We start from the raw sequence: 72,089 nt of genomic DNA on the forward strand, positions 1-72,089 counted from the left end.
CCTGTGTTTGTTGTAAAAAAGAAATCTGGTAAATGGAGAATGGTGACAGATCTAAGAGCTGTCAACAAGGTAATTCAGCCTATGGGTCCGCTACAATCTGGAATTCCTTTGCCTTCTCTATTACCAAGAGGATGGCCTCTTATAGTTATTGATTTGAAAGATTGTTTTTTCACTATACCTTTGCAAAAAAAGGATAGAGAAAAATTTGCCTTCACAGTGCCTACTTATAATAATTCTCAGCCTACTAGGAGATATCAATGGACTGTCCTCCCACAGGGGATGCTCAATAGTCCCACATTGTGTCAATATTTTGTTAATAAGCCACTGGAAATAATTCGTAAGCAATTTCCCAAGTCCATAATTTATCATTACATGGATGACATTTTATTATCTGATTCAAATAAAGATACTTTGGAAAGTATGTTTGAAGAAGTAAAGAAAGTTTTGCCTAGGTGGGGATTACAAATTGCCCCTGAAAAGATTCAAAGAGGAGATTCTATTAATTACCTAGGCTACAGAATAGGGTTAGAGAAAATTCGAACACAAAAGGCACAAATTAGGAGAGACCGGTTACGGACTCTTAATGACTTCCAAAGATTGTTAGGAGATATTTCCAGTCTACGACCAGCTGTTGGGATAACACCTGATCTAATAGTTCATTTAAACAAAACCTTAGATGGTGATAAGGATTTGAATAGTCCCAGAAAATTGACAGTTGAAGCAGAAAAGGAACTGACAATGATTGAGGAAAAATTACAGGAGGCACATGTGGATAGGGTCAACCCGAATCTTAGTTCCATCCTAGTCATACTGCCTTCCAGAATTTCTCCTACAGGGATTTTAATGCAGAGGGAAGATATTATTTTAGAGTGGATATTTATACCTCATAAACCAAGTAAAAAATTAAAAACTTATGTAGAAAAGGTTTCAGAATTAATTATAAAAGGTAAACTGAGACTTCGTCAACTAGCAGGTATAGACCCAGCAGAAATTATAGTGCCTTTTACTACTGAGGAAATAAGAAAGTTATGGGAAGATAATGAACCATGGCAAAGAGCTTGTGCTAATTTTTTGGGAGAAATTAGCAGCAACTATCCCAAAAGTGATAGACTTAACCTCATAAAGAGAACTTCTTGGATTCTTCCTAGAATTGTACGTGATGCTCCAATAACTGGAGCTCGGACATTTTATACCGATGCAAATAAATCAGGGAAAGCAGGTTATAAATCGGAAGAATTGAGTAAGGTGGAACAAAGCCCTTATAATTCTGTCCAGAAGGCAGAATTATATGCCATTCTTATGGTGCTAAGGGATTTTAAAGAACCTCTTAATATAGTTACAGATTCACAATATGCAGAAAGAGTTATCTTGCATATTGAAACCGCTGAATTCATACCAGATGACACAGAGTTGACTTCATTGTTTATCGAGGTACAGGACATAATTAGGAATAGGCTTTGTCCAATGTACATAACACACATCCGGTCCCATACCAGTCTGCCTGGGCCTCTAGCACAAGGTAACGCTGAAATTGACCAATTATTGATTGGAAGCGTTCTGCAGGCCTCAGAATTTCATAAAAAACATCATGTCAATAGTAAAGGCTTAAAGAAAGAGTTTTCCATTACATGGCAACAAGCTAAGGACATTATAAAGAGATGTCCTACTTGTTCTTTCTATAATCAAACACCGTTGCCTGCAGGGAGTAACCCAAAGGGTACTCAAAGGAATGAAATCTGGCAGATGGATGTGTTCCACTTTATGGAATTTGGTAAATTAAAATATGTACACCACACCATAGACACGTATTCAGGTTTTCAATGGGCAACTGCCCTGAGCTCAGAGAAGGCTGATTCGGTAATCACACATTTATTGGAAGTTATGGCCATCATGGGTATACCTGCACAAATAAAGACAGACAATGGTCCAGCATATGTATCTAAGAAAATGAAACGCTTCTTTGCTTATTATAATATAAAACACGTTACAGGTATACCAAATAATCCTACAGGTCAGGCAGTTATAGAAAGATCAAATCGTACTATAAAGGATATGCTAAACAAACAGAAAGGGACGAAAGATACCCCCAGAAATAGATTGCATAATGCTTTATTAACCTTGAATTTTCTTAATGCTAATGAGAAAGGAACAACAGCAGCAGAGAGGCATTGGATAATGGAAAAAACTTCTGAACTAAACCAACCTGTTTATTTCAAAGACGTGCTGACCTCTCAATGGAAGCCAGGAGATGTGCTACGTTGGGGAAGGGGTTTTGCTCTTGTTTCCACAGGAGAAGAAAAATTGTGGATACCATCAAAATTAATAAAGGTTCGATTTGAAGAGGAGAAACCTCTTGGAAAGGAGAAATGACAGCATCTACAATGATGATAACCATACAGGTGGTAAGAAAAGCATATAGAATGGGGGCAGGGTTCTGTTCTTATCTCCACAGGAAAACACTGATCTTTGAAAAGTTCAAGGGACCCTGGATATTTGAATACTGACAGATGGAAAATAACGGCCCAATAGGGACTATCAAGAAAACTGAATAGGTTCTGTAAGTACCATATACTAAATCATATTTCTAAATTTATAGAGCTGGTTTTAGAGTTGGACTCTGGCTCAGTCCCTCTCTAATTCCAAGCCTGTTGTTTAAAGAAAAACCCAGAGTTTCTGGAGTTTCTGTCTCATGTCAAGAGCCATGATATGGGACAGAAAGAAATATGAGTTTAGAAAACATCTTTACTTTTCTTCATATCTATCATACCTTCATTAAATATATCTATCATGTCTCTCATTGAATATAGGTATTCATGTATATGTCTATATAATTAATGTTTAAGTTTTCCACAATGAACAATGAGTTTTTCCTACAGTGACATTTGAAGTTTCCAGGAAGAAGATGGGGCCCCATAACAACAACTCCACCTGGTTGATATGACGTCATGATACTGATAGCGCTACTACAAGACCTGTTTTGGGTACCAGCTGCACAAGACGGTTCCAACGTGCTGAAATGGTGCACATCTTGTACAACATTCTGGCCAGACCTCCACAAAATACTCAGAGACTATTTGCAATTTTAAAAGACATTGATCTTGAAATTTAACCATCATTTTACTTTCACAGGATCCCCCAGAAAGAACGTCGCCCCCATGACAGCTGGAAGTAATTCTAGAGAACGACGTCCCCTCTCCCAATAAAGTTTGTCCTTGGGTTTAGGGACATCATTTAGGGGTTGGTTATAATTAGTATACGGTTGAGGGTTGGGGGAGGAATTTTATAAGCACAGGAATCCAAAAAAAAAAAAAAAAGGAGGGATAATTGGATTATGGGATAAATAGATTTGTACTTGTGAGTTATTGCTTTTAGACAAACATATTGGTATCGATTCTTATATATTGATACAAAGTTAAATTATGTTGACTATTTTATGCATGCATGCTTCATGCTTCTACCTCTGTTTAAAACATTTTTATGTATTTGTATATATATATTGTATTGATATATGTATATTTACCATATTGCATTGTACACTTCTACCTCTGATTAAGATACTTATATATTGTTTATGTATTGATATATATTTACCATATTGCAATGTATACTTGCACATTGTTTATATTTGGAGGTCTCATTGTCCTCATTTATTGCACACATGTTTATTATCTCAGTCTTTAAGTTAGATAGATATTGAGAATTATATAGATCAACAGTCATCTAAGTTTGTCATTTATAATTAGACTAATCAGGTTCTTTAGATATATAGAGATTATATTCAGTATAGATAGATAATCTTCAACCTCTTCAAAGAGCTGTAGAAAATGGCCTTTAATCTAATTCAGAGTTCTATGGTAGGGAGACACAATCACTCCTGGCAACACTGCTCTATGCCCGAGAGAATGTTGAGCACCAAAGACACTCCACCTGGAGCCTTTCTTCTTGGCAGAACTGGCCTTTGGGTAAAGAAATGCTCATACCTCAACTACTGACAGAGTTACAGAATATCCGTAAATGGATAAAACAAGACTGTCATATCCTGCCAAGACAGGGTAAGATAGTTTTGAAGTTTCTTGCCTTTGAAAATGGTATGTCAGTTACATCAGGCCTTAGCCAAAGTTGGTTGCTTCAACGCTGCAAATGTGACTTTGGGTGTTTGTCCAGGTAGCCAGTTGTCTCTGCGATTTGTTACATGTTCTGGAAGTTGTTTGATTGCACTTCCTAATTACTCAGATAACATTATTTCCCTTCTCAGATCTTCGATGGGATTGAAGATTATATAAATGTAGTTACTTTCCTTTCATGACTTGGCCAAGTTATTTGTTATACAAGACTTAAGCTAGTTAGAATAGGATATTTGTATTTATTGTATATAATTTCGTAGGTTTGTACTTATTGTATATAATTGCGTAGTAGGCTTAGAACTCTCTTACTTAAACAAAAGGGGGAGATGCTGTGGGAGTTCCTTCAGCTCCTTCAGCCAATCGCCGCTGAGTTACCAGCCCATTGGGGCGTGGTCTCTCCCTTTAAAAAAAGCAGCGGCTGTCCTCCACTCTCTCTTTGTCTTCTGGCTCCGTTTCCGGCCCCGGACTCCTTTCCTGTTCGCGCGGAGGGGCTGTTGTCTGGGACGGTAATCTGTAAGTTTTTTCCCCTTTGAATAAATAACCATTATATTAATCATAATTCCAAACTGGTGTGGGATTGTCTGTGACTTACACCTTCAGAGATCCATCTGCCTCTGCCTCCCCAGTGCTGGGATTAAAGGCATTTGGCACCACTGCATGGTCTTGATGGTTGACTAGTGAGTGAGACTAGCTCTTCTGCAGATGGAGACTGTGCTTTATTTACTGGCTGCCCAGACCCGAATAATAACACAAAACCAATATTAATCAAAGCACTGCTTGACCAACAACTTAGGTGTATTTCTAGCTAGCTCTTACATCTTAAATTAACCCATTTCTATTAATCTGTATATTGGCATGAGGCTGTGGCCTACCATCAAGGTTCCAACATCTTTCTTCTTCAGCAGCTACATGGCATTTCCCTGACTCTGACTACTCTCTCTACATATCTCTTTTCAAATTTCCCACTTGGCTTTACTTGCTAAGTCATTGGCCAAAATAGCTTTTTTATTAACCAATGATAGTAAAACATATTCGCAGCATACAGAGGGAAACCCCACACCACTCTTCACTCTGATCTTCAGGCAAGCTTTATTTGTTATAGAAAAAACAAAATATTGATGTGGGATTCCCCTCTGTATGCTGTGAATATCATTGGTTAATAAAGAAGCTGTCTTAGGCCTGCACAGGGAATAGAGGTAGACAGAGAAAAGTGAATGGAATGCTGGGAGGGAGAAAAGTGGAGTTAGGGAGAAGTCATGTAGCCCTGCAAGAGATGGATGTCAGAACTTTATCTTATAATCCTCAGTCACATGGCAATACACAGATTACTAGAAATGGATTAAATTAAAATGTAAGAGTTATCCAGTAAGAAGCTAGGGCTAATGAGCCAAGCAGTGATTTAATTAATACAGTTTCTGTGTGGTTATTTTGGGAGTCTGGGCAGCCAGGAAATGAACAAGTGGCCTCCTCCAACAAATTGGCACCCATCATGGCCAACTAAAATAAACTTAAAATCAGAGAGAATTTTTTTAAAAAAATCTAGAAACATAAAAGAACAGAGTTAAGCATGGCTTCTTGGTAGCCAGCATTTTGCTGGTGGTGTGCTGCAGCTCTTTTAAGAGAGGTTTTCCTGATTCACCAGCAGCAGAAAAAAAGCCACAGTTTTGAAATTCTGGCTTTCTGGGCTGTGCTGCCAGCGCAAACTGGCTCTTTCAGGACATCAAACATGTAAATGGGCTTTGTAAGTAGCGTGTTACACACAGCTTAATGGCTCAACATAGACCCACTGCATACTTGGAACTGGGGTGGTGTGCACAGCTCAGAGACAGTGAACAGACCTCCTTCGCCACGCTGGACTGGATGGGGCAAACAGGCAGTGCCACATTTCCCCTAGCAATGGCACCACTGAAGTTAATAAGAAGGGCTTAGCATTTTACGAAAAGCTCTTGGACAGAAAATAAGTACACATACACAATAAAGACAGAAGCAGATTTTAAAAAAGACATCTAAATGGGTCATAGTGTTGGATAAATGTATGTAGGCTTGGAAGAGAGAAGAAAAAGAGTATAGAGACTTATAAAAAGAAATAAATCATTTAAAAAAATAAAACAAAGTCTTTAAAGAGACATAGTACATACAGTCATAGATTAAAGGAGTAAAGATAACAAAATAAATATTAAAAAGTAATAAAGTAAGAAAAGCCATATAAAGATGGAATATGCAGAAAGAGTCTGGATTATGTATATTATTGGGTTTTCTTTGAATTTTTGACTGTGAAGAAGCTACATAACCAACACATATACTTTAAAGATACATTCATAATTTGGGTCTAAGGATATGTTGCTTTTGAAAAGAGGTTCTTCTTCTGTTTTCACAGAGGATGAGAACCTGTGGATTGCTTCCAGACTTACATGGTTTAATGCACCAAGAGTCCCTGAAAGGTCACCTTGAACATCCCTCAAAAACTACTTTGCTCAATAAACAGCAGAAAGCAATTTGGAGAAAATTATGCCCATATTTCCAAATATTGTTTGTAAATATTTCTTTCCATTTAAAGGGGGATATGGTATAGAGATTTACTTTAGTATGGATCTTGGTCTATTGATGCAAATTTAAATTCAATCTTGTTATATGTATATTTCTGCTCTTGATTAAGGTATTGTGATTGTGTAATTTAAAAATGTAATGTATAATTAAGAGCTATAGGTTAATAGATAGTCTTCCATAATAGCCAAGCTTGTAGTCATGTTAGTTAGGTTTTCTAGATATATTTCAGTTAAATAGGTACTCTTCAAATATTCCAGAGACCTTCAGAATGTGGCATTTTAAAGGTTTTAAGAATTCAGGACTTTTCATGGTAATGAGACACAACTGTTTCTGGCAGCACGAATAACTTCAAGAGGAAGATGGGCATCAAAGAGGTTCCTTATGGAGTTGGGTAGCTATTTGGACAAGAAACTGCTCTTGCCTGGACTGCTTTATGAACTGGACACGCAAGAACCACAGAGAAATGACTGTTGAACTTGACTAAATGTGAGATGGTCTTTCGGGGTTCCTGCTTCAAGAAAGAGTCTGCCAGACATTCTGCAGGACACATAAAAAAGTGACTACAAACTGCCAATACAGGTAGAACTGTCTTTGAAATTTCCTGCTTCATGGAAAAGTCTGCTAGATACTATGGACCTGTGGGCTGAAGACTGGATGCTCCAATGGTACAGAAGAACTTTGGGTGACTGTCTAGGCAGTAAGATGCCTCTGCCAATTCTAAGTTTTGGAAGTTGCTTACAATGCATTTTCTGTTTACAAAGGTAATATTATATCCTTCTGGAGTCTTTGATGGAGTTGAAAAATAGATATAGTTATAGTTTTCCTTAGTTATGATAAAAGATAAAGTAGATATAAATATTGTAACTGTAATTCTTGCTTGATAACTGTTTTGTTATAGCTAATTTTACTATGTTAAAGTTAAAACCTTCCTTTTTATTTAAACAGAAAAGGGAAGGTGATGTGGGACTCTCCTCTGTATGCTGTGAATACCATTGGTTAATAAAGAAACTGTCTTGGGCCTTTGCAGGGAATAGAGGTAGGCAGGGAAAACTAAACTGGGAGAAAGGAGGACCCAGTTAGGGAGAAGCCATGTAATTCCGCCAGAGACAGACACGCTGAAAACTTGTTGGTAAGCCACGGCTTCATGGCAATACACAGATTAATGGAGATGGGTTAATTTAAGATATGAGTTAGTCAAAAATACACTTAAGCTATTGGCCAAACAGTATTGCAAGTAATATGGTTTCTGTATGATTATTTTGGGGCTGAGCATCTGGGAACAAACAAGTGTCCTTTCAACAAAATATCACTACACTATTCCCATCAACCCGCTGTTGCTGGGGTCCAGTGTCCCTCCAATTTCTTCTGGCTCTTTGGGGTCCTTCTGTAATATTAAGATGTAATCCCTTTGCTTTCTTAGCAGACCCAGTGCTTCTTCAGTCGAGCTGTATATTTTTTAAACTTAACTCTTGTTATTAGTCTGGTGGCCAAGAAGTGGAAGTAGCTGAGTTCCAGCATTGCTGACCCTTAACTGGGAAGAAGGGGTCACTTTTGCAGGCCCAGGGAACTCAGGAAAAAATATGGGTATTTAAGAGTTTTGAATATACCTACCATGGTGTTCCGCACGGTTATGGTTTGGTTTCCACTACTCTCCAAATAGGGCCTTGAGCTTTGAGAAACAAATGAGTCTGCATTGAAAATACAACTTCCTGTGGTGCTTTGCTCCTCTGAAGACTTCAGTCTAATCCCTCCTAAATTGTTCTTACCCTCTGTTTTAGAGACCAGAGTCTCTTTATATGTTGTTGAAGGAGGCCCTCGGCTTAAATGTCTGTCTTTTAACTGGTGATTAACTGCTTGCAGCTGTGTGTTATCTTTTCCCAAAGCATCGACTGATCCCAGTCACACACATCCAAATGTGAGCTGCATTGCATCAACCCAGGCTTTCGCTTCCACCGCCACACAGGCTCACATTTCCACAGGTGAAAGTTTCAATAGCATGCCAGGGGCTGTCTCTACTCTGCCTAACATCACTGAGAGAGTCTTTACTGCTAGCAGCCCAGCTATTTATCCAGATGATTCAAGATCCCACTTCACACTGCGCTTCTGTGAACCTGATGGGGTTCTGTGGAAGGCAGAATCTAATTTAGAAGGAAGAGATTATGGGAGAGTGTGCCTGTTCCACAGATAGGGGAGAGAAGGAAACAAGATTAGTGTAAAAGCTGAACCACAGTACATGTGCAATAAAGTCTTTATTTGTTTCGAAGATCTTCAACCAAATATCCAGTGAATTGAGCTTAGGTTTTGCCATGCTGCCCAGACTGATCTTGAACTTGTGGCCCCAGTGATCTTCCTGCTTCAGCCTTCCAAGTAGCAAGGCCTACCGGTGCACATCAGAGCACATGATAACTAAAGTCGTATGCTTCCATTAGCCAGTTATTGGCTCTTAGCCTTGGGGTTGGGCTGTTTTGAACACAGGTCATTTTGCAGAGGCAGGCCTAGTCAAGAACCATGGGCTACCTGATGGGAACAATGAGGAAATAGGGAAGAAATTGTAGAATGGAACCTAGGCCCAAATCCGCGACATTGAAGTTTTCCGTGGAGGTAGGGAAGTGGGTCAGTTTACTCTTCACCCTGTGGAAAGCTGTCCAGAAATTATAAGGAGGTTGATCATCTTAACACCAGAAACACTAAAGAACATTAGAAAAGATGTGCAAGCTTAGTTGTTTTTGCTTCTGCTCAGCACTGTGCTTGTTCAAGGGATTTGAAGGTTTGTTTAGCAAAGCAGCAAACATGTTAAGTTTCTTGTAGGAAAAAATTGACTTTAAAAACTGAATTTCATAATCTGTGAAATGAACTTGATAATCTCTGTTTTCTGACTTTATTACTGGGCTCTGATAGGATGACACTGGCAGAGACGCCACACAGAGTCTTCTCTGATAAGGTTAGTATTAGCAATGACTTGGTACGTGTTTAAACAGATCAGTCAGGGTTTAGAAGGCTTTTGGAGGAGAGAGGCAGAAGTCTTGCTTATTTAGTCTCTGCGGAACATTCACTTTGGCACCATTTTGTGGCTTTTGTGATTTTGTTTTCCTAGCAAGCCAAACCATGATAACTGAGCAATAACAGCAAAACCCATCTATATAATACTTCAGGAATTACGCTTAACTTTGTGCATTTTCTATTCTTCACATCCGTGTGTGATGTGCATGTGTAGAGGCGACTCTTCCACCACAGTTTTCAAGGCAGTGCCGCTCAGTTGAACCCAGAGCTCACCAACGTGTCTAGTCTTGGCAGCTTGTTTTCTCCGGGGATTCCCTGTCTTTTCCAAAGCTAGAATTAAAGGTCTACTTCCATGTCTACCAGGTGTTGATGGTAGCTTCTGGGCACCCGAATTTCGGTGTTCATGATCGTTGAGCAAATGTTGAGCCACTGTTCCAACTCCAGCTCAGTGTACTTTTCCTTATTTTCTTTATATTATAAAAGATAAACTAAGGTGCACGGAGCCCTTAAGGAACTTTTTGTTTGAGTAGACAAGGATTCACGAATCGGGCAGCTCCCGCAGAGGCTCTCAGAAGAGCAGGCTGAGAAGGCTTCCAAAGGGGCGTTGTGAATTCAAACCAAGCAAATATTTGACTAGGTGGGGGAGAGCAAGAGCTGAATTTGGATCGTCACAATGAAAATTCTCTAGTTAGAGGCTAATGACAGTTGCTGATTGGATGAACTTGGATTTCACTTCGCTGTTTACACTGAGTTGGGTTTCCATTTGCTTATGCAAGGACTCAGGCACTGGAGCTTCCTCCAACTGATGAACTCCTAATTAACTGAGGACCCCGGGAGTCTCAGGAATTAAATGAATTGCCAACCTCCACAATGCTGCCTCTCACAATGCATGCCATTCTCAAACACTACAAGACCTAGTATTTATTTATGATCTCTTGCAGCCAGAGAAGTTAGCAATTCATCTATAATTCAGAAAGCAAGGTGGGGTGGGGAGTGTGGGCCCTTCTGAAATGAGTCCAATTACAAAGCACAAAAGAGAAAGAAGTTTCATTTTGCCCTGGGCTGTGAAATACCTTGGACCCACCCTGAATATAGGAAAAGAGAAAAAAGACCAAAGAGACACGAAGAATTCCAGAGATTAACCCCGGGGTAGGGAAGTGACTCTGCCGAAATGGCACCTGAAAACCGCATTTGTTCTGGGAGCCTGAGACCAGGAAAGATGTCGACGTTTTCTTGGAAAAGGTTCAGACGAGGAGTCAGAGAGATGATTGGGGGAGGGGGGGCGGGGTTGGAAGGGGCTGACTAGAACAGGTTGAAGGAATTAGGCAGGCTGGCCTTGGCCTAGAGACAGCAAAGATAGGTCGCGATAGCCATCTGCAATTACTTGGTTGTCTAAATAGCAAGAAGGCAAAGTGCTACTTGGAGTGGAACAAAGGATTATAATTACATGAAAATCACGGTAATGAAAAGAAGCCAGGAAATGCAACAGTACAATTCACGTTTACAAGACTGGTCAAGACAGTTCTAAGACAAACACCCCAGCTAAAGGATCACCACAGACAAAAGCTACAGAACGACATTCATGACCAGTCCCCACCCCACAACGCCTCAACCCCGGATAATCTTGTCTTATTATTACACATTTTATTGTACTTGAATTCAGATTAAGTACAAAGTGCTTTAAAGTCACGATAAGCAGTTTCAACTTATTTACCTAGGGTTGGGGACGCCCTTTAGCCATTTATTCCTGACCTGAGAGTGGCCCAGGGTGGTGGGAATGACATGAGGTTTTGTCTCCAGGACCCAAGATCAGTGAGTGACCCTTTGGGCTAGTTGAAAGGACTGGTGCTGAGATGGTGGCCATTCAGGCAAGAGCATCCTTGATTTGATTAACCTTGAGTTTTGAAGACTGTTACTAGTTCCCCTACAATTCTAAAGTGCAGCTATTACCTCTCTGGTAATATTCAGCTTTAGTAAGCTGGTCAGAAAAGTCTTATGTTGTGTAAGTACTTGCTTTCCTTACATCAAATTCCTAACATATGATTATTTACTTAATTCAAACCAGTGTCCATAGCCTGGATGTTCCTTTATTTCAGAGTTTAAAAGTGCCTTTATTTGTTTACGTGTGTGTGTGTGTGTGTGTGTGTGTGTGTGTGTGTGTGTCTGTGAGCAGCTGCAAATATCCATTTATGCCCCTGTGGTGGCCAGATGCTCTTGGCCTTACTTTTTGAGAATAGGGTCTCTTGCTGACTGTGGAGTTTCCTGGTTTGGCTGGTTATCCAGCAAGCCCCAGGGATCCTCCTGCTCTGTCTCCCATGCTGAAGTACAGGTGCATGCCATCATGCTAGACCTTGAACATGAATACTGGCAATCCAAAGTGAGGTCCTCATACTTGCCAGCAAGTACTGAAATGGTCTCTCCTGTCCCTTTAAGAAACAAGCCCTGCCTGCTCCCTCTCCCATCTGCAGAGGCAAGCGAATCTTCCTTTGGCTTCCAGCCTGAGCTCCTTCCTTCTTTTCAATCTTTTCCTCTCCTCTCCCCACTTCTCTCTCTCTCTCTCTCTCTCTCTCTCTCTCTCTCTCTCTCTCTGCCTCTCTCTCCTCATCCCCCCTTCTCCTTCCCTCTCCCTTTGCCCCTTCCCTTCCATAATTCACTAAGTAAATACCCAACCTCATTCTGCACGGTGTACCTATCTGTCTCTGTCTCTCACCCACTGCAGCTCTTCATGGGACCAGTTGGCTGAGGTCTCTCACCCGCCATGTGACTCCCTGCCTGAGACCCGTTGCCTCTCGTGGCCCTCTGCCTGTGGCAACCCCTTGGGGAATGGCACCATTTTATTTTTACCATTACAAGTACTTCACCCACTGAGCCACCTCCCCAGCTCCAAATGATTTCTTAAAAAGAAAAAAAAAAACCACAACCAAATTCTGGGCACGGATATTTTTATAATAAAGTTCATTGGAAGAAAAAGGAAATAAAACCTCCTGCAGGTACCAAGCACAAACTCCATTTAATTTTAGATTTAACAGGAAAAGTTTACATTATAAATTATTTCAAATATTCTAAAAACCTTTAATGAAGGACTTTACTTTTGATTCTGCTGTTCTGATCTTTCTATCATGGGAAACACATTGCACACCTAGCACCCAAGTTTGCTCACCCCTGAAATGTGCCTAGTGATGCCCCTCTCTTCCATCTACACGTAGTGAAAACCGTGTGGTCTGTTTGAGGTCCTGGAGAAGTTCCCATTCATTTCTAGCAAACAAGTGAGAGTTGTTTTGTTGTCATCATTGTTTTGTTTTGTATTTTTTTGTATTTGCATGTACTTCTTTTTTAAAAATATTTATTTATTATGTATACATAATTCTGTTTGCATGTATTTCTGAAGGCCAGAAGAGGGCACCAGACCTCATGACAGATGGTTGTGAGCCACCATGTGGTTGCTGGGAATTGAACTCAGGACCTTTGGAAGAGCAGACAATGCTCTTAACCATTGAGCCATCTCTTCAACCCTTGCATGTACTTCTTAAAATGTACATAAGTGTGCCTTAAGTTCAAAACTATTTTCTTTCTTTCCTTCTTCCTGTTTTCTAGGCTGGTCTGGAACTCGCTCTGCAGCCTAATCCTCCTACCTTAGTCCTCCAGATTCTGGTGTTACAAGCACGCTCCACCATTCACCATTTCTAGTTTGAATGTTTCATGTTTTTCACTTTTAAAAACATAATCTGGTCAACAGAAGCTAAAATGCAGGAAGCCACTGACATAAATATCAAGAAGTGTCTGTGTGATAACTTGTTTTCCTAAGACCTTTATGTTGCTCTCTTGCACTGGCTTTTAATACTTTCTTCTTCTAGGCTGGGTCATAACTTCCCATAGGTCACATCTGCCACCATTCTCCCTGACTTTTATCAACTCTCTTTCTGATACAAAGATTGGTGAAAGGACAGGGGCTTTGTAAAAGTGTACAGCTTGAAAGAAACAAATCTCATAAAGCATTCAAGTATCCCAGATCTCTCCACAGGGTTAGTTGTAGGGATGGACAACACCCTGAGGTCAAGATTATGGGAGAACAGGTTCACGTTAGTTGAGCAGATAATTAGCTGAGGAAAACCCAAACCATGTGTAGGTCATCTCCTGAGTTTGGGATCTCACTGGGTATTTAGGAACAGAGATTCACCATGGTTAAGATTTAGGCAGGAAGAAACAGTTTGCTTAACTGTCAAAGAGAAAGAATCCAATGAACTACTGAACCTTCCAGAGAAGATATGTTGACTTAATTTTTGCTTGGTTAATTATCAGATTTTTTGTGTTTCAAAGATGCAATGAATGCCAGTATAGCACTATTTCCTGGACCCTGGATGTGAGGCTGGGCATGGGAATATGAACAGTCCTGAGCCCGCACAGTGGATGGCGTGGCATTCCTCCTCTACCCATGAATTCTACATGTTTATTAGTAGTTTGTTTATTTTCATTTTTATGTGCATGTGTGAGTTCCTGCACACATGTATGCACACCACATCCGTCTCTCATGTTCTCAGAGGTAAGACGAGGGCATGAGATAGGACTGGAATTACAGACAGTTGTAGCTACCATGTGGGCAAACAAGCCATCTCTACAGCTCTCTATTAGTCTTTCAATGAAGAAGATAATTTTAACAAAGGGACGTAGCTGACACATTTCTTTATTCGCCATTTTGTGAATTTGCTTTATATAATAATATATCTCTCTATTAATCTTTCAATGAAGAAGATAATTTTAGCAAAAGGAGGTAGCTGATCCATTTCTTTTTCCTCCATTTTGTGAATTTGCCTTATAAAATAATATATCTGATTCTGGACAAATGTACAAGAGTAAGCTTCAGAAGGCATCCTGGAATAGCTAATAATTTGGAACCACAATGATGCCCTGAAAATAATACATGTAAAACTTAATTTCATATCCCTTCTTTAGCATATAATTATTATTGCTCTATCATGATTCTCTTGGTTCAAAACTTAATGAAGTATTTACAAAATGTTTTTAATAGGATAAAAATAACATGTGTATTTGCAGTGGGACCATGTAGGAAAGTGATCCTGGAGGTGGGTTTCCTAAGTGCAGGTCCACGTTGGTGAAACATTTAGAGGGGATCGCTTTATCAGTTACCTGATGGGGGACCTTAGGCGAGTTATGTACTTTCACTGAGGCCATTTTTTTTTTATCTGTGACCCAATCTTGCTTTCCTCACAGACTTGATATTGGAGTTCACTAAGAAGGGCTTTAAAGGCAACAGGAAGGGTGGGGACGACAGAGGGGCCATGTTTTCCTTCTTTATCAACAGGCTTTTAAGACTCTTGGCATGTCTGTTCCATGTTTGTCAGTGCCGTTGAATCATTTAAGTGGAAATGAAAACTGTGAAGTCCCCATTCCCTTGAAGAAGTGAAGATTACAGGGTCTGATTTCTGCTTTTGGAATGTAACCGAGGCCATGTTTCTGTTCCAGCTAGAAAGTGAGTTCTTGACTCCAAATGTAAACATTCAACTTATACTTTAAGAGAAGTTATTTTTAACTATCCTTTTCTTTGTCTGTTAATCCTAGACCCCACTGGAACACAGTGAGATCCATTAAAATGAGTTTGGAAGTCAACTGGAACGCTGTAGTGAGGAGGAGCTGCTACTCTGAGTCCTATAGGCATTGTTTTTGATTCACCACCTTACCATGATTCTCACATAGCAAATAGTAACAGACACCTCTCCAACAACTGCCTTTGGAATGTGATGCAGTGCAAGGGGTTGTTTGCATAGTTTGACGTTTGAACATGCTTTTCCATCTCATTTTTAGTGCGTAGAATGTTCCAGTCATATTTTTCCTGCTTCCTTTGCTTATTTATTCTCAGTAAGCCTCATGGTGTAATGGCACATGCGATATTGTGCTATTTCTCTTTCTGAGGACGGGTTAAGTCTCTTTCCTTTTGAATACCACAGGACCCATCTACTGACAAGACAATGGAGAAGGTACTGAATGCATACTGGTGGGCTTAATAAAATGATTTAGAATGAGCTTTCATTAAAATAAATTATATCAGCAACAAAAAACATAAAAAGGAAAAGATTCCAATCCTAGAATAATCTTTGGGTACTTTCTTTCCTTGATACAAGTTTATATTTTAACAGGAAGGCTTACCACATTTGTGTACTTTAGTCTTTTCCTGGTACTTCCAGTCACCAGCAGGGATGTAAACATGCTATGGTTTTTGTTTTTTGGGTTTTTTTTTTTTGCTTTTTTTCATGAATGTGGGTCTAAGATGCACTTAAACAAATGACTGAAAAAGAAAGACTGATCCATAATTATGTGATTTGAAATAGCCAAAATATGAATGAATGCAATACAGGTTAATGGATAAATGGGCAGATGGATAAAAGATAATATAATAAGTACATACAACAGAATACCACTCCTCATTGGGCGAACAGGTAAGTGTAAAATGCATACACATACAGCAAAATATTATTCAGTCTTACAGGAAAATTTTTTTTTTTTTTTTGGTTTTTCGAGACAGAGTTTCTCTGCGACTTTGGAGCCTGTTCTGGAACTAGCTCTTGTAGACCAGGCTGGCCTCAAACTCACAGAGATCTGCCTGCTTCTGCCTCCCGAGTGCTGGGATTAAAGTCTTGCGCCACCACTGCCCGAGGAAAACAATTTAGTTTATGCTGCACCATGGGTAATCCTTGAGGATTATCAACATGGTGAGGGAAAACTTCAGTTATAAGATCAAAGATAGTTAAGGAGACACCGCAGTGGGGAAGAGTGCTTTCTCTGCAGCATATGAACCTGGGTTCAAAACCCCAGCATTTATGTAAAAATTCATCATGACTATACAGGCCAATAATACCAGCATTGGGGTAAGGAGTTGTGAAGAGGGGTGTATCCCAAGAGCTTGCTGGCTAGCTAGCAAGCTTCTGATTCAGGGAAATGACCTGTTTCAACACAATGAGGTGGAGTGATAGAGATAGACATTTGATGTCATTTTCTGACCTTCACATGTATGCACATGGACACTGCAATACAAGTCTTAGGGATTTTATCGCTGTGAAGAGACGTCATGATCGCAGCAACTCTTACACAGTAAAACATTTAACTGGGGTTCACTTACAGTTTCAGAGGTTCAGTCCATTATTATCACGGCAGGGAGCTTGGTGGTCTGCAGGCAAATGTGGTACTGGAGAAATAGCTGAGAGTCCTACATTTTACAGGCAACAGGAAGTCAATTGAGATGTTGGGCAGTATCTTGAGCATAGGAAACCTCATCACCTGCCCTTTCACACTTTCTCCAGTAAAACCATACCCAACCCAATATTGACACACCTCTTAATAGTGCCACTTCCTATGAGATTTTGGGGGCCAATTACATTCAAACTACCACAATTCACATACATCCACTATACATATATACAACACACACATTCCCACTCTGATTTTGTTTGTGAGGTACCTAGAGTTGTCAGCTCCATAGGGAAAACAGAATGTTGGTTGCCAGGGATCGTGAGGAGAATAGAGTTTTAGTTTCACAAGGAGAAAGAATCCTAGATCTTTTTTTGCACAAAAATTAACATACTTTCCAACTCCTGAGATATATATTTGGAAAAGGTTAAGATGATGACTTTTATGTTATATTTTATCACAATTTAGAAATTGACTCTAGTAATTAAAGGAAAAAAGAAGAAAAAACCAGACGTACTAAATGAAAGAATATTGCTAGTCTACAGAACCTTTCTCCCTTCATGCCCTGACATAACCCAGTGTCCAACTTTTAAACCACAATAACTTCAGCATTAGGACAACATCGAGGGTGTAATTTGTACAATTGGAAATGGTGTCTTTCCACACGACGCTCGTTGCCCTCCATCAGGATTGTACAAACAGTGCCGTGGAAGGGCTAAAAAGGCTGGGGAACTTACCAGTTTGTTGAAACCTATAATGTGCCTATCAGTTTTCTCTGATCTTGGCCGTGGCAGACTACAAACCTCATTAACTTTACCATTTCTTGCAAGTGTGTTTCCTTCCTCAGCTTTCGTTCCTGTCAGTCAGACTCACACAGCACTTCCGGCTTCATCCCTGCTTGACAAGGTTAAGCCGGTTGATGAGCTGCAGTCCTGTTCGGCTTTATTTTCCATAGATTTCTCCCGATAACCAGGCCATGAACTCTAAACTATGTGTTAGGACTGAAAAGAAGCCAGAAGGTTTTTATTAGGGTTTGTATTCCCATCTCACTAATTTTCTGAGTGACAACAATGAATCTGTGTCCTCTGTTAGAAAAAAATACATGATTAGGAAAAAGTGGTTTTGTTTTTCTATATTAAACAAGTTCAAGCATGATCTCTCTTGATGATCACTACCTCTATTCTGTCTCCCAAGACAATTCAGCAGTTTTCTTTATTCACTTTTTAGGATCCAATTAAGCAATTCATTCTGTCGCCCTGTGCTTTGTTATATTGAACTAAGATGAAAATTGGTATAATTAATCTACTCTTTAAACCTCAGTAAATATTTTAGGAGTATTCATATTCAGTAATATGTGTTCAAATGAGGCTATATAATGCTTTCTTGTTCTCCTAACTATTCAGTGATATATTTATGGAGTATGGAGGATTTTGGTTAGGCTCAGATTATAACACAGCAGTGTGTGTGCTTCCGTGATAGATGGACTCTCTGCCCTGCTGCACGGACACCGGCTGTGATAACCGCTGGGCCAGAGCCCTCCTTTCAGGGTGCGGTCAGCTTCACCTAAGGCGAAGCATTCATTTCAGTATTTAGGGGTAGATTTCCAACTAAAAGAGAATAATTACCTTTCTTTTGTTCATTTTGACAGCTACAGCATATTAAAAAATTCATAAAACAAAGCCTAAAGTGCCTTAATGGATAACAGATCCGAACCTTATCTGGAGCTAGGAGATTGTGAATGTTTAGGACAGTTTTTCGGAGCAGGACACATCCTGTGCATTGAGATGTCTCAGTGGACCATGGCAATTGTTCCCAAGCCTGGTGACCTAAGTTCAATTCCTGGGACTCACATGGTGAAAGGAGAGAACTGGCTTCCACAGGTTGTTCTCTGACGTCTGCATATATGCTGCGGCAAATGCATATGCCTTTGTGCATACGTACACATGCAGAATAAATGACAAAAGACATCTCACCCATTTACATAGTCAGTTCTGGCTATGAAACAGGATGGAAGATAATTCCTACCAAATAATGGGTGGTGCAAAGAGATGTGTGCTAATGACGTGGATGGAGGAGGCATTATAGACATGTTTCGTCTCTTATGTGGATGATGTGGATGCTGGGGAACTCAGACAAGGGTATCGTGTTTGCACAAGTATTCTACGCACTGAACAATCCTGCCCCCAGGCCCTAAGTTGCTTAAAATGATGTAGTTTCAGTGCCTACTGCTCCTCTCACCTTAAATCAAGTTGGGGCTCAGTGATGGCGACTTTTTTTAGATGGCCACTTTGTATCATCTCAGAGTGACAGGAAGGAGAGGAGAGGGTAGGAAGTGTAGAACAGTTCTGCTGCAGACAGAAACTCAGCCTCAGGTACGTGCATGCTACATCAAATGGTGCTCAGCCATAGGAGAAGTCAGTCTAAGTCTTCTGATTTCTGTTCAACAGGATTTCATTTTGTTGTTTTCATTAAATGGTGCTGCTTTTGCCTAAAAAGTAAAGCAAAAGAAGCAAATTTGCAAGAAAGAGATTCCTACTCTTTTTCGTTTCAAAATTATGGTAAAAAATGGCCAAACAACTTGTAGTTCTTTGCTCTTTTGTTTGCTCAGTTCTTGTTGCTGGTCAAGTTTTTAAATTTGTCTATGCTAAACATAAATGCTACATAGAAAGTAATCACTGCAAATGCAATGAGAACATTCCTGAAAGAAATGGACACCTTTAAATGATGCACATGTAGTTTCCACTGTGTGTCAGACCTCAAGGGCGCTTAAATGTTTAGCTATTTATGTCCCTCATCTGTATGTAGGCTGATAAAGCCGAAGTGAAGAGTATGCACACGACTCCATGTTTGTGGAGCGAGAAGTGGCGATCGTGACTTTTATTCAGTGTGTCTGGCATTGGATCCTTAAACCACTTATTTTCTTAATCGCTTCTTTATGTGAGTGTTAATGCACTTCTAATTTACTGTCATCTGTCTTTTTTGTACTGGTCTATTTAAGCCAGCTCGAACCAAAGTGGGCAGAGTCAGCAAAAAATGGAAAGAGGACTTTGGATTTCCAGCTTAGGGTCTCAAGGGCCAAGCTTGGAAACCTACTCTGAGCAGCTTCAGGCTATTGATGGCTGACAACAAGGGACAATGACAGCAAGAAGATCCAAGCACACAGGGGCAGAGAGTACTGCCCACAGAAGACTGGGTTAGGCTTTAAGCAAAACTCGTCTTGATTTGTGCAGTGACTGGTGTGGAAGGAGGGAGTGTGGGAGGGTTGGAATACAAACCTGAATCACTTCTTCCAGGTGATAGGATTATTTGTGTGTATGATCCAAAATAACTGACCAATAAATCATCAACTTTCAAAGATAAAGTTTAATTCTTTAAGATCTTCAGGTAGATGTTCAAACAGCTTTCAAAGCAAGGTCATTAGACTTGTATTGGATAGCCAGCTTGAATATAACACACATACAAGCAGGAGAACATATTAATGACATCCAAAAATGAAAGCCATAGATTTGTCACCCTAAACAAGTTGTCTTTCAAATATTAAGGCTCCAAAACCATTCTTAAAGTGGAGGAAAGCAAACGGTGCAGCACATGAAGAGTCTTCTATGCTCGTGTGTGCTAGCTGGAGAAATTACCACAGTTTCTCACTCATGCAGTGAGAGGGCCAGTGCATGTAAGAGCATATAAGACCTCTAAGGTGCACAATGAATGGACGAATGCCATCCATTATGACAAATTAAAAACAATGCAATGAAAGTCTGAGCTAGGAAGTTTGGATAAAAGAAGAAACTAGAAACAAGTTCATCGTTACAGAAGCGATAGCTAGACATCAAAGGAAACTAGGTGACAAAGCCCCTGATAAACCAGATGATAAAATACAAATGATAAAAGAGAACACCGAGCATGCAGAGACACATACAAAGGTGACTGCAGCAATCATGACAGCACTGTTCCTAAATGCTAAAGAAAACTATAAATGGAAAAGTAAAGGCCATGCTGTCCCAGAGGAAAAGACTATTTAGCTAAATATATATAATTTAAACACATTATGATAGTTTGGGCAGAGTACATCATTGACACCCTGGGAGTGGGACATGAGTTGGTTTAATTCACCTTATTTACTCCTGGCACACGCAAACTAGACTTGAGTTGTGTGCTTAGAGAGAGACCACCTGCTATTCCTTTTGTAGATGCAACTCATGGAAAGCTTTCTGCACAGGATCGTCATGTGACGTGTGAAACACTGTTAATAGGTTTGTTCTGAGTGGTCAAGAGGTTGAAGAAGCCTGTGCTTGCCAGTTTTAGAATCTAGAAATAGCAGTTGCCTTAGACTTAGATGTATATAGAGTACATATACATCAAGTAAAACTATGAAAAAAAAGAAAAGATTGTTGATAGAGATTGCTTGTTTGTTTCCCGGCTGCGCAGATCTGAATTAATCACAAAGAAACTATTAATTACAAACTGTTTGATCAATAGCTTAAGCATATTTCTTGCTAGCTCTTACATCTTAAATTAACCCATTCTATTACTTTGTATTTTACCATGAGGCTTGTGGTTTATGAGCAAGGTTGCGGTTGGTGGCTCCCATCTTTCTCCTCAGGCAACTACATGGCATCTCTTTGACTCTGCCTGCTCTTTCCTCCTCTATCTGCTTGGAATTCCTGCGTTAACCTACTCTGCGCAGCAATAGACCTAAAGCAGATTCTTTGTTAACCAATGGTATTCACAGCATACAGAGGGGAATCCCACATCAAAAGATAAATAAATATTTGCCCATAGAAGGAAAAAAGAGCTTACCAGAGAGGGGGATCCATAAGTTTGCAAATACTCTAAATAAATGAGAAGATGAATGTTTCATATACTTGGTATAAATAATATATAAAAATAGCTAAATAAGAACATTGCCTGGAAGCTATCTCAAAAGTTATCAAGAGCCTTTGCCCATATACAGTATTCCTTGTAGTTCAGAGGTCAATACACAGAATATTGAGTCTCTTTTTTTCTAATTTGATAGCTAAAATGAATCAGGACTTCTTTTAAAACATTTCACTGTTTAAAAATGGGGTCATGAGTTTCAAGGCTGCCTCACTGATCAAGGAAAGAACAGTGAAGATAATAACTTGGCTTTGGTTCCATCCCACACTTAAGTTACTCAAGAAAATCAGTCTCCACTCGGCCATCTGCCATGCAATGTGCAGCCAGGCCAGGGAAAGCAACTCATGTGAATTCAGCATCTTATCTCTCTGACATTCTGGACATAGCGCTATCCATTGAGCCAGCATTTTTCCCACAGTCTGTCTCAAATTTCACAGCCCTTGTTAAGTATGCCGATATTATCAGTCCTATTCCCAGTGATCAAATGTTACTGTCATTTAAACAGATTCCAAAGAGGTCATTTGATGAACTAAATGAATCGCTGAAGATACTGTGAGCTCAGAGAGAGAAGAGGTCTTGTCTCACCATTTTGTAAACCCTTCAAACATGTCCTTGAGGGAAAGGGAGGAAAGAGATGGGAGGCAAGGAAGGTTGAGGGAGGGAAGGTTGAGAGAGGGAAGGTTAAGAATGTTTTACTTTAGCACCTCAGTTTTATTGTGAGCAGATAAGAATCTGTCTACATCTCTATCATTTTTTCAACATCTGCTAATATTTCCAATTGTCAATCCACAGTATGGGGACAAGTTAAGTTAAATATTAAGAAGGACTATTTTTCCCTCTTTTGCTTCAAATACGTTGAGTGTGAGAATAGATGACCTCAGTCTGTACACTCTTGTATCAATACTTAATGCCAACAACCAGGAGGTAGAGGCAGGAGGATCAGGAGTTCAGGGTCATTCCTGTTACACAGTAAATTTGAAGCCTGTGTTATGTGACATCCTACCTCAAAAGACAGACAGACAGACTTAGTGAAGGAGTAAAGAGATGGAAAGATGGAAAGCCTGTGGATGGAAAGGCAGTCTATCAAGTAGTTTTTGTGAGCACCAAGTCAAAGCTGAATGAATGTGTAATATGGCTAATTTCTTGAGGTATGAAGTCTTAGTCTCACAGAACTCTCACTATATTTCTCTGCCTGGTTCATATTTATGTGCACTGTGTGTGCTTGTGAAAGTAAAAGGTGTAACTGAAAAATATTCCAGAGTGTTTAGATACAAATGAATAATTGGGCTATCAACTCTGGTCATATCCACAGTACACATTCTAAAACACAGTATTCTATAACTTTAGCAAGAATAATTTCATTGTTTTCTTCCTGTAGGAAGCAATTGACATAAATGAAGTTTCCAAGAGTTGAAATAGTTGACTAGCTTTCATAGGGAATTTGATACTTTCTCCAAAATGACTATGGTTTTGTTTGTGGCAAAGCTTTCCCTGGGGATGATGCAACACACATGACTATGCTGTGGGACAATGGTCTTCTACCCTGTAAAGATTTGGTGCTTGTATTGCTTTAATAAAATGCTGATTGACCAGTAGCCAGGCAGGAAGTAAAGGTGGGACAACCAGAACAGGAGAATTCTGGGAGGAGGAAAAGTCAGTCTATAGTCGTTATCCAGACAGAGAGGAAGCAAGATGAGAATACCTTGCTGATAAAAGGTACCAAGGCACGTGGCTAACAGACAAGAATGATGTGCTAATATATGATGTAAGAGTTAGTTAATAATAAAGCGTGAGCTAATAGGCCAACCAGTCTGTGATTAATGTAGACCTCTGTGTGTTTCTTTGGGACTGAATGGCTGCAGGACCAGGTGGGACAGAAATCTCAGCAACATGTCTACTCATCCCAGATAGGGAACCTAAGACAGATTGAAGTCTAGTTTGGTGAACCATGAGTTTTATTGGGGTCACTTGAAGAAATATGAGTGTGGGGTTACTTACAGGAGAAGAAATAACTCAAAGACAGCTGTATCACCAAAACCCACAAATCTGGGAACCTAGCACACTGCACAAGCTGCAACCAGCTCAACAGGTTGGAGAGTGTCCTTTCAAAGTGCCTCAGTTGGTCTAAATCTCTTTTAGGCAGCTCTGCTGGTTTCTGCATCTTCCATGCAGATGGTCTGGTCTCAGAGTCTTCTTTGCAGCTTTATTGTTTACTCTGGCAGAGAGTGACCTAATAAATCTGCTCAGTTTCAGGGACTTCCTAAAGCTATTTTGAATTGTTTGCTTCTCTGCTTAAAGAGCTTCCCTGCAAAATAGAATGCTCCAGTCTCTTAGGAAAGTGTCACACAGCAGGTTTGAATGTAGTTTTTACCTTTCCAGACATTTGTGGGTATTGCCTGGCCATAGTCCATAGTGATGTGGAAGTTAAAGAGGGTTTGGGCACCTGATGCATGCATGCGGGCAGCAGTAAATAAACTTCAGATGTGATTGCTCCACGGTATGGTTAAGGGAGGGATCTTTACTGTAGACAGGAGAGAGCACAGACAGCAGCTTCTGGAAGAGTCCAGAGCAGAGAGAGAAGGATGTAGACTGAATGTGGCCAGCAGACCGGTCAGGGTTTTCTGCCAGAGAAGGAAGAATAGTTGAGATAGAGAACGGAGAGAACACAGTGAGAACAGCAGCAGACCGAATATTGAGACTAGCTGGGCTGTAAGGCTGAGTAGCAGGGTGAAAGGAAGGGCAGGGAGGCTTTGAAATGATAACAAGGACTTGTGAGTAGGAACTGAGGACACCTGGGGGCTAGCATGGGTCTTTTTCAGAATGTTAGGTGCACAGAAACATGTTTATTGGAGAGCTATAAATCTCTTTTGCCAGAGGTAATGGAAATAACTCCTTTTGGCAGAGGGAACCAAATCAGGCTTTGCAAATTCCTGAGGAATGCTAGCTTTTATCTCTCCCCACTGGAAATCTCTGTAATCCAGCTCGAACTCATTTCTAGATATTTGATCTGTCTTCTGGAGTTTGGGGAATTGGAGTTCCCTTTAGACCTGACTGTGGGGACCAGTCTGTATGGCACTGATGACAGGAAGTCATTCTTGGGAGTCCCCTGCATTTTCAAGAAAGTGTTGCTCACGGGCATCAAGGCTGGTCCCTCCTGGCCGCCCTTCTTCCTGTGATGGCCTCCTCTGGAACATACTCTTGCCTGGTGGACTGGCATTAGAACCGAATCCAGTTGTGTGTCATGCCCTTAAACTTCCAAAATTGTGAGCTCAGTAAGCTACGTCTTTTCAAAGTAGCTTGCCTCAGTTGTTCTGTGAAGGCAACGCAAAGTTGAATAAGAGAAGAAAATGCAAGCTAATCTGAGGAGATTTTTTTTTAAAAAAAAAAAAAGAGCAATCAGAATGCGAAGGTGTGTCTAAAAAAAAAAAAAAAAAAAAACGCTTTTCCCCTGCTGGATCGAGCACTTCGCGAACAGAACCAAAGACACAAATTCGCTTGGGCACAAAGACATTAAGTGCCGTCATATATATGATCACTCTAGTGTGGATTTGTTTTTCAAGTTAAAATCAGAAGGGTAAATCAGAAAGCTGTGAATAAGAGCACTTTACAAATGGGATAAAAGAGAATTAGCGCAAATTGCAGCGATGGTGCCTTGCTTTCAGATCTTTGGGTACTCCTCCTGCGGGGTTTTTCATTTTAACACAGGATCCAAACTTTAAATTAAAGGGATTAGGCTTTTACTGAGGGGATTTCGGCTTCGCCCAGCATGTGAGGGTGTTATCTAGGGGGACACTGAGACTTTTTTTTTTTTTATCTTCCTAAACCCACACAGGAGATGCAGCTGCCTACTCTATTCTGATGGGTGATTAGCACTTGTGAGCCGGTTACTTTAAGCTGGTGTTTCAAAAAAAAAAAAAAAAAAAAAAAAGTTCAAAGTTGGAATAGGTAGTTAGCTCCCTGTGATAAATACTTTGAAGTGTAACACCTATTTTTGTGTATCCTCTGGTATATATGATCAAGAGCTCCATTTAAATATTCTCTGCCTTTAGGAAGTTTGCCACAAGGAAGGAGTAATTAGGAAGAGTGTGGCTTTGTAGAGGAAAGCAAAGCAGTTTGAAGCCAGCCTCCACGCTCGCTCACTAGAGGACTTTGATTCAGCCTCAAAGCCCACCCAAGTCTCTGCTTCCATCCTAGAAAACCTGGCTATTGTGTGAGGTTGTTGTAAAATTTGTTTTCTTATTCTTCCTGAAGTATTGTGGTGGTTTAACAGAGGGACCCTCTGTTAGCTAAGGAACAGTGGCATTCAGAGTATCTTGCTCAAGATTAGCGAGGATTGAGTGCAGTGTTGACACACGTGGTCCACGCAGACCATGTATGGAGGACTTGAGAACCACTTGCCGGGAGCCATGGCAAATACATTTCTTTACACTTACACTGACACTGCTTTCATCATAAACAAAATAATAAAAAGGAAAAAATTTTTCTTTTGGTCAAAACTTGATCTTATTTGTGTTATCCATACCCTTGACAGTTTTTGATTAATACTGTGGCACTGGTATCATTTTCATTTTCCAAAGTGGAGGGGGGGAGTGGGGGAGGTTTATGGTGTAAAGGTACCCGAGTGGTAGAAAGGCAAGATGGTGGAGGTGAAAGTGAAGAAGAAAGGCCATGATGGGAAGAGCTAGCCTCTGGACCACCAGGGAGTGTCTGAACGGAGGGATTTGGAATAAGGCTCCTCAAACCAAACCACTTACACAATTCCACATGGATGAAGAGGAGGTCCCACAATACTGCAGAGTTGGCCATCTTTTGTATTTCCACGTTAGACTTTGCATATGAACGGTTCTTAATGAAAAAAGGGTTTTTACTTATAGACCTTCCCAAGTACAGTGTTAAGGGGGTGTGCAATGTTCCCTGTGAGGTTTGAGATGTCCCCTGTGAACTCACAATGTTTAAACATTTTGGCTTCAATTGCTGCACAGTCCCGGGAGACTGTGGAACCTTTAAGACATGGGCTCTAGCTGTTGAACACAGGCTTCTCTGAATGGACCTTTGGAGATTATACTTGGTTCTGAACCACAAACCCATGAAGAGACCCCCAGGATACCCCCTCTGCCGTGGTGGGTGGAAACTTGGATACAAAAGGAAATCCTCCCCCAGTTTGCGTCTCTCAGGTGTTTTTTTAACTAGCACTGAGAAAAGTGGCTGTTACCAAATGCTGTCCTGTAGGCACAAGGGCCATTGCCACCTCAGTCAGAGGAACTGTGATGACCCAAGGATTCCCTCAGCAAAGTCAGCTTTGTTGTCTCTTCCTCCTTGGAAAAGGAATGGTGGGGGCATTAGATCCTCACCTGACGCTGCAACCTCTCCCTCCTTCTGCAGAATGAAACTCTGCCCCACTACCCAAGGTCTCAGAGTCCTTGTGTTTATAGGAGGTCGAAAATTGTCAAAGGGCTGTGACAGTGACCCTTTTCTGCATCTGTGGAGAAATTGTCATTCATGCTGGGGTGAGCCCTGAGTGACAAAACTGTTCGAGAGTTATCTACACTCCTGTAAATGATCCCTTGCCCCGGCACGTATGAGTAAGTCCATTGAAATCACCGAGTCACCAGCCTAGATTTGGGTGGCATGATTACTTTGATCTGTGATTGGTGCCCTGTGTGGAGTGAAAAGACGTTTGGTCCTGTCTCCCCAGGAAATGCTTGTTAGCACTGACTGCTACATACATCACAGGTGGCATGTTAGAGTAAGGCTGATTGAAAAGATGGAATACTCATCAACCACACGGATGTTGATGTGTTCTGAGGAATGCATCCATTAAGGGAGCTCCTTGTTTCATGATCATCACAGAGTACACTTTCGTGCACCCCAGGAGTACAGCAATCGGCAACATACCTATGCTCCATTCTGTGATGCATTCTGCCATACCTGCATCCATCATGGATTCACCATACATGACGTAGGACTGTAGCTCATAAGCCATACACTCTGTTAAAAGTTTTGATTGCATCTTTGATTTATATAAATCTCTCTGCTTGTTTTCAATTCAGGTCAGACCCATGATTAATTGGATTCCTTTCTTAGATTTCCTCAGACACTTTGAACACATAACAATTATCAAGAGAAGTTCCATGGTAAATATCTTTAGCTATGGTGAAGTTGTACTGTGCATTGTCTGCCCTACATTTCCAAAAACCACTTCATGCCAGGTGGTGCTGGTCCAAGGTTAAATCTTGCTCTCTCTGTCCATATTGACAAAAATCTCTGGAACCTAAATATAGACTAAATTATACAAATGGAGAATGACTGAGTCACATATAAAGTTCTGGCCTATTTTGGTATTAACCACTACAGGAAATCAACCAGTAATTTAAATAACCTGTCCAAGAAAGCCAATCAACTGTCTGGAAGTCAACCCCATGGCAGTTAGACTACTATGTGTAGAAATAAAGCAAGAAACCCCAACAGTTACCACGGTAACAAGTAACTTCCCCACTTCCAACAAACTCCAGTCACCTCTCACCCTGTCTTCTCCCTGTTTTCTGAGGTCTTTGAGTCTTTGCCTGAAAGTGCAGGCAAAGGCATCTATTTATTGAGATTCTATTGATTTCTGAAACATTAAATTAAAGGATAAAAGGCAACTTAGAATTGAGAAATCCAGGTGATGGTGGCTTGTTCTGAATATGTAGTCATCACTTGGTTTTCTTTTGGTTGGTCTTCACCTGTTTCTGTGCCAGGTTCCAGTATGGGTTGGCATGTCTCGTCAGGTTGACTTCTATACCAGTTCCCACGCCTGACAAAATATGTCATTTCCTAGTTCCAGCTGCTGCCCCTTAGCCCAGGATGGCTGCTTCTTTACAGCATTGGCTATGCAGCTCCGTGTGGTTGTATACAAGTCTCCAGAACACAAGGAACTGGTTCTCAGTGCCTTGTTGTTTGTTGGCCAGTTCCTAGATGTCAAATACCCCATGTCCTTTTTCAGAGCTACAAGTGCACTCCAATCCCTTCCTATAAGGGAGCCAAATGCCTTTTTCTTTTCCTTGGTAGAGCAGAAAAAAAATGTACAAAAGAAGTGTTTGACACATTAATCAAATATCATCTCACTAAAACCCAAATAAATCCTTTGAAAGTTACCTGAATGTTAGAAGGCAGGTAGGTATTTGACATAGGAATGGATCTAGGTAAGTGTTTCTATGATGAGAAAGTCTACAGTGAGCCCTTCAGTGGTGTTCTACCTGCTCTGCCTTTAATACTCCATGCTAAGCAATACATTTATTCACCTCTCAGTGAAAGCTTTTCTTTCTTTCTTTCTTTCTTTTTTTTTTTTTTGCCACGCTGTGCTCTGTGACCTCAGCTGTAGTTTATCTTGAAGTTATCTTTTATTTTCACAATCAAGAAAACAGTTCTTTATTAATTAAAAAAACCATCAGTTTTCCCAGGTCAAATAAGTCTTTTATTTATGGTGACTTTGTATCTGCTAGCTTTTCTTATATATTTCTTTATTGTGCTGCATAACAATGCCTTACTGTTTGAAGACATCACTGTGGTGCCATCTCTTCAGACTGTAAAATAAGACAGGTTAAGATGCGTTGTGCATGGTGCAATCAGTGCAGATAACCTAGCTGACTTAAACCTGACGAACCTGCTAGGTCCATGCCTTTATCCATAGTGGCAGTGTGATCACAGCTCAGTCCTCTGGAGTTCTCTTTCAATACTGTGCATAAGACAAACACCGATTTCAGAAACACTGAAGTATAAAAAAGACATCTTAGAATTGTGATGCACAGTCCCCATAAAATGGACAAGTCTTTTCCCTTCCTAATTCATGTTTAGCCAGGTTTAGAATGATGGTTGTTAGACACTCAAGAGAGACACCACCTTTACAGGTCTACTGCAAACAGCCTGGAAAGACAATAATCTATATCTCTTGCGTGTCAAAGATAGTCCTTTGTCAAAGGCAAGGCCTGTAATTCTTCCAAATTGTATCTGAGCTCTGTCCTTCCTCCATCTTTGACGTGCATCTCTCCAGTGCCTCCCTGCCATCAGCCACCATTACTTCCATGACTACCTTTTTCTCTCTCTTTTCTCCATAGCATGGGAAGAAATATCTTGTGGCCACCTTAATCTTCTGCTCAAACGTTTTCACTGAATTCCAGCCATAAATCAGATAAAGCCCAAACTTGCCTGCTCATCTCTGCCGCCTCCACCACAGTGCACTCCAACTGGCCTCTCCTCTTTGTACCGGTCTGATTTCTTGCCCCAGGGACTGACACCTAGGGAATACCAACACTTCCTTTTCACAGCACACTCCTAACTCTCAGGTCTTGGCTGGAGTGCTGACAGGGACGAGGGACTTTCCTGAAAGCTCTGCAGGAGTCCGTTTCCTCCCCCTGCTTCCCCTCCTCCTCTGTCAGCCACAGGTCTTCGGTTTTACGCTTTGTTGTCAGTGAGTAGACTAACACTGGGAAAAGTTGCATCTTCTTCAGTCACAGGCTTGGGCTTAATAACGATCCGTAATTACCCATGGGAAAAAGCATGGAAGGAAACAGTCTCTGGACACAAGACTAGAGGTCCGTGTTGGCAGTCAGGGCCCCAGCAGAGACCTTGGCAGATGAAGCCCGTCTCGGGGGGCCTGTGGGGCGTTTTCCAGTGAGAACGAATACTGGCTGGGGCTGAGTCTGACTTCAGGTCTTGGGTGATAACAGCACTAACTTCAGTGTGCCCTTAACCTTTATAGGAGTCTATGACTTTATTTTTGTAAAGAAATGATAATTCTGGTCCCTATTTATTATGTACTCCCAAAATGGTACAAGGCAGCTTCAAAGTCAAGTAACCACGTGGATCCAAAAGTAAGGAACTTAGTATGGAAGTGGTTTCAAGCTAGGCCTTGGCCACAGCTTCTGAGAAAAGGGCCTGGGCTGAGGTAGTAAGGGTGTGCCTGTCCATCACTTTCTAGGACTGTTGTGTTTACGGTCTTTAGTTTTCTACTGTGGTGATAAACGTCTGCTCTGTAGGGACACAGGAAGAGGAAGCATCTGTGGGGTCCAGACCCAGGCTGTGACCACAGCCTGCTTCGTGATCTTCTCTGTAGTTTTCAAAATCTCCTCCTCTTCCAGTACCCTTTTCACCCTGGACGTTTATTCTTAGAGGAGAGATAAAAACACGACTTTCCAGTGTAAATAAGTAGAGGACGATTTGCCTTACAACAGACAGTCACACTCTTAAGTTAATAAAGTTTTGTAAAATTTCAAAAGCATTAGCCAAAAACCTGGGAAGCATGCGAGACTAGTTTTCTTTGAGGGCCTCGTCCTTCTAGGTGAACCGCGGAGCAGAGATGACTACCTACCTCCCAGACGTCATGATTCCTTTTCAAGGTGTGCGTCTACAGGTCGTGGCTGTCCAGCCAGGACTGTGTGCTTGCTACCTTCAGGTAGAGCCACGTGTGTGACAGACACCACACCAAAGCCAATGTGTCTGATCAGTGCTGTCCACGGTCATTCACGGGGTAGGAAACTCTCTCCTCCTGAGTGTCCATCTTGTCAGAGGAATGAGAAATGAAGTTCTATTGTGTTGAATTACAGAATTTTAAGCCCTTTTTCCCCCTTGCTCTAACCGTTAGGGTTTAACCGCTATACAAAGAACTTCTTAGGATTAAAAATGAATGTAGGAAGTGACCTTAATCTCCTTACAATTAGGCATATTGTGTTACTTAAATTATTTTCTACGTAAAACAATTATATATGTACAACTGTATACTAATGAAAATATCAAATATGAGGATTAATATGGATCAAAGAAAGATAATTTGCTAAATAAAAATGTTCTAATATGCAAATAAAATCAGAAACAAGTTTTCTCTATCTTCTGGGATGCCCAAACTGCCAAAGTTGAATTATGAAAACCTGTAAAACAAGTTAAAGACTGTTATCTTTGTATCTATCAGACAATGATGATTTATTTTTATTTTTGACATTGTGTCTTCCTGCCCTTTTTATCTTTGTCTGTCTCATTGTTTCTAATGTTACTTTGAGAATAAGCCAGGAGGTGGTAAAAAGCCCTTGTTTTTCCAAGTCACGGAAACAGCTGACATCCTGTCTCTCTCTATTAATGAGTAATAGACAGGTGGATATTTACCAGTGGCTCCAGCTGAATTATGACAAGACCCATCATGAGCCCGGCAGGGAGGCTGTCTGCTGTGTGGTGTGAGTAAGGAGAGCTCACAGCACAGCTCCTGGTTCTCCCAGCAAGTAGGGACAAGTTTGCACATTGCTGGCTCTCTCTAAAGAGTCCTAACAGTTGTTTTTGTAAAGGGCATTACAATTATTCTCTTGGCTGATGTTTATTCTGTAGGAAGTCTCTCTCGGGGGCCTTTGTTGGAGACGCTAAAGCACACCGAATTTCAAACAAGCCCTGAGGATTAACAACATAAGGATTCTGTGTTTCCGAGAACTTGACATGTTAGTGGGACTTGTGGCAAGATACTGGCCCCTCCACGCTGAAGTTATGCTAATGACTTCAGGGCAAATGGAAGGGGCTCTTGATCGCCACTGAAGTTGCGCAGCTTGTTAAAGTGCTACCTGGGGGAAGCCTGGGTGGGGTAGGGCTGGTTCAGAAAGCCCAGGATTTATAGTCCTTATCTCGTTCACTCTTTCATCACGGCTCCTCACTGAGCAGGTGTGAAGTCTTACTGTCCTCTCAGAAGGAGGTGGAGGTAGAGCAATTTGCAGAAGGTGTTATTCACAGCAAATGTTTTCTTTAGCTTTTCTGGAGCTGTGTCTAATCTACCAGACGGAATGAGGAGTGCAAGGGGCGAGCTTGGAGTGACTGAGTACATTTTGGGAGCAGGATGTTCTATTAGTAAGAGGCTTCCTAGAATTAAGAAAGACAGCTTTGTGCTGCTCTTACATAATTCTTATCTCAGGGTATTTCTTAAATGGGCTCAGCCTTGCTCTCAAACATCCATTAGCCTAGCACAATTAATGGAAAATACACTAGTTTCTCGTCTTGTCAAGACGAGCTTAAAAGCTAGGTATGAGGGCACTCTTCTGCAATCACAGCACCCAAGAAGCTGAGACAGGAGGATTGCATATTAGGGGCTAGCTCAGGCTATGGAGCAAGTATATGCCACTTTGAGCGGCATGATGTCATCTTGTCACAAACAAACAACAAAACAAAGCAAAGCAAAAAAAAAAATAACAGAACTATGAGCATGCCTGATCCTCAATTACTGTGGGTATGGTAACACCTGAACAGATGAATAGATAAACATAGTTGTTTAGGAATTAGATAACAGAGCAATAACGCTAGTTGTCATGTCTTTACAAATATAAAGAAAATTAAATTGCACGATGAAATTAGGGAGTGAAAATCAGTGTGGAAGATTATAAGAGCCAGAGGGAGTGGATGACTACTGGGAACCAGTGTCTTCCGGGCAGTTGGGTTGCCGGGCACAGGAGCTCACAGCAGTGTGGCAGATGCCCAAGACCAGAGTTAGCCCAAGTCAGACCAAACCGGAGCATGGAGCTGGCAGCTGGGCCCCGAATCTTTCCCCAACTGTGGAGTCATGGAGAACTGGTAGCCACAGGGAGAGGGCAAGACCATTTTCTCTAAGAGTGTAGCCCCTAGTAGGCTGACCACACTCCAGTGGAAGACCACATTTGGGCAGCAGAGTTGATTTTACTGGATTTCAAAACGCCACAAAGTTGGCTAAGGTAGGGAAGGGGGTGACTGAGAAGGGTTTGGGGAGCAAGTGAGTATGATCAAAAGGGGCCAAAGCGCTTGAACAGCTAATAAAATAATGTCCTGAGAAGGCAATTGACTCACGGTTCCTCCCGGTCCATCCATTTGAAAAAATCATGAACTAAGTGTTTTTTTGGCTAGATGTCAAGGTGAAAACAGAAAACAGAAGCCAAGGTAAGGCTACTGGAAAGATCGGTGTTGTCAGCTCCAATGGTTGGGCCCTTGGTGCCCACACAAAACTATTTCCATGCCTCATTTCACTTGATCATCATAACTCAAAGAGGTTAGCATCCCTGTGCTCACTCTGTAGGTGACAAAAATGAGTCTTTGAGAAGTTAAGCAGCTTACCGAACTAAGGATAGTGACACATATGTAGGAATGTAGAAAGCTTCACCAGATGGTTTTTCTTAAGTAGCTACTCACTGAGAATGAAATATTAGCAAATGCCTTCTAAGTGTCCGGCACAGTGCTACATAGTGGGAATGTCATGAAGAACTAAGTGCTAGCCCTTAAGAAGGAATATATTCTCTTCTCTCTTGAAGACCACAGTGCTTACCTTTCACGTGTCTTTTCACCTGTTCAATCACCTTCCTTGGGATAATACTGATTCCATAGGGTCCTCATGCATGAGTGAAAGAGCAGACTTTTTCTACATTGTTAATCAACAGGAGAGAGAAAACCATAGAGAGCCCCCAGCAAGCATCGATATCAAGGATGAATGCCCTCATCACCTGAAAAGACTGAGTCCCACTGGCCTACGGGAGCCTCAGCTTCAGTAACTGCAGAGAAAAAGAATCACATTGGAAAGGTACCCAGCTGAACAAGGAAGGTCAAAAAAATCCATGAGGATAAATATTGGTAAATGTTTTGTAGTTAGGATCATGGGAATACATATTCTTTTCATTTCTTAACCTCCAGTTCATTTCTCCACTCTTACCTTCTTCGACCCTGAAGCGTATTTTTAGAGTTTGTAAAACCGTGCCTATTTTAGAATTTATAGAACTGCAGGAGCACAAAAATAAAGGTGTACTATAATTCTTCAACACAAGTTGTTCGGTTATTGACTTTGATCATATTCTATTACTCAATCCATTGCAAGCTGGCCAAACTTCTGGTCTCACTATGAGGCCCTGGAATTTTGTATCGCTCAGAAATGCAGGGATCAGAAGCTCTCACTAGCTATAACAGCCAAGAATGTGCAGATTTAGTAATCACACAGTCTGTGGCTTACAGTTCTACCGCTTCCAAATAGGTGACCTGGACAACTTCAAACACCGATGTCTGTTTTCATATACACGAAATAAGTGCAACACTGGTTTGAAGGGCTTATAAGATGATAATAAAAAGTTCTTGTTGGTATCTGCCCCAAATAAGTAATAAATATTAATCACTATGATTATTAATTTAAGTAATCATTATTAAAATGCCCAAATTGTATTTTATATATTCAAACTATATTTTTAATTATACGAATTCATTTGGTTTCTCTTGCTCTAATTTTCTTCTTTTTATGACCATCTATTTTTTTAAAAAACTAGTTTTATTCATGTTTCTATTAATCTCTTCAACATTTTGCCTACTGTGCATGGAGTGTTGGGAAAGAGAGGAAGGGAGGCAGGCAGGCAGGGAGAGAGGAAGAAAGAGAGGAAGTAGTTTCGCTAGAAGATGTTACAGCCCTACAGTTCCCATTAGGGATCCCTGTGGCATCTTGGTAAAGCACTGCATCTGATGTAGCAGGTCTGCTTTAGGGTCTGAGAGTCTGCGCCTCTGGTGAGCCCTCTGTGATTCCAATGCTGTTGGACCATGGAGGTTGCTTGGTGTACTTGGTAGAGACTAGCCCAAGCAATAGGACTTCAAGAGGGAACAAAGATTAGTGTTGGCTCTACCTTTTCCACAATTTCCACAATAACCTTTCCTTTAAAAGGTTAAATATTAACCTTTTTAAAATGTGTCTTTTTCTACATCTTTACATGGAAAGAAGTTTAATAGTTTTTCACAATAGTGACAACTATTCTCCTCTACCAAGAGAAGTCTGGGTACTTACAATTTATTCATAGCAACTTTGAAAACAATGAGACAAAGAATGGCCATTTTTGTTCCTAGGTCTAATTTTTTCTCTAAGTTTCTACTCCATTCATTTTATTTGTATGTTTCTTTGCTAAAATCACTCAACAAATTCTTTACTTGGAAAAAAGTAGAATATAAAGCATTTTATTTAATTCCACAATTTTATTTAAGTACCACTGTTTGTTTTTTTTTTAAAAAAAAAATCAAAACTTTAAGTCAAAAGTTAAAGCCAAGTGAAACAGATACTATTTTGGATCATCTTAACATGTGCCATCTTTGAATGTGAGTCAGAAACTCTCTTGTGTAAAAAAAACAGAAGTTCTGTGTTAGAAAGACATTGAAAACATGATCGCCAATTTCTTTTCATTTAGCTATCATGAAAATCAACTAATAAGTTGTCAATGCTCTTTAGAAATGGTAGGTAATAATAAGGGCGAGAATCCTAGGTGCAGGGTTTTGCTAAGATATTTCTGCAGACTTAAGTGTTGGAATGTCAGTGAGGGTTGTCAAGACATGGCTGGGTCCAAGCGCGAATGACTGGCAGACTGCTCCTATTTAGTTCACAAACATCTCTGCTCCATTCACTTTTGTCTGCTATTATTCCTGCTTTTGTCTTGCTCTGCTTTCATCTTCCATATCAGGGGTTGAAGCCCTCCTTCTTCTAATTGTGTCTGACATGAAACTGTCAATCTTATCTTTGAGGCCTTTATTGAAATGTTCCAGATGTGTGGGCAGAGTCTAGGCTTGTGGGCGCAACTGGCCCCTGATGCTTAAATGTCCCTGTATCCTCTCTTCATCCAGCCTCCAGGGCTGTCCACCAAAGTCATGCATGTCATGGTACTTCAAAGCTCCTTTTTGATCCAGCCCTTTATTCTCCTTCTGCAGAAAATGACCAGTATAGTATGTCATTTTCTCTTTCTGCCAGTCAGCAAGTCTCCTGTTCCCTAAAAAGTACTCAGAAACTTCTCTCCCAAAGACTGTGTGTCTTCAATATACCCATCGAAGATTTTAGGAAGTATACTTAGAATAAAATTGCTGATGTCATTTCCTTCTTCATGTATTCCAAACATCAAATGCCAGCATATTTTTAAAGGGGGCTATCATAAGCCATTGATCATGTGACTATCATTTATTTGTGAGTGACCTTTAGGACGTTAGGTGTCTAGGGAGCTTTCTGAGGACTCACATGTTGTTTTTTCTCTCTCCCTCTCTCTTAGGAATGTTTTACACTTTATGTTCTCTCCCAGCCTTCATTCTAGCAGAGGTGTAGACCCAATGACACTCTAGTCCTATATAGACTCTTGGATTTAGTGGGATTGTCTAGAATCTGACCAGGCCATTGTTCTTTGTTGTTGTTTTTGGTATCATAATCTGAAGATGGCTTTTCTATTTTCTCACCTTTTCTTTTTTGCTTTAGTATCACCAATTAACTCGTCTTTAATGAACATACTTAAGCCTAAAATTCGTTGCTTCAAAATCTTTCCCCTACTTTTGAGTGACACAAAGTCAGTAAGGTACATATTAGACATCACTGGATATTTATGTAGCCATACTATAAAATTCAAGAAATTTTGATTACTTGTGGCTCCTGATCACTTTAAAGTTCTGTTTGCCTAAGTTTTATACATTTGGTTTCTTGTTTGTCTCTTTCATTTTTCATGTGTATAACTGAGGGCATGGTCTTGAGTTGAACTTTCTGTCTTCTGTAAAGACCCCGAGGTCTGCATTTAGATCAAGCAGACTTCACTGCCAGCTAATAGGTGAAAATCTGTCCTTATAAAAAAACCTGTTCATGCTTTTATTCAAGTTATGATATAATATAAACACATATTTACCTATCTTAAACAATATTTTTCACTATTATGAATGTGAATTACATGTCCCAGCTGAAGAAGGAAGTATTGAACATGGGTGGTCATTTCTCTCATTTTAATGGGAACATTAATATAAGCATAGAACAGGTCAGAGAAATACGTGGACAGAGCTGTTGCTGGTGTTCCCGAGACCTTATTCTGAATGGAGAGACCCTTCAGGTCTTAGGTTTTGTCTCTTGTACTATATGCTGCATGTGCGTATTGATGAAGCTGAGTGTGGTCTTTCAACACATGCCTGCAATGTGCTCTGATGCAATCTAGTTCCACTCTTCCTACTTCCTCTTCCCCTTTTTCTCTTTCTAATCTCTGGTATTCACTTTTCTTTTGGGGGGATTGTGTTCACTATTGTACATTGACATGGAGTTTCTTCATTCGGTTTCCAAATATGAGAGAGAAGATACAGTCCTGGTCTTTCTCTGTCTGTCTTATTTCGTTTGACACAATATCCTCAGATTCCATCCATTTTGCTTCAAACGACAGGAACTCATTCTCCATTGTGCTGAAATAATCTTTCATTATATATAGACATCCTTTTCCCACCATGATTAGTTTCAGTGATTAAATGATCAATGTGACAAAAATGAAAAATTTAGGAAACAAAAGTTCCCAATATGCTTTCATCCTAGGTAGATCTGTCAACAGATTCATGTATATTTTTCTTTTTTTTTAAAATTATAACTAGATTTATTTATTTATTATGTATACAATATTCTGTCTGTGTGTGTATGCCTGCAGGCCAGAAGAGGGCACCAGACCCCATTACAGATGGTTGTGAGCCACCATGTGGTTGCTGGGAATTGAACTCAGGACCTTTGGAAGAGCAGGCAATGCTGTTAACCTCTGAGCCATCTCTCCAGCCCTCATGTATATTTTTCAAATTAATTTTTCCTCCTTTATCTGTCCATGACCACCTTTTATAAAATCAATCCATATAAAATATGCTGCAATTTCTATTTCATTTTTTAAAATATATATAAAACTACAGTTTTTATCCTATTTAAAAGATAGTTAACATAAACATTATGTGTTATTTAGAATTATGTTAAAGAATGAATTTATGCAAACAAAGCATTAAAAAATTAAAAAATATATTTACTGTGTGTATTTGTGTGTGTGTGTGTGTGTGTGTGATATGTATATGAAGGCATGGGACATTAGAGGACATTATGGAAATCATGTCTCAGGTTGCATCCTTGCATAGGTTCAGAGAATTCACTACGGGTTGCCAAGCTTGCTGGACAAATGCTTTACCAACGGAGCAATCCCCTTGATCTTAAAAAAGCCTCTTTACAGAAAAAACACAACAGAAGAACTTTTCAACTAATGTTATGCAAGGAAACAGTTTAAAATAGAAACAAGTAAATATCTCCAGATCCTGTGGTGGAGACACTTTCAAAGGAATAGATTAACAAGGGGAGAGTTGAGCGAGACACTAGTTATAGACAGTCAGTGCCTCCTATGGCATGACAGACTCTTGGGGATTCCCTGAAGAGCTAGGTATGGGGAGTTTAAAGACAATGGCTGGATAAAGGAAAGGATACCACAGGTTATCCGGAGAAGTGATGGCCATCACCACTCACCCAGATGCCAGGGCTAGGGTCACCCAGAACCTTTTACTCCAGGCATATGTGAGTAAGCTGTACCACACAGCTGGTTGCCAGCTGGGGATTTTCTCTGAAATCCAGAGGCAGCATGGCTTTCTGGGGGACAGTGACTTTTTCACTGTGGAGAACCACATAACAGACCCAGCAGAGAGGCCCACGTTCCCCTGAGTGTGAAGTTGGGGGTATATGTTCCAGGGGCTCTCATAACCTCTGACAGGGACTGAAATTCTCCGCTCAGGTTTGGGTGGAAGTTTTTCACAAACAACAAACAGAATAAATGCACAATTGCCCTTCAATGGCTGTTTAGGCTACAAGGACACCTGTGTTGGCTTGAGCTAGGAGTCTTTGATTCTACCCCAGAGATTCATAAAGGCAAATACCTATGTCTTTTTCTCTGTCTCTCACTTACAAATAAGGATTTCTGGCCCAAGGATTCTCTAAATTCCAGCTGGAATTCGAATGACCGGCCTGAGATCTTAGCAATTAATTTGACTGAGCAGCTTTCTGCAATAAAAAGACACCCTCACCTCCCTCCTCATCAGGCTGGAAATATGATAGATTCAGTTAATCTTCACCAGGCAATTTCAGACATTTTAGATCCACTTCTACCGTGTGATTAATTGCTTCAGCACTTGGCAAGTCTGGAATGAGAGAGTCGTGCGGGAGGGGGGAGGCGTGCAGGCTGCAGCTGGCCCGATGTTTGCTACTGCTCAGGCCTGGCCTCTGTTCCTCCTCAACAAAGCGCAGCTGCTTTATGTCTGTCACAATCAATGGGATGACATTTCCGAACTGGTAATTACCAAAAAGGATTCCTGTTGATGCCTTTTGGAGCTGCCAATCTTCAGGGTAGCTCTTGGCTCCTTCCGAGAACAGTGTGTCTGCTGTTGGCTTTTAATCTCCCTCCTCATACTTGAACTGAAAGGGAGGTTTGTGTGGAGACTTGTACTTCGCTCCCTGGTGCTCTTTTCCTTCCCTCCATCCCCAGAGGGAATATTTAAGAATATCACAGAGACCTTAAAACCCTCTGCATGCAACACTGGTTGAGGAGTCTACTGGGGAAAAGGTACCTCTGAGACATCCATGCAAACTGGAGTTATAGGTGTTTTTACTTTCTGTGGAGCAAAGGCCTTCATTTTCTAAGGCTTAAATGAGACTCCTCCTTGGAATTTGATGCACATCAAAAAGACAAATTTAGATAATACACTGGCTTCAGTAATCCGGAAGGGCTCCAGGTTGGCCTATATCTCTTTATGCTATTATAGTCTTTCAAATATCAAGACATCACTTAGTAGGCAATTTTGGAGGGAAAACAAATTATGCTTTGGCTTAAGGGCTCCTTGGGAGAAAAACCTTAGGCACTGTACAGGAATATGTTCGTTCCTTCCTTCCCTCAGCGGGGATCTGCTGCCAGCACAAGGCGCCAGGCATTGTTTAAATGCTGCGAATTGGGAATGGTACCAGGAGAAGCCTGGTGTGGGAGACAGAAGAACATTATTTAGATAGCTAGCTTCCGAAATTGTACTTGAGACCCTTTCTCCTTCTATCTGCCTTCTCCTTTGCAATTCCAGGCTTCAGAATCCTAGTGCTTAATATGCCTCCCTAATTTGCACGGTCACCATTGGATGAAAAAACTTCTACTCTGAGCCTTGGAGTCACAAGAACTAAGAGCCATTGAATAGGGATGAGTTTGAAAAGGTGACACATGAACATTAGCAAATAAGAAACATAGGACAAGGCAGATATTTAGAAGGATAAAGGAAATTTAAAAGCTGCGAAAAAGAATGGAAAGAAAGAAAAAAGATTACAGATGCCCTTGACGTGCAATCGGTTTACACCTTTATAAACCCATCGTAACTCAGAAAGACAGTAAATGAAGAATGTTTTCAATACACATCATAAATACCAAGGTGTGTCTACATGTCCTTTGCAGATTGTGGGTGGTTTCTCCTTGGGATGTCTTGTCTGAGTAGGTACTGTGGTTCATGACCACAGCATCTTACATGAGAAGATCATCCCATGAATCACCGACCCAGGAAATAAAGTTTCAGACTTCAGTATGATTCTGTATCACTCTTACACATAGTAAAGAAAAAACAAAACCACTCAAGTCTAGTCATAAGCTGGAGACCATCTGTACTCCACAAAGAGGTTGTTATTTCAAAAGTGAGAACAAGAGGCTAGAGACCAAAAGTCTCTTAGTGAGTCCCAGGGCCCAGGGGTAGAGGAGAATGGAGAGTCACTCGTTTTTATTTGTATATATTTATTTATTTTTGTGTGTATGATAAAAATGTAGACACTTATTCCAATATATTAAACACACCAAGCAGCAAGTGACCAAGAGTTGTGTAAATCTGAACACACTGAAAGGAAGGGTGTTTACCATATGGGAACAGTGTCTCCATATGGTGGCTGGTTTTCTTTTTGTTGTTGTTTATGGGATCCCGGGGCCAGTGAGATGGCTCCATGGGTAAGGGTGCTTGCCAAGAAAACCCGATGACTTAAGTTCAATCCCTATAGCTGACAAAGCGGAAGGTGAGAACCAACTCCTTCAAATTGTTCTCTGACCACCGCTTGTGCACCCTCTCTAAAAAAGCAAACAAGCAAGTATCTTTTTAAAGAATAAAACTGGGCGGTGGTGTTGCATGCCTTTAATCCCAGCTCTTGGGAGGCAGAGGCAGATCAATCTCTAAGTTCAAGACCAGCCTGGTCTACAGAGAGAGTTCCAGGACAGTTAAGACTGCACAGAGAAACCCCATCTCTAAATAAACACATACATACATATATACATATATACATACATGAAAATGTGACACTGTTTTGAGTTATTAAGCTCCTGCACTATTTTCCTATAACAACCTAGAACATTTGGCAAAAATTCCTTCCAAAGTGGTGCATCTATACAGTTTCTGCATGGGACAATTTTGAAGAATCCTACCAAAGTGTGTTATTGTATGGGCTACAGTCGATTGGCTCAGGAAGCAGGAGACAGTAGCGTGAGAAGCCATGGCTACAGTCCAGGAAGAATTGCACATATTGGTAGGTGCACCGAAAAGCATAGGAGAAGCAGGTTCCAAGTGGGGAATGCGGGAAAGTTTGGCTCTGTGCTGCCAGGATGGTGACCGCAAGTCACCATGTGTTTAAATTAGTTACAGATGAATAAATCTAAAAGGTTTATGTTGTGCTTCATACTGGCTATAATTCAAATGTGCAGTACTCACTGGTCTTTAGCTTGAATGCTCAGCTCTGTTCCATGTGCTGAGTGCTGTGGTAAGATGACTTACAGCCCTTTACAATTTGTCTCGATGGGAGAATCTAGAATGGAGACCCTTTACAGGAATCTCTGTAAAATCCCCAGAAGCCTAGGACAAGCCTAGTGAATTGTGAGCCCTCATCGTCTCACCCAGGTAAACTAGGAATTTCTGCCAAGCTCTGTCTTTGCACTCAGGAAATCTGGATACTGTTTTGAGTTCTGTATTTGATGAACATCAGTGGCCACCTGCCAAATATTTACTCACCGGGGCATTGTTTGTTGGAGAGGAAACATTCTTTGTCTTTCCTTTCTTTTTCCCTTTCCTGATACAGACAATGTTGGTTGAAATTTGCACTTTTCTTCACAATGTCAAATTAAAATTTTGGGATGACTGTAGGGTGCCACAAATAAAACAAATGCAATTCTCAGATGTTCTACCATCATTCGTTCTAAAGATTATTGGATAATGTGCAAAATATTTCCATAAAAATTTAAAGTCGCATGTAAGACATTTCTCAAAGGTAGATATTACAAACATTTTATTTTATTTTTTTTCCTTTGCTGCATTTACTAAATATGTAATTTCTAAAACAAAGTTAGTCAAAGCCATTGATTCCTAAAAGATGTTATTTTCTTTCCTGTTGCCACTGTGAGTCATTTAAGAAAAGTGTGTTTGCTGAAGGAGCCGTGTTATCTCCTGAGCTAAGCATTTGAACTCCCTCACTGCTTAAAGACCAGTCAACCTCTTCCTAGGCTTCAGACTCAATGGAGTCTTCATGAAAAAACCCCTGATATCCAGGGATAAATCATAAGTAGGTCTGTTTACTTTAGGTCAAATATTGAGGGACTTCTGATAGGCGGTCGTTAGGGTGAGTGGAAGCCAACATCCTGCTCACTCTCCAGGGCAAAGAGAACTCACAATCATTCTTCTTGTTTCTTATCTCTGCTTTCAATGAGGTGTCACTTCACGCAGACCCTGGAATGTGCCACTTCCTCTGCTGGGCATTCAAGGCAGACCTGTCACTGACTGGAAGCCTAGGTTTCCTCTTCTTTGACAGTGATGGAATGTCTTATAAGCAGTAACTTATTAAATCAATATGTTGTCTTTTCTGAATGTATTTCAAATGCAATAGAAATGAACTCATAAAAGCATCTCTTACTAATGACCCTTGGGTCATCAGAGCTCAGGACTCCCATGAAAACCATGATGTTGAGGTAGAAGAGTTATGTAGAGTAAGAGCTGCGGTCTCAGGTTTGTTTTACCACATTATTTATTAAATACATTTTGATTAGAATTTTTCCAAAACTATACTCCTTCTCGTTATAATGTGTTCTGTAAAAATATAAATATTTTATAATATTGGCAGAGTGTTTTTTTGTACTTTTTGTTGCTTATTATTCATTTATTATTATTTTTCTTTTTAAATTGTTTTTATTATGCTATATATTTTTCTCTGCTCACCTCCCTTCCTCCCCTCTCTCCATCTACCCTCTCTCGTAACCTCCATGCTCCCAATTTACTCAGGAGACTTTGTCTTTTTCTCCTTCCTATTGAGATCCATGTAAGTCTCTCTTAGGGTCCTCTTTGTTGTGTAGGTTCTCTGGGCTTGTTTTTCTTTGCTTTATGTAAAAGCCACTTATGAGTGAGTACATATAATATTTGTCTTTCTGGGTCTGGGTTACCTCACTCAATATGTTCTTTTCTAGATCCATCCACTGACCTGTAAATTTCAAGATGTCATTATTTTTTACTGCTGAGTAGTACTCCATTATGGAAATGTACCACATTTTCTTTATCCATTCTTTGGTTGAAGTTGTTTCCAGGTTCTGGCTATGACAAACAATGCTGCTATGAACATAGCTGAACACATGTCCTTGTTGTACTATTGAGCATCCTTTGGATAAATACCCAAAAGTGGTATTTCTGGATCTTGAGTTAGGTTGTTTTCTAGTTTTCTGGGAAATTACCATACTGATTTCCAAAGAGGATGTACAAGTTTGCACTCCCACTAGCAGCGGAAGATTGTTCCCTTTACCCAACATCAGTGTTTTTGATCTTGGCCATTCTGATAGGTGTAAGATGGAATCTCAGAGTTGTTTTGATTTCCATTTCTCTGATAGCTAAAGATGTTAAACATTTCCTTAGGTGTCTTTCTGGTCACTTGAGATTTGTCTGTTAAGAGTTCTCTGTTTAGGTCTTTTTTCTTTTGCTGTTGTTGTTTGAGACAGAATCTCATCAGTAAGAACTACGTTATGCTTTGAAGTCTCTCTGAAATGACATCAATTAGGACTTTCTAGAGCCAACATGTTTGTTCTGGGTATAGTAAGGCATGTGTTAACATAACCAACTGACCTAAAAATACATACACGGATATTACATATATAACATAATTTTTTAAAAAATCATCAAATTAGAGCATTTCTCCCTTAGGTAAAATATCTTATTAACTAATTAGTTATTACAAATAAATTCATTTCTCTATACAATTGTGATTTTAATTTTTTATTTATCTTTTTAAAAAACTGTCTTTTCTCACTTTACATACCAATTCCCATTTCCACTCCCTTCTCTCCCTCCACACCCTCCACCTTTTCCCCTCAGAGAGGGTAAGGTTTCCTATGGGGCATCAGCAAAGTCTAGCACATTGCTTTGAGGCAGGACCAAGGCCCTTCCCCCTATATCTAGGCTGAGCAAGGTATCCCTCCAGAGAGAATGTGTTCCAAAAAGCCAGAACAAACAGCAGGGATAAATTCTGGTCTTACTACCAGTGGCCCCACAGTCTGCGCCAGTCATACAGCTGTCACCGGCATTAAGAAGGCCTAGTTTGGCCCTATGCTGGTTCCCTCACTGTCAGGCTGGAGTTGGAAGGCTTCCATTAGCTGTTTCAGTGGGTGTCCCCATCATGGTCTTGACCGCTTTGCTTGTATTCTCACTCCTCCCACTCTTCAGCTGGACTTTGGGAGCTCAGCCCAGTGATCCTCTGTGGATCTCTGCCTCTGCTTCGATCAGTTGCTGCATGAAGGTTCTACGATGACATTTAAGATAGTCACCAATTTGACTACAGGGAAAGGCCAGTTCAGGCACATTCTCCACTATTGCTTAGGGTCTTAGTTGGGGTCATCCTTGTGGATTCCTGAGAATTTCTCTAGTGCAAGGTTTCTTGCTAGCCCCGTAATGGCTCCCTTAATCAAGATATCTCCTTCCTTGCTCTCCATCTTTGTCCTTCCTCCATCTTGACTATCCCATTCCCTCAAGTTATCCTTCCCCGTCTCTTTCCCCCTCCTCCTTTTTTTCCGCCTTTTTTTCTCCCCCCACCCCCATGCTCCCAATTTTCTCTGGAGATCTTGTCTATTTCCCCTTCCCAGGTGAATCTATATATATGTTTTTCTTAGGATTCTCCTTGTTACTTAACTTCTCTGGGGTCGTGAACTACAAATTCATTATCTTTGCTTTACAGCTAGTATCCACTTTTTAGTGAGTACATACCATGTTCATTTTTCTGGGTCTCGGTTACCTCACTCAGGATGGTTTCTTCTAGTTCCATTCATTTGCATGCAAATTTCAAGATGCCATCATTTTTTTCTGCTTAGTAGTACTCCATTGTGTAAATGTACCACATTTTCCTTATCCATTCTTCTGTTGAAGGGCATCTAGGTTGTTTCCAGGTTCTGGCTATTACGAATAATGCTGCTATGAACATAGTTGAGTACATGTCCTAGTGGTATAAGCGTGCATCCTTTGGGTACTTTTAGAAGCTTACAACTTGATACTGTAATAAATTTCATTACTAGATTTATGGTTCTATAGATTAACTGCAGAGCAAATCATATGAAAAGCAGTTTCTTAGGAATAGTGAGACATAGCTGTAATTGGGAGAATCTTAGGTCCAATGAAAGAGAAAGACAATACTTAATGATAAACAAAACATAGAGCCCTATTCAGAATGCTGTGGGAGTGTTAAATGATGGCACCTGACTCCAAAAGCAAGTCTACCTGGGTAGATTTTTGAAGGACAGGTGCTTCCCTTCATTCTGACCCCTAACTCTCACATATGCCACCTCCCCTATGAGGGTCCTATAGAAATACTCCAATGATAGACTTTGCAGTGCCAAAGTCCCTCCTGGGTCACTTACCAGAATCTTCGTAGAGTAGCTTCTCACGGTTCAAGTTCAGCAGACTCACCAGGTCATTCCTCTTCATTGACAGCTGAGTTTAATCTTGTTTTTCTTCTAACGGATAATACAGCCTTGACAATTTGCATATGTGTATTCTCACACATGTGGCATGGAAGAGAGGATGTGGGAGGAGGAGGGGGAAGTCCAGGAGGATTCCTGTGGCCACAAGCTGGAGAGTTTTCCTTTTTAAATAATTTTCAGTAAAGTTACTTGCCAATTTTAATCTGGGAACAACAATCTGGGAAACTTTGCTCAGGTTTTCTGTGTGGCTCTCTAAGCCTTTGTACTGTTCTCCTTAGTGGCCTGTGGCTAATTCCAAAGAAAGCCAGGCATAAACACACCAAGATCAGCAAATGGCATAATGATGTTACTTCTGCTTATGCAAATAATAAAGAAAAAAATCAAACTATTTTGAACCAAACTACCCAACTATCCCAATGATGGTAGCACAGTGAGCGACCCCCATAAAGTATCAAGTTCTCAGTCATACCTTCCCTTGGAACCAAGAAATTTCTATTGCACAATGATTTCCAGAAGATTACTGACCCAGGGGCTGGTCAGAATGCTTGCTATGCAAGCATCAGGACCTGAATTTGGATCCTGGCACTCACATCAATAAATGGGCACAGGCACACACACTCATGACACCAGTGATGTGCGAAGGAGAGGCAGGAGGTTTGCTGGGGCCAGCTGCCTAACTCCAGGTTCAATGAGAGGCCCTATTTCAAGGGACCAAGATGGAAAGTAATAGAAAACACCTGGCATCCTCTTCTGGCCTGCTTGAATGCATTCCTAGAGGCGTGCTGTGCACCTGCTTACATCTGTGCTTATGGACTCCATGCAATTGAGAAGACATCCTCAACCCTCTTGTGAACACCGTGAGGTAGACAATGTCTTCATTTGATAGACCAAAAGATTAAATTTAAAAAGGTGTGTCGACTGTTTCTTCATCCTGTATGCTTTTCTTATTTGCCCCTCACAGTGGGAGGCTCAGAAATGCAGGCTCCAGAAATGTTTTTCTGTTGATGAGGTGGTCAGTTGTGATAGTCATACTTTTCACACAAATTATGAGACAAAAATCTGCCTTCTCTTGCAATCTGCAAGTCTATCTGGAATTTGACTCTCAGAGAAACAAACATCTCCGAACGAAATGTTCTTGTCTCACACCACACCCCAAGACTATTCTCTGGGGAGATTCAGGACAGTATTATCCAGTGAGTGTGTGCCCTGAAAATGAGAATCTGCCGTTCATGCTAACATTAAACTGCACTTAAGACTGTGCCACTTGACTACTGACTGCTGGGAGAAGGAGGATCGGCCTCTCCCGTGGATGAGCCCCTTAACTGGTTGTCTAGTGCAGAGTGGTCACCTCTGAAACAACACACCAACACACACAACAACAACAACAACAACAACAACAACAACAACAACAACAGACTAAATTCAACAGGTTGTCATTACAGATATATTTGGGCATATACATAGATATATACGTATCAGTAATAACTCAAGAGAAAGAGGCTATTAACTTGAGTGGGGCAGGGGAAATGTTTGAGCAATGGTAGCTGGGAGGTGCTGGGGGAGAAAAAGAGGAAAGTGATATAATTGTAAAATTCAGTAAAATATTTTAAAACATAAAATAATAAAATAGGTGCCACTTACTTTATGGGCACAGGCAAGTGTTGGGGAGGGTGCAGGGTTTCCAGCTTCCACGAGACATATGTCAATAATGAAACATGGGTAGGAGACTCAGTATCAAGGCACAATTCCAATCTGCCTGCCCTTCTGGTAGGACAGTGTAGGGGTAAGGGAGGGTGATTAGAAGGGAAATGAACACCCACATTATCGTTTGTGCTTCAGAAATGATGGCTTGTAATTCAAAGTTCATTTATAAGTTGCATAGGGCCAGTCATTTAGATAAGAAAAATCAATTTCTGTCTGGGCTCTTCCCGGTAGTCTGTCTGTGTCTGAGTCCTGCTGGAGGGGGAGTGACTGGTGTTTCCTCTGTAACTGCTGCTCTTCAGAGAAATCCGGACTGTGGGACCCCCACTCAGGGTGATGAATGGGAAACGTGAGAACACGCAGCAGTCCACAGGCAGGGTGTGTGTATCTGATGTGTATCTGTGGTTTCATGAACAGAGACTCATGGTCACATCATAAAGGGAAAAAACTTGAACCAAAAGTGAAGAGGTCGGAAAAAGACTAGAAAATACAAGGAAGATGCTGCTTTGACATCCGGGAATGGGTCAGGGCTTGGGTCCCAGATGGGGAGGACAGCCAGTCAAGACTGTTATGGCTACCTCCAAGGGACAGAATTCATATTCCTTTCTTTTTGTTTTTGATATTACGTGAAATAGGTTGCTGATCCAGCACCTCCAACAGACGTGTGCAGATGAGTCACAACTTCCAGAATTAAAAAACTAATAGTTTCTTCTTGTGTAGAAACACTGACTGGTTCCTTGATTCTAGGAAAAGCAAGCAAAAATAAAAAAAGAAGAAGTTCTTAGGATCTCATTTCTTGTTAGCATTCTTGGGAAGATTAAGGTTTATGATAGCAGAATGGATGCATAAAGATTGATTGTGGGTTTTTTTTTCTTTGTTGTTGTTTGTTTTTTTAGACTCTTCTTGGTATCCTTAAACCATGGGGACAGTGAATTCCTTAAACTCCACACTATCCGTACGGATGCTTTAGGTAGGATAGGTACATGGGTCGAGTTGTAATCAGGTTCTCAAATGGTCTGTCTCCTAACCAATTTAAGATCCAATCCCAGTGTTCTGCTTGTCTCCGTGACTTACCAACATCCATTTCCACGCTATACATGTGCTTTGGAAAACTGCTACTTTTGTAGTTTTCCTCTCTATATACTTTGACTAATGTCTCTTTTAACCTACAAGATTTTACCTACTTAGCAAACTCCAAACCCAGATGTGCAGCTAACTACCCCTTGGATGTTTTTATTTGCATGTTCTAGGTTCATATAACACTGCATACCCTTGTCTAAACATTTTATCTTGCCTCTCATAACAACTCCTTCGGTCACCTGTGGCACCCGAGAAACAAGGATCACCATCTGCCTGGCTTCCCAGCTTGTTCTTGTGCTGGTTGACTTTTGTGAACTTGACACAAACCTAGACATATCTAGGAAGAGATAATCTTAATTGAGGAAATACCTCCGCAGGACTAGCCTGTAGGTAAGTCTGTGGGGTACTATCCTGATTAATGATTGATGTGGGAGGGCCTAGCCCAATATGGTCAGTACCACCCCTGGGGAGGTGAACCTGAATGGTATAAGAAAGCAGGTTGAGCAAGCCAGTAAGAAGCACTCTTCTATGTCTTTTGCTTTAATCCCTGCCTCCAAGTTCCTGCCTTGGCTTCTCTCAATGGCTGTAACCCAGAATTTATAAGTGGAAACAAACCCTTTCTTCTCAAGTTGATTTTGGCCTTGGTGTCTTATTATAGCAATAGAAACCTAAGCAAGACAGTCCCCTCAATCCCCACTCACATTCAATCTTTAGGTGTACCCCAGAAGTATCTTTTATAGTTGGTCCCTCTGCCAGTCCATCCTTTTGGGTCTTTCTTCTCTCTTGCTCAGATTCTTGCAAGAACATCCTAAATGAGCTTGTCAAGGTCAGACTCATTCGCAACTGTACAGTCGCTCAGCGGCCCAAGCTAGTCCATTGTCAAACCTTTGCTGTTTTCCATTGTCTGAGATGAAGTCTGTTCAGACTCAAATGTATACCCAGTGCCTTTCTCTGGTTCATCTGTTGCCATGTGTTACTATGCTCTTAGTGCTAACTAGTAGAAATACCATCCTATTTCATAATTCAATATTATCTTGTTACATATTCTCTCAGGAATCCCATCCCAGGAAAGCTAAGTTTGTTTGTTTTTTTTTTTTGCTTTGTTTTTTTACATTTCATGTTCTTCTGTAGTCACTTCTTTCTGTCAGTTTTGTGCACTGTGTGGGCACTTGGAGACACTGAAGTTTCTATGCCCAGTGCCTACCATATAGTAGGTTCTCATTAAGTGCTTAATGTATTGAGTGTAGAAACTTGCAAAGAATATAATACTCATATAGCTTGACATAAGGATTTGGCCAATTATGACATTGTTCTCCAGTGGAACTGAGTGAAATACGTAGAGACTGATTCTGGGATAGGGGGTGGGTGTCTTGACTCAGTTGAATGCATCTTCCACTGCATAGCATGGTAGGATTTAAGAGTTGGGTTTTTTTTTTAAGGGAAAAAATCTTTAGTTTTAGAAACAAGATCTAAAGATCTAAATAAGATCTATCTGAAGAGGATAATGGAATTTATTGTTTAAAAATGAAAGAAAGGCAATAAACACTCCTGAGGATATATAACAATTGTTTCTGCATTCAAGGCAAAGTACCTGAACATGCATAGGAGAGAAAGAAGTCCAGTCATAGAGAAGGACTCTATGTGGTGACACTGGAATAGCCTTAGCGGTTAACACTAGATGCTTTATAAATACTTCATCTCTGATGCTTGAGAGCAATAGAGACGAGGAAATGTCACGGGGGATCCGTGTTCTCCTTGAGAGACTGGCAACAGAAGGAATAGGGAAGCAACATTTCTTTTGAAGGGAAGCACATGGTTCATTGTTCTGGGTTCCCTGTGTAAGGTGAGCTACTTTATTGGAAATACTGACTTCTGGAGGAAGTTTCCGTGGATGGGTTAGATGCATAAAATTAAAGAGGTCTGGGGAAAAAAAATCCAAGATAAACACATTTTTTTTTTAAAGAAAATGCTAAAAGAGATGGAGAAGACAAATTTGGGGTCTTTCTTTTATGTTGTGTGACTACAACTATAAACAAGAGTCATTGAGTAGAGAAATAATCAAATCTTACATTGGGTGTGTCTACCTCACCTTACTAAACTCGGAGAGATGCAGCTTCCATGCACAGCTGTCAGGAAGGGAAAACATGATTTATACATTATTGAAGAACACATGGCAGACCCATCTGCTCAGCGTTTGGGAACAGGAGTTGGTGAAGTCACAACAGAAACCAACTGTCGGGAAGACAGAGGTGGGAGGCCAGATCTGGAGAGGTTACGGGGAGCTTCCCGAGGCTGCTGAAGAGAGGTGAATTTGAGGCAATGAGCACTGAACAGATCAACTGCCTCTCACTGAGCCGAGGATGGAAGAGGGGCTGAAATAGGAGAGAGAGGTGCTCATAAGAATTTGCATTCGAAAAAATTTTAGAATAAGTGTTTTTTACATACTCTTTGTTGCACGAATGTAGAACTGATGGAAGAATTGCACTTAGCTATCATATCGTTCTGTTTTATAACAGAACTTGACTCTCATTTCCTGAAGTCCTCACTGACAGTGCTGAGATCTGAAGCAACTTTGCATTCCATTCTCTTCACGGTTGTATGTGCAGATTGCCACCTTTTCCCTGATTTCAGAACTTTAGCAGACTTCATGTGATGTCTGTGTAAGTCCCCAACAGACCCAACAAGTCTCATGGTCTAGAACTTTCCACCCTGCCTTCCTTCTCACTACCCACATTCTAAATGTGTTTGCTTTCTTTCCATTTCTTTAGTACTTTTCCATCTTCTCTTAGGAATTTGAAAAAGTACTCTAGTAGTATATGATGTGCTATTCATCCCAGAAAATGTGCGGATACTCTCGTCAGTTGGCTGGAAATAGTGTCATCTCTCAGAATCTATGGGGAATGGTTTCTGGAATCTCCGAAGACACCAAAATCTAACAACGCTAAAGTCTCTAAGACAAAATGTAACAGTATTTACATGTAACCTACACATGTATCTCTTTGCATACTTTAAGTCACTTCTAGATTGTTTATAATGCATAACACAGTATAAATAGTTGTACTGTTCAGGGATAACAACTAGAAAATAATGTCTGTGTATAGTCAGTACACAAATATGTTTTTTTTTTCAATTTTTAACATCTGTGCTTTGTTGGCTCTGAAGATATGGTCCCACAGATACAGAGAGTCACCAGGTACTATGGGAGTCACACTGGTAGATACTTTGGGAGTAGAACCTGATGATTTGTTAGGACAGGAGGACTTTCTGAAACATTTTGAAAATGCAGGATTCCAATGTTTTACAATAAGATGCTTGAATTATTTGAGGGATAGTTTACATGGAAAATCCCAGTCAAAAGCAAAATATTAGTATTCCTGTCATTGTAAAGACCCAGAGTAGGGAGTGCTGGGGAATTTGCAACTAAATATCCTTCTCTGGGCCCTTTAGCACCTTCTAACGATTTCAGAAATCAGGGAATTAGCCACAGTTTGCTGAAGGGATAAGTGTCTGAGAGGCAATGAAGTTTACCTGAAGAATTTAGAGTCCAGTTTTATTTGAAGTACGGTGTGAATGGACCCACAGTGCTGAGGATCCTTCTGGGCCTGTTTAAGTAGTGGTTCCAATTTCCTTTCTGAACAGTCTGCGTGTCAGGCCGTGAGGGTTACAAACGCTGATCTGTGTCGTGTGAAACCCTGCCCTGGGACGGGACACGGTGTGAACTCCTTGCAATCTAATCCTTTAAGCACCCGCTCAATTCGCACACCTGCAGTGAAGTTTTTCTTGACAACTTCAGTCTCCAGGCCTTCCTTCCACCAAGCGCACTCGTTGAGGTTGTACTATTGATCCGACCTCTCAAGTGTGTGTAGCAAGCTGGAGAGTTTTGCCCACAGAGATTCTGGGGCCTGAAGTTGCTTGAGAAAAAAACATCACATATTTATTGACTTCCCATTATGAGTAAGGCACCATTCGATGTCTGGACACTTAGCAGTAAATAAGGCAGACAAACATTCTGGCTGCGGAGACAGACAATGGATACCAGACAAGTAAAGTGGAAGCAGATGAGATCATGGCAAACACTATTAGAGCTCGGGAGAAAGTAGGACAGGAGCATGGCCTGCATTGTGACTTTGTCCAACTTTCAGGAAGATCACACACATGGGATTTAATACCCCAAAGTTATGCGACCTGCTGGAGACCATGCCTTAGGAGTGTGTGTTCGCCAAAAGATGTGTGATATGGATGGGACGTCAAAACCCAGCGCCATTTTTCTCACCATGTTGCTTTCTTTACGGATGTGGAAAAAGCTCGGGCCATAAACTACCTTAACATGTCTATTATTTAATATTGCTAACATACTAGAAAACCTAGGAGCCGGGTTCTGCAATAAAACAACTGGTTCTGTAGAGTTTCTTACTTGTTTTGTGCCATGATGCTTGCTGCAGCCTATAGTTTTTTTTCCTGAGTAGCCACGTATGAACATAGTGCATGATCTTACCATGGAAACAAATCATGACAGATACAACCTACAGTTCTCTGAATGCAAGGCTGATAGCCTGCAGTGGCATTTCGTTTGTATTTTAACAAATAAAGCTTGCCTGCAGATCAGAAAAGTAAAACAGCCCCACTGGCCAGCTTTACAGACGAGGCAGCAAGGACACGCACCTTTAATCCCAGTAGCCACACTAGCTTGCCATAGAAACCAGGCGGTAGTGGTGCATGCCCTTAATCCCAGAACTAGAGAGGATTATAGAACAGGAGAAGACAGCTCTCAATTTGTCTCATTCTGAGATTCCTGGAGGCAGGATTGCCATCTTGGACTGAGGTAAAAGTAAGAGCCAGTAGCTGGCTGTTCTGTTTTTCTGACCTTCAGGTTGAACCCCAATATCTGACTCTGACTTTTTATTAATTGTGCTTCAAGAACCACTAAAAGACTATACATGGTTTTTATTGTTGTTCCTCTCCATCAGAAATATTCCAAAGTAGAACCTCAGCTTATGTAGCCAGAGGCCTTATTCTATAGATCAAACAGAACGAGCACTGGGAACCCAAGCAGAGCGTATTCGACACTGGGGAAAGAGGGGACAATAAGTCTTCTGGGTTTACCTGTAGATGAAGTTGGACACATGTTTAATGCAGTTTGTCAAATGGAGGCCCAGGGAGTACTTGGTCACCCACTGGTCTGGTATTCTTTGGTGAGTTCTGAGACTCTAGGTCAGAACTACTTGGGGATAATCAACTTATTTGTCTGATGACCACGACATAGTGAAGAAAGTCGGTTTAGAGGCTCAGACAGCCTGGATCCTCCTGGAGTCAATGAGCCTGGAACCTGGCTAGTCAGGCTGAAGATGACAATAGGCAAGAGGTATACAAGGACCATGACAGAGAAACAAGGATTCATGGTTAGGGCTACACGCTGTGGTAAAACACGTAAGGTAGAAGTCTCTAGGCTAACTGGGAAGCCCAGATCCCATGGAGTAGAATTCCCTGCCAAAAGACAGTTATCCCGAAATTAGTCCAGTCCTTTCAAAAGAGTTGTGCTGTCGAATAAAGCTCCAACGTTAGATTTTACAGGTAATTGAGCGATAAATGAAAGAGCTAAAGAACCACCTGCCTTGTGATTTCTGAGTAGAATGGTTGTACCAGGGAACTCAGTCTCTCCTTCCTGGTCTGGTCTCTTAAGGCCCATCTCCCGGATGTCCACCGCAGCGGCCTCACTCTGCACAGCAAGGCTGATCTTATGATGTACCTTCCTTTTTTTGGTTTGTGATAACTTTCCTTTTCAAGTCACATTAAAAATAAACAAAACAAACAAACAAAAATCCCCCCAAAGCCACCCACACAATGGAGTTTTGCGAAGCTTTTTTTTTTTCATGTCTTGTCTCACATAGAACATCCGCGGTTCATACAATAAGAAGCCATATATTTGCTTGCTTGAGAACCGCGGCTTTTCTGCAGGACACCGTTACCTCCATTTTAGACATCTACCTAAACTGCGTGACAAGGCTTAAATATTTTTTAAATTCTCAGTTCTCATCCCAGAAACACAAAGCATCTTTGGTAATGCTTAGGACTTTTTGCATTAATTAATCCACTTTTAATGTTATCTAATCCACTTATGTTAATTAATCCACTTTTAATGTTAATTAACCCACTTTTTCCTGGTATATTTTTCTAGCTTCCTTGCATGCTTGCTCATTTTTTGTTAGAGAACAAATACTGTGAACTTCATAATGTTAGGTGCTGGATGTTTTTCCTGTTAACTCTTTGGAGGCTCTGTTCTGTGGTGTAATTAGTAGGTCAGACCTTCTGAGGCAGGCTCTTCAGCATTCCTTGGCAGGCCTGGTGCAGCCTAGAGTCTGCCTGTCTTAGTGCCGCTGCTAAGTGGCATGAAGGTGTCTAATATTCTTTCTTTGCTGTGCAGACTCCTCACCCGACTTGTGAGGAAGCCAGCTGTTCTTAGCTCTGGCAGACGCTCCATCTCTGGTGTGGTAACAAACCTGACTCCTTTATACTCAGACCCAGGCAGCCCTCCAGGTCTCCGGGCTTGTGTTGTCTCACCTATGGCATCAAGCACTGCTAATTCCAGCAGCCATTGCCTTCTGAGCCTCACTTTTCTCAGACACAGAACAGACCGTCTCAGGTTTCTTCTCTCTGTGCCACACGGGAAAATTCTCCTTAGATTTGAGACTGCAGGCATTGGTTGTGGAGCTCAGTGGGTTTTTTTTCCCACCTCTCAAGGTTCAGTACCTTCTGTCCAGAGTCTAAATATTAAGCTTTCTCCTTAACACACACTAGTAAATTACATAAAAATTGCCCCTGTCACTGTGTCGGAATTACATGGCCAGAAGCAGAAGACCTTAATGACTAGTCTATGTTTTTCCTGTCTGTTCTTATCTCTTACTATTTCCTGGTTTGAATTGTGTTTGTTTATTCATTCCTATATTAGAGCCTAGAGCCATCATTCCTTCCCATGGGCTTGAATAGTTAAGAAGAATCCCTTTCCATTTTGCATTTAACAGCTTAGTATACAGATCCAATACAAACTCTAGATCAGGTGGTATTCATATTTGAAGCCACATATTTATCTTTTTAGAAGGCTATTAAGGCAAAACCCATTTTATAGTTAATTGAGGTTTAAAGCACCAATGATCCAGTCTTCAAGATTTCTATTTCCAGACTCTAGAAAAACTTTCTTAGGATACAGAATAATATAGCAAATTTTATTCTTTCATGTTCAGATTCATGCAGGGAAAAACACTACTACCCAAAACAGTGAAATATAACTTCATAAACTTCTGAGTTTTTAATTAATTTACCTGAGTCTTTCATTATTGAGATAGACCAAGATATCTTTTTCATTGGCTAGTTTTTTTTTACTTGTAGTACATAAATATTTATGTTATAAAATGGTTTAATTATAACCTAACAAGCAATTATAAATGTCTTTATTCTTGCTGTCTATAGATCTTATTTAAATGGAAGAATGGAGATTTTAAAATATATTTTACTACATTACATCAAATACGTCATGGAGTCAGCATTTATTACTGATGTTTATTACTCATGAACATTGACAGTGAAACATCAAGACAATTGGCCTTAAGGTTTAATGCAGTTGGAATTATAGTTATTTTTTATTTAAACTAAGTGTAGACTCTTGGATTTTTTTTAAACAATACAAATCTATTTATTAAGTATTCATCACCAACCATCTGATTCAGGAATGTGTCTAGAGTTAAAGTGTCTGGAGTTAAAGTGTGTATTATTATTTCTGTTTTTATACCTCATAGCCGCTGCTACGCTCCTCTGGTCAGCAGGCCAGTTTCACTTAAGGAAAATGAAACTAGGAAGTTGAGGGAGAAGAGAAGAAGGGGCCATTCATGGACGTCTCTCAGCATCTCAGCTGTGTCTGAGTTCTCTGATATCCCTGTCTCCCGTCCTTTTCTTGGATCATAGACCTGTGGCTTTCTTGGGAGTGAAGACATCCCCTTCCATGATCACCTAGAACTCAGTCAAGCATTCTGAGAATCCCCATGACTCAGGTAGCATCCTTTGGTGGGTATTTCTTTGTCCCTGTCTTGTGCAACCTCTAAGACGACCTTTCTTCAGTGCTTGCCCGTGATTCAGGTGGAAGATGTGAAAAGTTTACAGCCGAGGTTTTCTACTTGCAGGAATGATAGTGCTCCCCGCCCCCACAACTATTGTCTGTACTTCCCCAACTTGGATGCTGTCTTTGGATTACTCAGACCTGAGTCAGACACTGGCCGCTCTTCCTCAGTATTCAGGGGACACGTGGGAGCTTGGGGAGTGGTCTCATTCTTAAAAATGAGCTATGAGGCAGGGCACAGTTCTGAATTTCTATTCTATCTTCAAAATGGGGGTGGGTGGAGACTCATAACAGTCTCTGCCCCCCCAAAACCCTTCCCATACTTCAACTCCTTTGTTTTTCTAATTTTAACTTTTCTAATGGCAAATAGTGGGCGTGATGGGTGAGTGTTGTAGAGCGTGCACCATTTCCTTTGCTGATTTTACTTTATGTGGACATGGTATATATATTTTTTAACTAGTACAGTAATTGTCATTTCCTAGTATTAAAAGCCGAGACCAAAATAGTTCTATGTTAGAAACCTTTCACGCTCCCATTTTAAGACATGTTAACTTGTCCAGACCACAGAAAGAAAAATATCCCCAAAGGAACATTTGAGAATTGACATTAAATATTTGCTTTACATTCTTAATGTTTGTAGGAAGCAAATTTCATGTGCTTTTAAGAGTTTATTTTCTGATCGGTTTTGCTATTTTAATGTCACATTCCACTCCAAGAATGCAATCTTAATTTACAACATGTGCTGTTAGGAAGTCAGTTCAGGGGACCAATTACATTGTAAATCATGGATTACACTTATTCATGTTTTATACCCCAAATTCCATCTTTGTGCTCTATGTGGAAACAATAGGGATGAGTATTGTTTAACACATGGAACTCCTAAGAGTCCTCAGGGAGACTCTTATTTTCTTGGAGGCACAGGGTGTTCCCTCTGGTATTCCTCACTCCAGCTGTGAAGGCAAACACTTCTTTGTCCTTTCTTCTACTTCCCCACCCTTGGCTTCCTCTAGAAATAAGAAAAAGCCTTTCATATTAAATGAAATCTTAATTTGGGAGCCAACTTAATAAGTCAGTAGATGGCCACCAGGGGGCAATTACGTAAAGTTTGGGACCTTAATTCTACAGACACTGGAGAATTATGGAAGGTCTTAGAGAAGGGGAATGAGCAATCAAAGGTGAGTTTGGCAGGCAAGGTTAAAGAAAAGAATAGATACAGAATCAGATCTGGGAACTGTATAGCGGTGGAGGGGGCAGTGCAGTGTCTCTAGAGCACTGTAGAGGGGCGGTGCAGTGTCTGTAGAGCACTGTGGAGGGGCAGTGCAGTGTCTGTACAGCACTGTAGAGGGGCGGTGCAGTGTCTGTACAGCACTGTAGAGGGGCGGTGCAGTGTCTGTAGAGCACTGTGGAGGGGCGGTGCAGTGTCTGTAGAGCACTGTGGAGGGGCGGTGCAGTGTCTGTAGAGCACTGTGGAGGGGCGGTGCAGTGTCTGTAGAGCACTGTGGAGGGGCGGTGCAGTGTCTGTAGAGCACTGTACAGGAGTAGGCAGTGTCTCTAGAGCACTGTGGAGGGATGGTGCAGTGTCTGTATAATATTGAGGAGGGGCCGTCCAGTGTCTGTAGAGCACTGTGGAGGGGTTTACTCTGGGGAATAACAGCATTCTGGAGATACCATGTGAAGATACTTTAATAGAGATGCAGTCTGGGTAACAATAGAGGAAAGACAAAGGTGGAGAACAAGTTTTATGTTCCTGGGATGTTAATTCTGAAGATTGAATTGTTGCCACTTAGGAATCTATTTCTAAGAACTCCATTTCATTGAAGTAAAATTAACAAAAACTTAAAATGTATTCTTGAAATTGCCATTCATCCAAAGTCTCCTAGAGTACTTATAGTATTGGTCTCTGAAAGTTTTAGAAGATTTAGGATAAGCATATCAGTTGGATCTGTCTCTTTGTGTATGTGTCCCCTGGACTTTTGAAACCACCTGTCCCAGGTCCCCACTGCACTGATGCCTGCTTTTCTGACGACTGCTCATTTCATATCTGTTGAGACCACATGTACAGCGGTAGCCATGCTCCACAGGCTTTCTGATTCACCTTCATGCCAACACCTTAAAGGGTTCTGTCACTCATGCATTTTAGAGTCATAGAGCATCAGCTAATAGTGGCTTTTGTGTGGTATATGCATATGAGACCAGGCGTGGATGATGGGTATCACTGTTTAAGGTTGGATCTCTCACTGAGCTTGAAGCTCATGGCTGGCCAGCAGCCTAGGGATCTGCCTGTCCCCACCTCTCTGGCACTGGGATTAGCTCTCTGATGCTCTTAACATTTTTACATGGATCCCTGGGATCCAAGCCCAGGTACTCATGCTTGCTTAGCAAGCAATTCACCAACTAAGCTATCTTCCGACCTCTAGCAACTGGCTTCCAAATCATGTTAAAAATGGTGATTTGTGAGACTGCAGCATTTCAGTATGTTAGAGATTATTTCAGGACAAAAACTCCAAATTACCTTCATTTTCCTATGGGTAAAGTAAAGAAAGAGAGAGGGATTGGATGGTAATCCGGAAAGAAGGAGATCACACCAAAGAAAGATTTGGGCTCTCAGCAATGTTTTATTGTCTAGTTATTTCTGTTAATGAGCCTGCTTACGTTTTGGTAAAATGTTCTATAATGATTCCCTAATGTGACATGTAAAACTGGATTTACAATAAAATTTCTACATTAAGATCAATTCTAGAAGTATCTATCTTCATAAAGTATTAGAGTCCCAATGACAGAACTCATGGGAAACATTAGAAGAAAAGAAAAATCTCAATAAACAAGGAAATGTTTGGCTGTTTCTTGGTGTTTAATAAACTATCAAAGTTGAGAGGATTAGGTCTTCATTTCTGAGCCATTTTCCTATCAATATGTCAGGAGTTTGGAAATGGCATGGGGTGTAACTACGGCCCCTTAGACTGTGCCATCTCATGTTAAGATGGCTTCCTTCCCCATATATTTAGCATGGAAGTGCTTCCGGGCCTTTCTCCACATGGTGTCCTACTGTTATGGATGCAACACTTGTGCGCTCTCCCCCAGACTCATCTGTTGAAATCCTAACTCCAAACAAAGTGATAGTGTTCAGAAAGAAAGCCATTTTTTTTGGTTTTTCTTTTTTTAAATTTATTCATTTATTATGCATTCAATATCTGCCTACATGTGTGCTTGCAGGCCAGAGAGGGCACCAGATTTCATTACAGATGGTTGTGAGCCACCATATGGTTGCTGGGAATTGAACTCAAGACCTTTGGAAGAGCAGGCAAAGCTCTTAACCACTGAGCCATCTCTCCAGCCCCCCCTTTTTTTTGGTTTTTCGAGACAGGGTTTCTCTGTAGTTTTGGAGCCTGTCCTGGAACTAGCTCTTGGAGACCAGGCTGGCCTCGAACTCACAGAGATTCGCCTGCCTCTGCCTCCCGAGTGCTGGGATTAAAGATTCTTAAGGTAACAAAATTTCACCTCTATTCATTAATGTGCTTTCCTAACTAAGCTTATAGAAAGGGAACCAAAATTACACCAATAACCATGTCTGTTGCTGGGTAGTCCTTGGTACTCTGACAATGGATGGTCATGTGATCCATACATTTTATTGGGTGCTTTTGACTTTCAGTCAGTCTCAAGTAAATGGAACATTTGTTTCAAGTGACATAGCTTGTGTTTGGGAGAATGTAACGAGAATGACGACAGAGGCAAAACAGAGCCTCTACTTTTCAGGTCTTCCATGACCCTAGATCCTGAGAGAATCCTGGAAAAATTCCTGCTTTATTTTCTGTTCCCACAGTCTGGTCGGTATCTTTTCTGAAACTTCCTGCTGATATGGAAGACAAGGGGGCCAGGATTCCCAGTCATTCAGACCCTGTAACAAAGAAGGAAAACCACTGACCCTTCTCCTCCTTCTGATATTGCTCTTGTTTTTAAAACACTTTTTTTTTTTTTGTAAACATGGAAGATGAAGTTTCTTTCACAGAGATAAGAGGAACTGTGGCTCACATTTCAAGCTGTAGTCTGTGGTCATTCTGAATTTTGTGAAAGTATTTTCCTATCATCAGACTTATAGACACAGTGAGACTTTCTAGAAGACTGATGAGTTTATGCACGCATACTAAATGTCTTAATGTGACAAAGAGGCATAAAATCAAACTCAGTCAGCTTTTCTAAACTTGTTTGCATAGATGGTCGAATCTTAAGTTTACCACAATCTAACTTACGCCATTTTCCCAGCAGCCTGGTAACTATTTTGATTCCATTCTCAGGCTAAGGATAGACAGGCAGGTCCAGCACACACTTGGAACTGATGACAGCCCGAAGATAATGACTTGATAGCATGCATGTGTTTTTCACTCTTTGAGTAGGCGCTTGGGAGAGGATCAGTTATGACAGCCTGGGATTCCTTAGCCAAGCTGAAGTAAACCATGCCAACTATTGCTGGCAGTTTTCTGGTAGGAATGAGATGCTTCTCATGAAGCAGCACGGTTCTGACTTAGAACTAGCAACTCCTAAAACCAATGTGCTTCCGTTCCCATCTTCAGTGGCAACTATCAGTGAAATAGCAAAGCCTTTGTGGACAACCTAGCCTATTTGGAAGCTGGACAGGGATCAGATAGACAAAATAAGAAAGGCATGTCCATGGAAATACAGGGTTTAGAGATAGCAATCAGAACTTTAATTTTACAAGAGGGAAAGATGGCCATTGGTAAGTTCTTCTGATCCACAATGTATTGCTACTACAGTGTGTGAGAAAATAAACTGGCCACAGGGAAACCATACCAAACTCGGAAGAAATTCTGTGCAGCGTCTGGCGTTGACCATAAAAACATTGACTGCGCCTCTCCTCTTCTGCTGTGCTCATATGGAAAGAATATGTTTGAGTGGTACCTAGAAGTTGGGTCTGGGAAAATATTTAAAAGTTTTCTAGCAAGTGAATAAGCTGATGTATAAGCTAAAGAGTTGGATGCTTAGCTCAGCGCTTCTGAGTAAATCATCAGAGCCTCTCTCCTAGGCTAATATGTCTGGTCTCTCCGTCACTATGACTACACCCACTGGTTTTTTTTTGTTATCCTTTTTGTCACTTATTTTATAACAGTGGTGTCATCTGTTTTATAATTTTATACCAAAAAATACTGCTGTCTTTAGAACTAGGGATTCCAGAAGAAGGAGGAGGTAGAGAAAGAGAAGAATGGTCCGTCTCACTCCTCTAGAGGGAGTCCCTGTGAACTCCTATGTGCCCTAGTTGATTCACAGAGCCTTGTTTTCCTGGCAACTTCCATCCCCTCAGGCTCTCACAATTTTCTGTTTCCTCTTCTGCAGGATTCCCTGAGCATGGAGGGAAGGGATTTGATATAGACTCCAATTTACTCTCTCTCTCTTTCTCTCTCTCTCTCTCTCTCTCTCTCTCTCTCTCTCTCTCTCTCTGTATAATGTCTGGCTGGGGCCTCCAATCCGTTCCCATCTGCTGCTGGGGGAAGCCTTTCTGATGATAACTGGATAATGCACTCATCTATGTGTATGGCAGAATATCATTAGGATTCATTTTGTTGATTTTTTTTTTACACCAGTAGTGTTTGGTTTTGCCTAGGTTTCTGGCCTATCTAGTCTCTTTCTTGGTTATTCAAGCAGTGTCAGGTATGGGTTTCATCTCATGGAACAGACCTTAAGTCAAATCAGGCATTGGTTGGCTGCTCCCACAAGCTCTGTGCCACCATTTCCCTAGCATATTTTGCAGGCAGGACAGTTTGTAGATCAAAAATTTTATGGCTGGTTTGGTGTCCACATTGCTATTTCAGTAGCCTGCAGAGTACCTTCAAATACTAAAGAAACTAGAACATGGGGGTGAGGACTCTGTAGGCACCAGTTTGACTTCTCCGTGTTCAACAAGCTGTGTGGGTATAGTCTAGGACAACAGTCCCCACCCTCGTCACTGTCAGTATGCTGAGAACAACCTTTGTCTTAGCAACAGCCTGGGTTGTTTGGGGATTTCCCTGGGAACTCCTTGGCCAACAACTCAATTGAATGCCTTGCTTGGCTACAAGAGATGGCCAATTGAGACTCTGTATCTCCCATTACTAGGAGTCCTCATTATGATCACCTTCATGCATCCCAGTAAGTTTCCACTGCTCCCCAAGTGCCTCCCCCAAGTTCCAGCCATCTCTCTTATACTGTCTCTCTTCACCCCATCTTCCCCCAAACCGATTTCCTCATCTTGTCCCTACCTGCCTCCATCTGCCTGTAAAATTGGTTCTATTTACCCCTCCCAGGTAAATCCCTGTTTGTCCTCCTAGATGGTTTCTCTTTATAGCCTCTCTGGGTCTATGGATTGTAGCTTGGTTGTCATTTACTCCAATGGCTAATATCCCCTAATAATACAAACCATAATTATATTTCTGGGCCTGGGTGACCTTACTTAGCAGGTCTGTTTCTAGTTCCATCCAATTGCTTGCAAGTTTCATGATGTGTTTTGTTTTGTTTTGTTTTGGTTTTTGGAGACAGGATTTTTCTGTGTATCTCTGGTTTTCCTGGAATTCACTCTATAGATCAGGTTGGCCTCAAACTCACAGCGATCTGCCTGCCTTTGCCTCCCCGAGCGCTGGGATTAAGGGCACGTGCCACCACCGCCCAGCTACGATGTCATTTTTTTTGACAACTGAGTAATACTCCATTGTGTAAAAGTATCACATTTTCTTTATCCTTTCTTCAGCTGAGGGATATCTAGACTGTTTCCAGTTTCTGGCGAGTATGAATAAAATTTCAATGAATATGGCTGAGCAAGTGTCCTCGTGGTAGAATGGAACATCCTTTGGGTATATGGCCAAGAGTAGCATAGCTGGGTCTTCAGGTAACTCAATTCTCAACTTTCTGATTAACTACCATCTTGATTTCCATAGTGTCTGTGCAAGTTTGCACTCCCACCAGCAATGGAAGACTGGTTCCCATTCCTCCACACCCCTGCCAGCATTCTCTATCACTTGTATTAATGATCTTAGCCATTTTGAGAGGTATAAATTGGAATCTCAAAGCAGTTTTGATTATCGTTTCTCTGATGCCTAAGAATGTTGAATATTTCTTTAAGTGTTTCTCAGCCATTTGAAATTTCTTTATTGGGGATTTTCTGTTTAGATCTGCACCTAATTTTTAAGTTAGATTATTTGATTTTTTTTTTTATATCAGCTTCTTGAGTTCTTTATATTTTCCCCTTTTTTTCTGATTTTGTTAGTTTGGATAGTCTCTCTCAGTCTTTTAGTTAGTTTGAATAAGGGATTGTTTATCTTGTTAATTTTCTCAAAGAACCAACTCTTTGTTACATTGATTCTTTGTATTGTTCTCATTGTTTCTACTTTATTGATCTCAGCCCTCAGTTTGATTATTTCTTGTCTGATAGGGGAGTTTAGCCAATCACATTTTGTTTGTGGGGCGTTTCCAGTTCTAGACTTAGGCTAAAGCTTGTCTATAAACCTGGCAAGTGCATTTCCATTAGCTCTCTCTTGCCTGGCTCCTGCGTCCTGACGGATCGTTTGAATTCTGGTATAAGCTGGTGTAAGTCTTACTTCTGTTTATTAAAGCTGTATATTTTGTATTAAGATAGTCTGGGGATTTTTCATTACCAATGTCCCCGTGGCTTCATCTGGCACCCAACGTGGGGCTTTTTCTCCCCTTGTGGAGAGGGCCTAGCAGCCTGAGCATGCACCTGGGGTCTCTTTGCAGCCCCATGGCTTTTAAGTGCGAACCGCATTCGCGGGCCGCCGCCGAAACAGCAGGCAGCTAACTTCCTTGCGTACACCTTAAAACCTGCGTGCTAGATCCCAGAGCTGCACACCGCTACAGGCTTGCGGCTTCACTTGTCATCTACTACTCTTGGGTATGATAACCTTTTTTGTTGTTGTTGTTCTAGAGGTTCCGGTGTGCTATTAAATTGCTACTAAAAGACCTTGCAATTTTTTTTATGTAGGCATTGAGTGCTATGAACTTTCTCCTTAGTACCACTTTTATTGTGCTCCATAAATTGGGTATTTTGTGTATTCACTTTCACTGAATCTTAGCAAGTCTTTAATTTTTTAAATTTTGTCTTGTTCCATTTTTTTCATTCAGTAAAGAGTTGTTTAGTTTTCATAATTTTGTAAGCTTTCTGTTGTTATTATCATCCTTTAGTCCCTGATAGAATGCAGGGAGACTTCCTTTGTGTCTGAGTATGTGGTCAGTTTTGATGTATTGACAGAGGTTTCTGTCCCACCCAGTCCCACAGCCATTCAGTTCCGAAAAAACACACAGAGGTCTACATCAATTATAAACTGGTTGGCCTATTAGCTCAGCTTCTTATTAACTCTTACATCCTACATTAACCAATAATTCTTGTCTGTTTTAGCCATGTGTCTTGGTACCTTTTATCAGTGAGGCATTCTCATCTTGCTTCCTCTGCACCTGAACCTTTTCTCTTCCCAGAATTTTCCTGTTCTGGTTGCCCTGCCTATAATTCCTGCCTGGCTACTGGCCAATCACCATTTTATTAAACCAATACAAGTGATGAATCTTTACAGGGTACAAGACCATTGTTCCACAGCATTAGTGAGTATGTGGTCAATATTGCTGAGAATGAGGTCAAATGTACAGGATAGAAGGTATCTTCTTTTGTATTTGAATGAATGTTTTGTAAATATCTGTTAGGTCTACTTGGTTTATAACATCTCTGAGGTTAAGTATTTCTCTGTTTAGTTTTTTTCTAAATTACCTGTCCATTAGTAAGATCTGGGTATTGAAGTCTCCCACAATAAGTGTGTGAGGGTCAACATATGATTTAAGCTATAGCAATGTTTGTTTTATAAACTTGGGTGTCCTTGTATTTGGGGCATTGATGTTAAGAGTTGAGATGTCTTCTTGGTGGATTTTTTTTCCTTTGATGAGTATGTAGTGTCCTTCCCTCTCTTTTCTGATTAGTTTTGGCATAAGGTCTCTTTCTGTTCAGTTATTAAAATGATTATACCAGCTTACTTCTTGGGTCCATTTCTTGGAATATCTTTTTCCAATCCTTTGCCCTGAGGTAATGTCCATTCTTGATGTTGAGGTGCTTTTTTTATTTTAAACTGATAATTAGTAATTAGGATTCAATAGGATATTTTGATGTTTGTATATAATGTGGAAATATTAAGACATGCATTATCCCTCATATTTTAAATTCTGTATTAAGAACATTTAACATTGGTTTTTCATTATTTTAAGTAAGTAATACATTAACTGTGCCTACTATGCTATGCACTGTTCTACTAAAAGTTCCTCTCCCTGTCAAATAGAAACTTTGCAATTTTGAAAAGTATCTTCCCTTCTTCTCTGTGGTGGGTTGAATGAGACTGGGTCCCATAGGCTCATATTTAAGTGTTTGGTTTTCAGTTGATGGAACTGTTTAGGAAGGATTTGGAGGTGTGGCCTTTTTGAAGGAGGTGTGTCACTGGGAGTGGGCTTGGAGGTTTTAAAAACCCATGCCAGGCTCAGTTTCTCTCTCTCCTCCTCCAGTTTTGGGATAAATTGTAAGCTCTGAGCTAGTATTTCAGCACCATTCCTGTCTACCTGTTGCCACTCTCCCTGCCATGATAGTAAGAACTCACTCACCTTCTGAAACTGTAAGCAAGCCACCAGTTACATGCTTTTCTTTACAAAAGTTCTATTTGTGGTCCTCTTCTCAGCAATAGAAAAGTAACTAAAACAGTGCCCCACCAATGGCTTTCCTCAACCTCTAGCCTTTTTCTGCTCTCTACTTCCATGAGTTTGATGTCTAGATTCAGAGAAAAACATGCAGAGTTTTTATACTATTTTACCTAGCATACAGCCCTCCAGGTTTATCTATGTTTTCTCAAATGACAGAAATTCCTTCTCTATTGCAACTGGACAATATCCCACAGTATAAATAAATGTTTCTTTTCTACTCTATGTATTGTTCTTTTAAAAATATTATGATGTTAAAAGGCCCCGGGTGGCTTGCAGTCAGACAGAGGCTGCCACCAGAGCAGTGCAGGGTCCCCGGGCGAGCGGCAGAGTCAGGAGGCTGGATGCGGTAGACGGCAGAGTAAATGAACATAAGGCTATACATAAAGCTAAACATTTATTACTTAAAAAGAGGGAGACATAGCCAAACATAGAGAGAGAGGGAAAACACGTGTACACATGGTAAGAGACGGACAGGAAAGAGAGGAGCCAAGATGGCAACGAGGTCAGAAGTGGCTGCAAGTGGGCGTGGTTAGCTCTTAAAGTGACAGCAAAGAATAACATTATGCATCTGAACAGATCGATTTTATATCTGGCTACTGTGGCTAATGCTGCAGAGAATATGGGCACTAACATGGCATTCTGGTATATATGCACTTCCTTTGCATACATTCCTTCCAGGGATTGCTGGATTCTACAGAAATTCTATCTTTATCTGAGCAACATCTATTTTGTTTTCTTTTTAGAGACACTAACCTACATCTTTTTAACTGCAGCTTTATTCTACCTTTTAATGCCTATCCTTTCAATAGTAGGTATGATTGCTAACACTCATTGTTAACATGGCTGGGTTCAGAATCACATAGGAAACAGACCCGTATATCAGGGAGGGTGTTTTTAGAAGGCCTCAACTGAGGATGACATTAAAATTTTTGATAGGCAATGTACTTTTTGGGGGAGGCTGCTTATTTGTTTCCTGGCCACCTAGACTCCTAAGATAATCACATAGAACTCTGTATTAATTGCAATACTGTTTAGCCAATAGCTTAAGCATATTTCTGAATAACTGTAGTATCTTAAATTAACCCCTTTCCATTAATATGTAACTTGCCATGTGGCTGTAGCTTACCAGCAAGGTTCTGGTAGACTCCAGCAGAAGCGTCTGTCTCCAGGGGCAGCTACATGGCTTCCTTCTGACTCTGTCTACTGTCTCTCTATATATATCTTCTAGCTTGGCTATATTCTGTTCAGCCTTGACTGAAAGAAGTTTCTTTATTAGCCAATAAAAGCAACATGTATACAGAAGTATTTCCCATACCATTTCCCCTTTTCTGTTTAAATAAAAAGAAAGGCTTTACCTTTAACATAGTAAAATTACATATAACAAAAAAGGTATCAAGCAAGAATTGCAGTTACAACATTTATATCTACTTTATCTTTTATCATAACTAAGGAAAACTATAATTATAACTGTTGGGAGCAGTGAACCCCCAGATCCTGAATTTCTTGTAAGCAACTTGTTTTCCTCTGCTCTGAGACAGCCTCCTGCTGCTCTTCTGAGCATGAGACCCTCAGGAGTTCCTGATGGCAGGGGAGCGATTTCAGGTGGGTTTGGCTGGGGTGTGGCTATCCCTATATAAGCTGCCCCTGAACACGTGGTCTAATAAATCCACTTATAAACATGAGAGAGCTTGAAAAGGAATTCTAGACACACACACACACACACACACAAATAGAATTTAGGGCAGCTTCTTGCTCTGTTTGCTGGTGGAAAGCAGAGATGTTGTCTCCTTTAAGAGGTTTCCTGACTGAGCTTTAGCAGTAAAAACTAAATGGGTTCTTTAAAAATGGTGGCTTCCTTGTTTGCCAGCATAAAAGACACTGACTCTTTCAGGAGGCCTATCTATGGAGCATTTAATTGGGATTTGTGAGTAGAGTGCTACAACCTGTGTAATGGCAACATAGACCCACTGTGTGACTGAAAATGGAACACTGCGCATGGATTGTAGAGACGGTGAACAGACCTCTCCCATGTTGGACTAGGCAGCCTTAGTCCTAGCCATTCCGCTTAGCATTTGAAGAAGTGGTTCTGGTCAGGAAAGGAACACAAATATGCAATAAAGACATATTCAGATGGAAAAGACCTCTAAATGGGTCATAGTGTTGGATAAATGTATGCAGGCTTGAGCAAGATAAGAAAAAGTATATAAAAAGAAGTAAATGGCTTTAAAAATTATAACAAAGTTTTTAAAGAGACAGAGTACAGACAGTTATAGATTAGAGGTGTAAAGATGGATATATACAGAGACTCTGGATTATGTATATTATTGTATTTTTTAAAAAATTTTTTACTGTGAAGGAGTTAAGTACAAAGAGATATTTCATTGTACAGTCCTTCAGGGTTCCTGCTTCATGGAAGAGTCTGCCAGACATTCTGCAGGACACAGAAAAAAGTGACTGACAAACTACCAATATAGGTGGAACTGTCTTTGAAATTTCCTGCTTCATGGGAAAGTCTGCCAGATGCTATGGGCCTGTGGGCTGAAGATGGACGCCTAGAATAATGTTACAGAAGAACTTTAGGTGACTGTCCAGGCAGCGAGATATCTATGTCAATCCTAGAGTTTTGGAAGTTGCTTACAATGCACTTCCTGTTAACTTAGGTAATATTATATCCTTATGGGTCTTTGATGGAGTTGAAGAATTGATAATTTATAATTATAGTTTTCCTTAGTTATGATAAAAGATAAAATAGATATAAATGTTGTAACTGTAATTCTTGCTTGATACCTGTTTTCTTGCTATGTAATCTTGCTATGTTAAAGTTAAAATTTTTCTTTTTCTTTAGATAGAAAAGGGGAGGTGATGTAGAAGATGATGTACTGTGATTTTGCTTTATTGCCATTGGTTAATAAAGAAGCTGCTTTCAGCCAATGGCTCAACAGAATAAAGCCAGGCTGAAAAAAGTATATGAAGAGAGTGGGCAGCGTCAGGGAGAAGCCATACAGTAGTCACCTGAAGGAGACAGATGCCTCTCCCAGAGCCTGCTGGAACCTTGCCGGTAAGCCAAGTAAATGGTGATACACAGATTAATGGAAATGGGTTCATTTATGATATAAAAATTATCCAGAAGAATGTTTAAACCATTGGCCAAACAGTATTGCAATTAATATAGTTTCTGTGTGGTTAATTTTGTTCTGGGATGCTAGGAATGAGCAAGCAGTCTCTGCTAAAATGTACTGAATTTGTAATCATTTTAGATTTGAACATTTATTCTTCTGACCCAGAATCATAAGATATATTTTCTTTGCAGGGGGTGGAGGTGGGTTGTATCACTTTAATTTTTTCATTTTTTTTAGTATAGATCTTACAATTTTCTGTGCTAGTTTCATGTGTGCTAGGCAAGCACTCTACCATCGCTGTCTCCATGTGTGTTCATACTATAGACTTTGCTTTTATCTACAGAAGCATTTAAATTTGATGTAATCCTGTTACACTTTTTTGTTGTTGCCTGTACTTTGAAGGTGATACCAACATAGTCATTAGATGTTATTTCCTATCTGTGCTTATGAAAAAAAAAACGGAATTTGCTACAACATGCTAGCAGATAACTACAGAGTACTACTTACGTTGATAAGAAATCTTAGAAGCAATGAATTTGGATGTATAACTATCATTTGGATTTCATGAGAAATTGATTCTAGGACCCCAGAAATAGTTCAATTCTTACACTTTCAAGTGCCTTCTATAAAATGTCATAACTGTATATAACTTGAACACACTTTTCTATATAACTTAAATAATATCTAGGTTACTTATAAAACCCAATATACGTTGGGGATTGTTAAAGAATGTTTATCATGCTTTTTGCTTCAGTGACTTTAGAACAAATTAAAAGTCCTAATCTCTGGTGCCAGAAAAACAAACAAACAATCAAAAAACCTACTATGATGTTAGTGCCATATAAACTGCTGTTATTCTTTTGTTTAGGGAATATGTCAAGGAAAAGTTATACATATGTTATTATACACACACACACACACACACACACACACACACACACACCACAAACATAAGTAGATGATGTTTGAATGAGAAGTGAAGCCAACAGTGAATTAATAAGGAGCCAAAGCAAGTACAGACCTGTGAAAGTGACAGGTGGTTACAGCAGAAAGCATTGCACATTGCCTCACTGACTTTAATTCAGTTGTCAATATGGTGCTTGTAGACTGAGGTTTTCTATTGAGAGAGGGTTCTGTCCCACCCATCTTGCAGTTGTTCAGTCCCAAAGAAATCACACAGAGGCATACATTAATTATAAACTGATTGGCCTATTAACTCAGGCTTCTGATTAACTCTTATAACTTATATTAGCCCATAATTCTTGTATCTTTGGCTGACCAGACTGTTCTTGAACTCAAAGAGATCTGTCTTCCTCTGCCTTCCAAGTGCTAGGATAAAAGGTATGTATCACCACACCTTGAACTCACAGAGATCTGTAGGCCTCTGCCTCCCAAGTGTTAGGATTAAAGGTGTGTGCCACCAAAGCCAACTACTCTCTTTTTTTATTTTAAGGACTTTAATCTTTTCTCTCCCAAGCCTGCACAGATTTTTAAACACACTGTAAACCGTTTAGAGGTTTTTTTTTTCATCTGAATCTATCTTTACTGTGTATCTCTCTTTTTCTGACCACATGAGTCTCTAATTTGCTAAGTGATATGGCTAGGATTAAAGCTGCGGCTTTGACAGCTGGAACCACCCCATTCCTTAGCTTTCTGAGAGTCTAGCCTCATGGCAGAGGTACTGGCCAGAGCCATATTTATTGCCACAACTCTCTGGCATTTCAAGGTCCCTGCTACCATCAAAGAGCATATAGTCAGCTTTTCATCAACACCATTTAAGTGTTTCATGGCAGGACCTCTTAAAAGAGCTGCAAGGTTTTGTAGCTAAAGCTGAGTCAGGAAGTATCTCTTAAATGAGAGAGCTTGCCTCTAGCCA

The sequence above is a fragment of the Myodes glareolus genome, chromosome 12, assembly GCF_982192425.1.
Source record: "Myodes glareolus chromosome 12, mMyoGla1.1, whole genome shotgun sequence".
NCBI lineage: Eukaryota > Metazoa > Chordata > Mammalia > Rodentia > Cricetidae > Myodes > Myodes glareolus.